The sequence below is a fragment of the Mercenaria mercenaria genome, chromosome 4 (genome assembly GCF_021730395.1).
Source record: "Mercenaria mercenaria strain notata chromosome 4, MADL_Memer_1, whole genome shotgun sequence".
In the NCBI taxonomy this organism is placed as follows: Eukaryota; Metazoa; Mollusca; class Bivalvia; order Venerida; family Veneridae; genus Mercenaria; species Mercenaria mercenaria.
The window spans coordinates 94,892,961-94,949,345 of NC_069364.1; the positions used below are offsets into that span (position 1 = coordinate 94,892,961).

A 56,385-nucleotide genomic window follows, 5' to 3' on the forward strand; every position below is an offset into this window, starting at 1 on the left:
GCAGCGCCGGATTAACTCTCAAGGCGGTAGATCTATATTAATTATTGCCGTAATTAATCATCAGCCATGAAGATAAATACTTCATACAGCTGTTGAAAGCCATTTTTTCTGTTTAAGGTTTTCCCCTCAATTTTTATCTCAAACATTGGCTCTATTTTAACACCATTTTAGGTTTGTGCAAAATAAAAAAAAAGAAAGAAGAAGAAAGTCCCGGATCGGTAAAATTCAGTCTCTAGATTTGAAAGATCATTTAAGGTCAGTAAATGTTCCGTCGTCAATGTAAAGCCACACCGGACTAAGGATAACGCCGGGGCTATTCTCCTTTAAGACATTGCACGTGTAGCGTTAAGCGGTCATTAACTTTTATCAAGCGTTGAACACTTGAGAACATCCGATAAAATACCTCTTTATAGCCTCATAAAGTCTTATCACATACGGTCACTATATGGCGATTCCTGCCCCAAGTAGGTCAAAAAGATAAAACAACGAAATAACATGCTTCGGCTGATTTTTATTTCACATCATTATCATAGTAGTTCAAACGTGCACATGAATATATAAATGAAAGTGTATAGTGAATGCTTCATATTGCGAACTGACAGCATACTTGATAACATTTAAAGTATCGAAGCATAAAAAAGTGACTATTATAGAAAAGAAATATGAAGTTTGACGAAATTTTGACGAAGATTGGAGAATTTGGAACTTATCAGAAGAGAGTGTACACTCTGCTGTCTTTCCCATCAATCAGTGTCGGCAGTTTCTGTATGATGCTTATAGTGATACTATACACTCCGGAACACAGGTAAATCAGTTTTAAACTTTTTGTCACCATTTTTGCATTTTCCCGCTGTTTCATACTCATGCTCTACCAAATATTATAATATAATTAAACTTCTCTCAAAGGTATGCTACAAGATTTTCTTCAAAGAGCAAATAAAATCCCACGAGAGGACACAAAAAATCCAGCGGGAGGACCGACTTTGAATTCGCGCCTATCACTTACTTTTTGAGATGTATAAAATACTGCTGATTTGATGCACATAGTTTGAGTTTCAAGATTCGAAAACTAGGTCGGCACAGTGTTTTCATAAAACATGTCACAGCAGTTTTAAATTAATATAACAGTCATAAATCAGTATTATCTGAGTGGATATTTTTTTTTATGTGAAGCTTCAGTTTTAAGGAGGGTAACGTATAAAACATTAGACAGTTTTGTATACATTGCGACTGATTTATGGATACACATATACCCGCAGAACCAGCTAGTAGTCTATAAAATGAAATAGCAATTTTAACGTGACAGTGAAATATTTGAATTAACCCCCCCCCCCCCCCCCCCCCCACAAAAAAAAAAAAAAAAAGATATAGTATTACAATGATCTATTCTCAAAAGTACATACTAAATCTTATCATATCTTACAATAGTGAAGCCTTTGCCTTTGTACTTTAACGTGAATTTTACGGAATCCTTTTAGGACTACGCTGTTGGAACCATTGTTACTCAGTAAACAACAATTATTCGAGGGACATTGGTAAAGCTCTGTTTGAACTCTGTATATAGAATCTTGATAACTCTAGCAAGATATACAAATTACCATTGTCCCATTTAGCAAAATGACATAATTTATTGTTCTCACTTTAGATCACTATTTTGACCCAATCGTAATAAAATCTAGCCAAATTGTTCACCTCAGTAAGTTTAATCACGGATCATCAAGCTGAGGACTCTGCGTCAAATCAGAGACAGTTTATTGATACGCCAAATGCCAGTGTTTCTCCTTGATCTACATCAAACTTCAGTCAGAACGTTTGTCTATATAAAATCAGATTTGTACTGGGCTATGTTGGGTTCAAAATTTAGACCATACTGTTAAACCATAGAAAATCTTTGTTAATCTTTAGAAGCCATATTCTATCTGCATAGCATGAAACCAAATCAGACAGTTTTTCGTTATAATATATGTGTATTCTATAGTATATACAAACTTGGGTCATCTGACGTTGAAAACTAGGTTAATGGGTCAAATTATTGTAAAAATCTTGGCCACATGTCTACCTGATGTTTTTGGTGGCTGGTTTTCTCCTCTACCGAAGTTACAAATGTATTTCTGACAATCATAGAATCTCTATTTTATTCCTTATTACATCAAAAGGATGTCCATGTGCTACACAAAATAGTCCCATTCATGAACATTGCGGATGAATTATTAATGATCAAGCAGTTCTTTAGTTTAATCATATTTTATTGTATATATATACATATTTAATACACACACATACAACAAGCATACATAAATACATCAATGTAAATATACAAAAGGGTTGGGCCAGAAGTTATAACAACATTATCGGGGGCCCTCCCCTGATAAAGCAGACTATATGTTATTTAGAAATACTGTGATATATGTGAACAATCAAATCAGGAATTGAAAAATAAAAAAGAAAATATAGTATGGTACTGAAAAAAAAAAAAAACAGCAACAAAAAAAAAACATTTATATATTACAGAAAAGCGAGAAAAAAAAGATACAATACTATTGCCGCAGATCCAATATAGATGACACCTTCCCAGTCCAATGCATTTCATGTATGTAATATTTTAGCAGTGGTCCATTCTATCTTGATGTACATCATTAAATTACAGAAAACTAAACAGTAAAATAGTACAATAGTTATCAAAATCTCTTAGTTTCCTTTATGAAATGATGTACTTAATGAAATAAGAGCCTATTTTGAGCATCGTTCAGGATATCGTTACCAAATAGTAATTTATTCGCGCTAAGAGGGTGGAACTGACGTGTATTTATAAAAAGATTTCTCCTTTGATTGTTGTATTTTGGACATTTAAATAGAAAGTGTTCGGCATCTTTTACTAAAGCACCACAGTTACAGGCAGGATTTGCGATAAGGTGATTGTTATACAAATCTGAATTAAGGTTGCTACAATTGTTTCTAATGCGTGCTTGATGAACGGATGGTGAGCGATCGCCGCTTGTAAAATATGATGGAACAATTGGTGGTTTGTATAAATCCTTGAGTTTTCTTTTGAAACTTGCTAATGAGTCTGATTCTCTAATATCTAAAGGTAATTCATTCCAAAGTTGTATTGCTGAAGGGATGACGGACTTAGAATAATTTTCTGTTCTCCTCGCCATTGATACATAATTAACATTATTTCTCAACCAGTATTGATTTTCATATGCATTTTCGACTAAAGGGGGGAATAACTGTAATAACTACAATGGCAATAAATGATGTTTTTCTTAATATACTAATATTAATTTCTGAATCTTTCTTCTGTCCGCAAGAGATACCTATCCGATTTCTTTTAATAGTTTTTGAATAGATACTGATCTTGTTAAACCCGTTACAACTCTTGCAGCTTCGTATTGTATTTTTTCTAATATTTCTTTCTCATAATTAGCACAATTATCCCATAACAAAGAGGCATATTCCAGACGTGGACGTAAATAAGATATATATATTTGATTGAGGGTTTTTCGTTGAATTTGAAATTTCAACATTTTTATTGACCCTAAAATTTTCGAGGCAGATGAGACTATAGTGGCGATATGTTCATGCCATGACCCGTCTTGACTAAATGTAACACCGAGATGTTTATGATGTTCAACAAATGTTAGATGTACATTATCAAAATATAAGTTTGGGCTGTTTCTATTACAATAGGAAAAAAACATAACTTCTGTTTTAGAAGGGTTAAAATTCACGAACAAAACTTAATTTTGTGGAGGTCATGATTAAGAGTTTCTACCATCGTATCTATGTTACTTGTTGATACGGCTAGAGAACTATTATCTGCAAAAAGTCTAGTAATACTTAAAAGTGAATCAGCTATATCATTTAAATAGATAAGAAATAAAAGAGCAGTTCTAATTTAAACTGTATCCATTCACACTGACTATTATATTAGATTTATCAGTGATAAGGTATTCCAGCCCATACTTACATCACTGATTTCCAGCTGGCAATTTAGATAAGTTCATGTAAGGTCAGGCAGAGTTCACCTTAGATTTGAGGCACATTTGTATTTGTTTCTCATACATGTATATCTATAGTTTGGCATTTGCTGTGTTACCAGTAGACAGTAACCAACTGATCAGGTTTATCAGCGCAATTTATAAGTGAGATATTTATAAATAAAAGGTGGTGAATGCTATATCAATATTTCACAGTGAAGTTTTGTTTTTGATTTGAATGCAAACTCTTTGCTGTCTCTATTATGCTCCTCGCGAAGGAGAAGCATATACTTGCCGCTTCGTCCGTCCGTCCCGCAATTCTTGCCTGGAGTATTTCTCAGCGACCACTGCTTGGAAATTAACGAAACTTCATAGAAAGCTCCACTATCAAGAGGAGATGGGCATATTATCTTCTTGTTCCTGTCGGGTGTTTTGCCATTTAATTATTTAACAGTAGTATACTATTGTACAATTTCTGTCCGGAGTTGGAATTTTGCAAAACTCCACAGGAAGCTTCAATATTCAGAGGAGATGAGTATATTGTCTTCGTGTTCTGGTCGGATGATTTTTGCAAAGTTATTACCCTTTGATTATTCAACATTAGTTTACTAAAGTACAGTTCTTGTAGCAACCACTGGTTGGAATTTAGCCAAACTCCATAGGAAGCTTTTTTTCAGTGTGTTAATGTCCTTTGATTATCAACCATTAGTATGCTATAGTACGATTTCTTATGCGGAGTATTCCTCAGCAACCACTTTCTAGAATTCATCAACACTTCATGGGAAGCTTGAATCACAAAAGGAGATGCGCATATTGTATTTGTGTTCAGGTCGGAAGATTTTTTTTCCGGTGAGTTACTGCCCTTTTAGCATTGAACATAGTATACTATAGTACATTTTTTTGTCCAGAGTATTCCCCAGCAACCACTGGCTGGAATTCATTGAAACTTCATAGGAAACTTCACATCCAATAGGAGATGCGCATATTATCTTCATGTTTCGTTCAGATGATTTTCATCGAGTTATTGCCTTTTGATTATTCAACGTTAGTAAACTATAGCGCCATCATCGTCAGTGAATTCCACTTTTGTTCTTTTAATATGTAATAATGTATATTTCAGGGGAGCATCCATCGGTTTTACCGATATTTTCTTGTTTCATAAATTTACATTTTGTACAGGTGCCGTGACAGTTTTAAGAGACAAAATGTAAATTCAGATGCTCTCTGCTTTATCCTAGCTGTTATGAATGGCATTGCGGTACACACAGTTGCCATTAAACAGAAAATAAATCTACCAAAACCCGCCACCACCAGACGTCTCAAGGCTTTGATTCTGAAATGCTGATCAAGCTCAAAATTGCGTTATCAGGGTCAGATAGTAGGAACCTTTTCAATACTCTATTTATTTTAAACGTTGTCGCCAGTGGGATGAACAGGTGTCCATATGCACACTTTATACGTTCTAGGCCCACCATGTCCCTCTTGTTTCAGTAAGAAATTAATGTACTGGTTTGAAAAAAAAATGATTACCATAAAAAGTTGCAATAAACTAATCAATTTTCACTACGCTTAAATTTGGCCAAGTTTTGAACTGGGGTTATCAAATTTTTGCTGATTTAAAAAAGAGCTGGGTTAAAGTTTTAAGTAAAAGATAACAAGTACTATTTGGACTTAACATTGATATTGCATTGCTTATTTTAAATGAACGGTGGTAAATCATCTTACTAAGACTATCCCGAGCGCTCGACTTCTAACCGCAAACGCTTGACTTATTATCCTGAATACATGACATAATATATTGGGAGCCGTAGTACTAGGTTAGAGACCACCAATTGTTTTCCCATAGACTTCCACTGTAACAATATGGCATGTAAGGCCTTCCATAAATCAAGAACTAGCTTAGTTCCACCAAAATCAAGACCGAAAAACATATAAATGGGGGTTCTTTATTTGGGTATTTTTTTCGTGAATGATATGACCACCTGTTTTCATCAAGCAGAAAACTGTTTCATGAAACTTTTTTCAATACATATCAGATGTAGCAAATAATGTCAAAATGTATAATAAAATACTCTTGTTAAAATTCGAAAGCAAATCACTTCTCTTTTTTTTTTTTACATCACCGACCAATCAGAATGAACTTAACATAACCTTATTCCAAGGTATACGATTACCTTATTCAAAGTAAGTTCCCGCTACTTTTTTGAACTGGAGGTATCCGACCACTTTGTATACGCCATACGTAGTATACGCCGTACTTTGAGTGAGTGTGCATGACATATCTCGAGCATACGGCTTTTTATCTTGATCGCAAAAACATAAAATCTCGAGCTCTCAACATTTTATCTCGAGCATTCAACGTCTAGCATATACGAACATACATTGCAATACAGGACAAACAATAAAAAGCAGCAAATCAGAGCTACTTCTTTCAGCGTTCGATATCGTAAGTCGTGCAGTCGAGGTAATATGCCGTCTGTTCTAAATGGTAAATCGTGCAGTCGAGGTAATGTGTCGTCTGTTCTACTGATAATTGCATCAGGTAAAAATGCGTCTGTTAGTGATAAGTCGGCAGTCGAGTAATATGCGTCTGTTCTAAGTGATAAGACGTGCAGTCGAGGTAATATGTCGTCTGTTCTAAGTGAAATGTCGTGCAGTCGAGGTAATATGCCGTCTGTTCTAAGTGATAAGTCGTGCAGTCGAGGTAATATGCCGTCTGTTCTAAGTGATAAGTCGTGCAGTCGAGGTAATATGCCGTCTGTTCTAAGTGATAAGTCGTGCAGTCGAGGTAATATGCCGTCTGTTCTAATTGATAAGTCTTGCAGTCGAGGTATATATGCCGTCTGTTCTAAGTGACAAGTCGTGCAGTCGAGGTAATATGTCAAGTGATAAGTCGTGCAGTGGAGGTAATATGCCGTCTGTTCTAAGTGATAAGTCGTGCAGTCGAGGTAATATGTCGTCTGTACTAAGTGATAAGTCGTGCAGTCAAGGTAATATGCAGTTTGTTCTAAGTGATAAGTCGTGCAGTCGAGGTAATATGCCGTCTGTTCTAAGTGACAAGTCGTGCAGTCGAGGTAATATGCCGTCTGTACTAAGTGATAAGTCGTGCAGTCAAGGTAATATGCAGTCTGTACTAAGTGATAAGTCGTGCAGTCGAGGTAATATGCAGTCTGATCTGACTAATAAGTTGTGCGCTCACGATTTTTAGTCCAGCGCTCGAGTTGATTTAATCGTAAACAAGGGTATGTCCTATACAGGCTGCCGTAAAATTGCTTCTGAATTTCTTGTATTGCAGATGTAAGATCCCGTCCCTCTCAAACGACAGTTTTGCCGTCCAGGGTCTGTACCATGAGCAACTTATTAACGAGACAATACCCCCTTCCGATGATCCAACAATTCCCTACGACAGGTGTCATATATACATTACAGAGGGGAGCTCATTTAACCCGGCAAATGCAAGCCGAAAACAGTGTACAGAATGGGTTTATGATAAAAGTGTTTTCACAAATACTTTCACCTCCCAGGTAAGTTTTAATTACTGATGAAAATTCAGTATGAATACATTGATATAAAATACTTTGTTGAGAATAACTGGTTTCTTACAATTTTATTGCAGGCGCAATCTTACAAGAGCATCGTAACTGGGCCGATTTCTATTTGTTTGTTTATTGTTTTGGAGAACCTTTTGACAAACTGGTGTAGATGGAAAGAAAATTCTGCTAAAACTCGATATCTCGAACTCGCTTGCCTCAAATTCCGGATATGTCGAAGACTTTTCAAGTCTTGTCCACGTGTCTTAAAACCACGTGCACACAGTACCAGATTACGTCGAATTTCGGTTATCTAGAAGTCGAACGCTTGATTCCTTGGATTTCGAGATACAGAGTTTTAGCTGTAAATGTATCTGTGTAGAGGTTTATGCTCGTGAGAGGTTTTGTAAACAGAGATTTTACGGACCTGTGTACCATACTCATATCTCGGTAAACGATGCTTGTGACATTGTCGCCGCTTTTCCACAAGTCAGTTCAGTTCTTGTTGATAAGTGTTCAAATTCACGACACTGTCTATATAATAGATTATAACCAAAGACATAGCAGCGGAGATATCTGGCAATGCCAAATAAATGGACAAATTGTAGAAATAAAGTCAGCTATCGTGTAAATACAGTATCATTTTCATTCAGTTTTTGTACAGTCCATGAAATTGTGTTCTCTAAATATGAGCAAATAGTTCTTGAGTGGTCATCCTTGATATGAAATGTAAAATGATTTTATTTGGTAACGAGGTCAAAGTATTAAGTCCCTTTTCCTGTTTAACCATTAACAATATTTGATGATAATCAGCACTTCACTTCAACTAGTTAGAGCGTTATTGATGTATTGCGAAAACTCTTTCAGATAATTCCATAAGCAAAGCACTTTGCATGGTGACACGAGACCCAAACAGCAAAATTTGGGTACTCTTGAAAGAGTTTCGTTCACATTTTGTTATTAGGTTTTTAAGAATGTATCAACGCTTCATACTTTCATATAGAAATATGCTTTTCTTGATTTATAACGGTATTTCTGTTGGCATATCATGTAATATGATTTGTGTTGTCGTTGTATGCTTATTGAAAATAAAACAAGATAAACATTTAATTGATCTCTGTTCCTTTTTTGTTGAAATTTCCTTGCATAAAATGCCGGATAAACATATTGTTAACTCACAGCATCGTAGAAATAAAACATAAGAAAGATTTCATCGCGTGCTATTCGTGCAGAAATTACAGATTTTATATTACAGATATTATTTTCAGATTAATTTGGTATGTGAGGATTCCTTGAAAACCTCTCACGTAATGATGTTTTTCTACTTTGGTCTGTTGGTGGGGGACTTCATACTCGGCATGCTGTCTGATTCGTAAGTTATATTTATATCATGAATGCAACTCGCACTGACATACTTTTTCCTTGACATATAAGAAATACTTTTTGCAAAACAGATAATGGTTTTGCTGAATCTCTGTGATTTTAGAAGAACTATAGTTTTGATTCTATACCTCCAAAACTTTTAGTCCTGCTTGGCGCCATGTAACTTGTACTGTGTTGGTGTGCCGTTCAACGCAAATAAAATCATAAGACCCAATGGCGAATGAGTTCCTTAAAAACTTCCATTGCCTCGTATTTAATGCCGTGATATGATATAAAATGTATACGCTTATGTGTTTGTCGGAGTTAATTTAGACGCAGTCAGAATAATATCATGATATCGCAGTTTGGTATTTTGATAATGCACGTCGTTCACGAATTTCTCTTTCAGACTTGGCCGTCAGAAAAGCATGTGTATCGCCCTACTTGTTCTGCTGGCATCTTCTGTCTCGGTGTCTTTCACCCCTGAGTTTTATTCCTTTGCAGTATTACAGTTTATAATCGGAGGAAGTGGTCACGGGGCATTTGTCGCTATTGCGGTTATTAGTAAGTACCTTTTTTTCGCACAATGATATTTAGAACCAAATAACAATGTCAAGAATATCTGCTGTGACGGGCTATTCTGACTCCATTAAATAAAATGTAAGGAATGATGAGCAAAGATTTTTTAGATAACAACTTCTAACGGAAACAGAGTCCTACGTCCTTCTGTTTTCACTTAAAAAATTATAACTTTGAGGAATGAAGAAGAATGAATATAGGGATAATGCATGTTTTTTTCTTGTTATAACATTGCAGGGATTTGGTTGGTACCCAGGTCCTTTATATTAAAGCTACATGTAGCGTAAAACGGGTAAAAGTTTAATAATATCTTTCTCTGAAACTATACTTATGCGTTATAGGGCCGTAAAGCGAACGCGCAAGTATTAAAACTAGTTTTAACAGCACATGATCTTCTTGTTAAGGGCACTGTCCTCCAGATTGTACGACAACAATAAAAGAAAAAAAAAGGTATCAGGAAATTAATGCTATATTTCTTAAGAAAGCTTTGAAACTTAATTACTGACAGACTATATGTTATGGAAACACATGAGAATTAGTTGTTTTTACTAATTTTACACTGAAAATCGAAAAACGTTTATATACAATTAACGCGATGTACACATATTCCTCCCTGGCAGTATTGGTAAAGACAGCGGAAAAGTTTTTATTGCCATGGCGGCCCGTGTTCGTTTCCCGATGCGGGTATGTTTTTTTCTTGATTTGGCATTTTTAAGATAGTTTAGAAACAAAAATTCATATTCTATTGTTCATAATATGACTAAACTTCAATTCTAAAGAAAGATCATTTTTAACCAAAGTCTGGAGGTCAGTGCCATATGACATATGGCGTAATGTCATATAAAATACTACACAAATATGCTAAAGATCAATGTAATTGTTAAATATATCGATGAATGTATGTGGTTAAACTGAGTTTGAACTTATTACAGGTATGGAAATGGTAGGACCAGCAAAGAGACTATGGACTGGCATGCTTATCCAAGTATTTTTTGCTATCGGTGTTTGTTATGTGGCGCTCACTGGATTTTTGGCGCGATCTTGGATGTGGATCAATCTTGCGAGTGCAATTCCATGTGCATTTTATCTTTCATTTTGGTGGTAAGGTTCACCCTTATAGTGTCCTTCAGATATCTAACATTTGACATTTGTTTTGAACCAAGTAGCGTCAGCATTGTTATGTCTGTGAAGTGGAAGATTAAAGAGCAGATGCGTCTTATGCAGACTATAATTAGAAACAGTCCACATATCGACACAATATTTCAATAGCATCTTGATGTACATAGAAATGTTAGAGTTTTAGAGAAATTTCATTCCATTTAACTAGACACAATTTTATGTGTTTAATCATGTGGATGTGCTTATAACATATAAAAGCGATGGCATAATTAAAGTTAACTCTTTTCATTTTGCAAAATATTTCTTTTGTGAAAAAGAACCAACTATAGGTTAATACAGATAAATATGTCAGATATGGATGAAACACTTATCGAAGCACTTGAAATAAAATCTATAAGAAGATACATTTGAAGCACTAAACGCTAGCAAGCTAAATAACAACAGACTCATTTTGGTTAAATCTGCTCTTGAGAGATAATGTAGAGTGTTAACAACTCTTAAGCGGAACTCAAACTCAAAACATACAGATACATTGAGAATATGATCGAAGATCCAAAAGGACAGAAAACGTAATAACACTGAGCCGCTTCTGCTTGTTGGACAATAAGAACAAAGCATTTTCAAAATTCCTCAAACGATGAGAATAGTCCGTCAGTAAGGAAACAACATCGAGTATTTCAAAGACCTAATTTCATTAAACTTGCGACCTCTTTCCATTTAATAAAAAGAAATGAGTAAAAATTAGTTTAAGAATACAGAAGTGTAGTCATTAATTTTTCATTGACATATGGTCAAATGTCATTGTTTTCGATGTATGACACGGTAAGAAAGTTATTCTATTTTTGTCAAGCATTTCTGAAATTCATGTCCTGACTCGTTTGTAAATTCTAAATATTATTATTTACTTAAATTTTTCAGACACATTAAAATTGGGCTTAAATAGAATCATATCACAGCATTGCCCGATTGTGTTGAAATTCTAATGTCTTTAGTTACATATATATATCTCATTGAATGAACAATTATTTAATGTACTTTTAATATTGCAAAAAATTCGAGGTAGCATTTAGAAGTTTAAAGATGATACACATGATGTTTATTGACTTCATTTACTGCATTGTCTTTGTTTACGGACAGACATTGTTTACGCTGTAGTTTCAGTAGTGACACTATATTAAGATGTTTATCAGTGATTCTGGTTTTGACAGGTTTGTACCAGAATCCCCTAGATGGCTTATCAGCAAAGGAAGGGAAGATGAAGCTATTCGTGTAATACGAAAGACGGCCAAGGTTAACAAAACACATGTTCCTGAGCACATGTATGATGTGCGAGATGATGAGGCTCCACCGGAGGGGAAATTATGGCACGTGTTTTCAAGTCCTGTGTTACTCAAAAGGACTCTGATTTTGAGTTTTAACTGGTAAGGGCGGGTATTCAATATGAAGTAAATATTAAATAATTGGTTCTGATTTATCTCCCTTGAATGTTTTATATAATGCGGAATCTGCATTGTTCAATAAAACTTGCACAAGACATAAATCATGGCAACTTCTATAGTGTAGACAGTACATTGTGGCAGATTCCAGATAATTTTCAGCTACAAGATCTTGTAGCCTTTAGAAATCTTCCTATTTTCCTGCAAGGTTGTGCTGTCAAATGCTCTGATTAAGGGTTTTTGATGAGGTGCACCTGCCCAGTATGGTGTTTTGTTAATATATTTTCATTAAATGTGTATTGAAATCTAAAATAACCACCATTTTATGTTGGGCTTATTGAAAAATAAACATAGTAGTGTGGACAGCAGAACAAATAGATGTTTAAATTGATTATATGCTGAAAAGCCATATTTATACAATACAATTTCTTGTTCTTCAATTGGATATATATCACTATAACTAGAATTAATCTCAATTAACATTTTCACTAATAATTCATTATTTAAATGTCCAAATATCTGATACTCATAAACACTATGTATCAATTGGGTCATTTTCTTTATTTACCTGTCATGCTTTCCCTCTATTTAAAATTAATGTGTCTTCCAATTTCAAGAAATATTACAGTTCACTAATTATTGCTTGTACAAGAGATAAATTATTGAGTGATTGTGGGCCCCACAATATTTTCTTGCAGTATGTAGACGGGGCTTAACAGGAACATATTCATGATATTGACCCCATAAAAGCAGATTATCGTAATGAAAAATGCTTACATACCAGTCAGAAAGTAACACAACCGTATGGAGATTGCAACTGATATCATCAAAGTTGATAAATTCACTACAAAAGACATTAAAAAGAAACAAACTTAAAATAATAAAAAAGGATCATAATATGCCCACTACAATTATAGACAAAAGATATATAACCAATTTTCCCCAAGCGATCCGTACTGTTTATCATTAACATAAGTGAGGGAATAATTTTCGTGGATTTCGTGTTTCTTTCAATCCACGAAATTAAACCCCGACGAATAAGAATGTTTTCCATTTTTCTGTCTCAACGAATTCATATCATCGCGAAACACCTAATTTTACCAAAACCACGAAATTTTATGACCACGAAAATTTTATGATTTTACGCAATGATTTTCTTTTTAGGATGATAATCAGTATGACGTACTATGGAGTGACAATGAACTCAGGGAACATGGGTGGAAGCTTCTTTCTGAATTTCTTTCTCATGGGCTTGGCTGAAATACCTGGTGTGTTTATAGGAATGGCCATTATAGACAGGATGGGCAGGCGTTGGTCAAACGCTGGGACTATGGTTGTTGGTGGTATCGCCTGTATAGCGACTATACCTACTGTTTTACTAGGAGGAGATGGTAATCAAATTTCAATTTGAATTGCCTAAATTGCATATATTCACACCCATAATTGTATAGATGAGATATCTTCCGTTGAAAAGTAATACGACGCGTTCTGTATAACTGTTGTAAAGTGTAGGTTCTGACGCAGTGTCAGACACAATGTCATTGATGTTACTTTTCGTACGTCATTCCAACCACAATTGCTAGAAGAGATAAGGTTTTGTTCAATACATAACTTGAAGAGCTAACAGTAATCTAAGTGAAAACATGTTAATTCCTTAATGATCATACGTACAGTAATAGCAGAAATTTTCGCGAGGTCCTTCCTCTCGCGAAAATTAATTCTCGCGAAAATATTCAGCATTAAATAAAATAACTTTGTTAGAAAGTACCTATTTAATGTGTTATATATAGTGCTGACAATATGCTGTCATTTCTGAAAACTTACAGTGAGTTCTTATTTTGACCTTCAAAACTAAAATAAAAACGATGAAACCAAATTGATTAATTTCTGCTTTTCAGATCTCCAGCCACTAACTATATTAGCGTGATTGGAAGCGATCACACCGCTTGCAATTGTTAGTCACAGCAGAATCAGTATCATCGCCGGTTTAGCCGGACAGACTTGTATGTTTATGCTTCCAGCTGTGAGCATGTAGCCTATATGCTAGTCCGTAGACCACAATGCATGGTTTATGCTTAGTGACTTGTTGAGCAGGCACGTAATATAGTCCGTAGTCTAACAATTGCTATGTTATGCTATGCCAGTCGAGTGGAGCATGTTAGCACATATTAGTAGTGTTCACGTAAGTACCTAGGCATATTCTATAGGTTATGCTCATGGCAGCTTGTGTTGGAGCCATGTTAGCACATACATAGGTAGGTCCATAAGTACCTAGACATATTCTTGGATTCATGTGCAGCTTGTGTGTGAGCCATGTTAGCAACATACATAGTAGGTCCATAAGTACCTAGACATATTTATGGATTCATGTGCAGCTGTGTGTGAGCCATGTTTAGCAAAAATACCATATTGGTAGAGTCGCATAAGTACCTAGACATATTGCTATGGATTCATGTGCAGCTTGTGTGTGAGCCATGTTAGCAAAATACATAGGTAGGTTCATAAGTACCTAGGCATATTCTATGGGTTCATGCTCATGTGCAGCTTGTGTGTGAGCCATGTAAGCAACATACATAGGTAGGTCCATAAGTACCTAGACATACTTCTGTGGATTCATGTGCAGCTTGTGTGTGAGCCATGTTAGCAACATACATATAGGTAGGTCCATAAGTACCTAGACATATTGCTATGGATTCATGTGCGGCTTGTGTGTGAGCCATGTTAGCAACATACATAGGTAGGTTCATAAGTACCTAGGCATATTCTATGTGTTCATGCTCATGTGCAGCTTGTGTGTGAGCCATGTTAGCAACATACATAGGTAGGTCCATAAGTACCTAGACATATTGCTATGTGTTCATGCTTATGTGCAGCTTGTGTGTGAGCCATGTTAGCAACATACATTGGTAGGTTCATAAGTACCTAGAAATATTGCTATGTGTTCATGCTCATGTGCAGCTTGTGTGTGAGCCATGTTAGCAACATACATAGGTAGGTCCATAAGTACCTAGACATATTGCTATGGATTCATGTGCAGCTTGTGTGTGAGCCATGTTAGCAACATACATAGGTAGGTCCATAAGTACCTAGACATATTTCTATGGATTCATGTGCAGCTTGTGTGTGAGCCATGTTAGCAACATACATAGGTAGGTCCATAAGTACCTAGACATATTTCTATGGATTCATGTGCAGCTTGTGTGTGAGCCATGTTAGCAACATACATATAGGTAGGTCCATAAGTACCTAGACATATTTCTATGGATTCATGTGCAGCTTGTTCGTGAGCCATGTTAGCATCATATATAGCTGAGTCTGTAAGTACCTAGAAATAAGATGTAGGTTTATACTCACGAACATTTCGTGTTTAGTCATGTTAGCACCATGTGCAAATAAGTATGGTAGTACCAAGACATATGTTATGGCTTTGAGAACAGGTAGAGCTATTGAACTGAGTCCCGATTTGGTTAAGTCTTTTTATGTAAGCTGGTACCTGAGGAAATGGATCGATACTTCACCGATATATCACTGTGATAAACTGACTCACATTGCTCAGGTTCAATAACTCTGTTTTGGATTATTTTCAAAAGTATGCCCCTTTTTCGACTTAGCATTTTGTATGCAAGCTGGTATCTGAGTACCCACTAACTGGAATGGATTGAAACTTCACACGCTTGTCCACTGTAATGATCGGATACGCAATGCATGATTCAATAACTCTACTTTGTATTTTTTATAAAATTATGCCCCTTTTTCGACTTTTATATTCATTCAGTCGACAAGTTTGTTGAATAATCGAGCGTTGATGTCCTCCGACGCCTCTTGTTAGAATACTACTGAAATTAACAGAGAAAACAGAGTTAGAAAAAACCTTAAAATATCTTCTTCTTTTCACACCTAGATAGTATCATCCGACATTTATTAGACTTACAAAGTCTGTTGAGATCAAATAATTTGTAATAATATTAATTTCTTCATATTGACACTGATATTTTCTCAGAAAAAAACATTCTCTAGGCTCATCTAGAGACAGAGGCATGAGATATTGTAAATTTATTTCGGAAAGTGGTATCAGAGAGGATTGATTTTACGGCTAGGTGCTTTACATTTAATGACTCTTAACGACTGATGCCAGGTTTGACATTTATGTAATAGTCACATTATTATCTAGGAAATTATTTTGTCATACTTCCCTTGAAAATAGGACAATAACGTTTGGAAACATTTTACATTATTGAATAATATGAGATCTTTTTTTTAAGGACTACACAGTTTTATTGAAATGAGCTATACTAAGTATGTATGGTAGTACCAAGACATATGTTATGGCTTTGAGATCAGGTAGAGCTATTGAACTGAGTCCAGATTTGGTTATTACAGGGTGAAATGATAGGAGGGAAGTTTGGAATGATAGAACCATTGGTTGTTTTTGGTGCTCTCTCAATTATAGCAGGATTGTTACTACTCTTACTACCAGAAACTCTCAGGCAAAAACTTCCAGATACCATTCCAGAGGGTGAACAATTTGGAAGGTATGACGACATTATTTTGACAATTATATGTATATTAATTTAGATGTGTTGTCGAGGGAAATGTCTGGTTTTTCATGATACATCGTTAGTCTACAGAATCGCAAGGAATGGGTTTCTGCTGAAGGCCTTAGGGCGACTTAGCCACCGACGTATCCAGTGAAATTCTTTAGTTGCTATTTCAGGAAACAAATGGGCTGCTCTCTAACCAGTAAATAGAAAAATTCGGTGTATTTTCCGCCTAAATAACCTGTGTCTGAGATGATTTAACTTTGGGGAAATTTTGTTTTTCTACCAATTCATAAAATCAAGATTATAAGCTTGTTTACATTTGCTTACATATCTCTCTAGAAACATTAGGTACACGTTGTAATTTATCACTTTTTTTATCAAAAAGGTCAGTTAAGCTCGTCTGATTTTTGAAAAAAAATCTACGGGATATTGTCGTCACTTGATCGTCGGCGTCGGTTAAAATTTTTTGTTTAGGTCCGCGTTTTCTCAAAAGCTATAAGAGCTGCAGCTTTGAAACTTTGCACGCTTCTTTATCATTATGAGTTGACTGTGTAGGCCAAGAACGATAACCCTGATATGCATTCTGTCAGTATTATGGCCCATTTTGTACTTAGAAAAGTTAGTTTCTTGGTTAAAGTTTTTGTTTTGGTCCACCTTTTCTCGTACAGCTTTGAAACTTTACACAAGTGTTTATCGTCATTAGTTGACTATATGGGCCAAAAACGATAACTCTGATTTGCATTTTGTCACCCGGAAGCGGTGCTCCTGTTAACGGTCTTCGGAACGGATTTTATTAAAAACCATAACACTACTTAAATGAATGCACTGTTTAATACTGAAAATGTTAATATATTATTCAAGTTGGCAAAATTCTGTAAAATTATACTATCAAAATTTCGCTAGTGTCTTCCTTTACACATTTATCTGTAGTAAATTGTTAAGTGATAGATTTTCATTAAAAACCTTAACACTACTAAAGTGGAAATACTGGTTAACTCCGGAAATGTTGGTATATTATTTAGGTTAACAAAATTTTGTAAAACTTTGCTATCTAAATTTCATAGTGTCTTCCTTTTAATTACACACTTGTCTGTAAATGTTAAGTGATTGATTCTTATTAAAAACATAACATAACTAAGGTGAAACTATTGTTTAATTCAAGAAATGTTAGTATTTTTCTTGGGTTAGCAAAATTCTGTAAAGTTGTACTATATAAATTGCAATAGTGTCTTTCTTATTACACTTCTGTTAGTAAATGCTAACTTTGTTTTTGGTCTCTCTGAATATGATACTGTATAGATGTCTCTATATTTTAAGGTTTTTGGATTACGACTCTAGTGTTCTGTGATGATCCACAGGACTTTGGTGCAATTATCATCTAGTCATTCCATTTAATATTTCTTATTTCTCCCTTCTTTGGGCTTTGTGGATGGTGCAGACTGCTGGAGTTGTACTTCCAAATATTTTTATACCAATGTAAGTCCAGTTACATATAGCCATTAACAATCGTAGTTATATGTATTGCTCAATCTTGTGTAATATAACTGTGAAACATGTATGCACACACCCCGGTTAGGGGTCATGTTCTTATGAATAAACTTGAAACTTGAAACTTGAACTTGGAAAACGCTAAGGTGTGCAGTCGGTGTAATATTACTATATTAAGGCGAATGTACGTATAACATTAACAAATATTAAAATGATTGTTTATTTCAGGAAAATACAACCGAAAGAGAAAGAAGTAGAGATTCCATTTATCACTCAAGTCAAAGACGTGAAATAAACTCAGTTATGATAAATAATATATATATTTTGAATAGTGGAACTATTTAGCTCACCTTGTCACGTACTGACAAGGTGAGCTTTTGTGATCGCCATTCGTCCGTCGTCCGTCGTATGTCGTCCGTCCGTCGTATGTCGTCCGTCCGTCGTCTGTCAACAATTTCTTGTGAACATGATAGAGACCACATTTTGAAATCAATTTTGATCAAACTTGCATACATCTTGAACTGGCATAATATCTCGGTTCCTTTCGAAAACTGGCAAGATCACATCATGGATTCAAGAGTTATGGCCCCTTAATGGGCCAACATTTGCTATTTTGGCTTGTGAACACGATAGAGGCCACATTTTGCAATCAATTTTAATCAAACATGCACACAACTTGTATTGGCATAATATCTCGGTTCCTTTCGAAAACCGGTCCGATCCCTTCATGGGTTCCAGTGTTATGGCCCCTTTTAGGGCCAACATTGGCTATTTTGACCTTTGCAGCCATATAGAGACTTCATTTATGATTAAATTTAATACAAACTTAAAAAATGTCTTTAACAACAATAGATCTTGGATTCCATGAAGAATCCGTCAGATCCAATCATAGGTTCCGGAGTTACGGCCCCTGATTGATCCATGAAAGAGCCAAAATTTGTTAATTTTTACCTTGTGAACACGATAGAAGTGACATTTTACACTTGATTTTAACCATACCTACACACAACTTAAGTCACAATAAGATATCACTTTCTATCGAAAACAGGCTAGATTCCAATGTTGATACTAAAGTTACTGCCCCAGAAAGTGGCAAAAGTTTCTATATTGGCTCTTTTAGCCATATAGAGGTTTCATTTATGCTTTGGTTTGATACAAACTTGCACAGAATGTTTATCTTGATGATCTCTAGGCTAAGTTCGAAACTGGGTCATGTGGGTCAAAAACTAGGTCACCAGGTCAAATCAAAGGAAAAGCTTGTTAACACCCTAGAGGCCATATTTATAATCCTATCTTCATGAAACTTGGTCAGAATGTTTATCCTGATAATTCCTAGGCCAGCTTCGAAACTGGGTCATATTGGGTCAAAAACTAAGTCACCCGCTAAAATCAAAGGAAAAGCTTGTTAACACTCTAGAGGCCACATTTATGATCCTATCTTCTTGAAACTTGTTCAGAATGTTTATCTTGATGATTCCTATGCCAAATTCGAAACTGGGTCATTTTGGGTCAAAAACTAGGTCACCAGGTCAAATCAAAGGAAAAGTTTGTTAACTCTGTAGAGGTCACATTTATGACCCTATCTTCCTAAAACTTGGTCAGAATATTTATCTTGATGATTCTGAGGCCACGTTTAACAGGTGAGCGATATAGGGTCATCATGACCCTCTTGTTATGAAATATGTGCCAGTGACTTTACTAGAAAATGTTAATTATCTTGTTGCTTATAGACGTCGGTCGAAATAAAATGATATTCTTGGATATAAAGCAGCAACATGTATTAAAGTTGCAACCTTAATTCAGAGTTGCAAACAAAATTCTGCATAGTATTAAACGTAAAAATGATCTCAGTTTATATCATATAATCTCATTCAAAACAGCTGTATGGTGCTACAAAATACAATTGACGTTTTATCGTGATATTGTTTCCTTTTGAAACTTCCAGCAGAGGACAAGTAGTATTTGTTTATTCTTATGTTCACATAATTATGTTTATGATGTTTTTACCATTAAAGGTTATAAAGTCACTCGAGTTTTTTTTAAATTTTTAGTTCACTAGAGCATATGGTAGTCAAGTTAAGTAACAGAGATCAATCACCGTACGTCCAAATTTCACTTGAACGACAGTAATATTGCCGAAGTTACTATAACTCGACATTAATGTCACTGATTCCGGTCGTCTGCCAAATTTAGAATAAAAAACAATCAAAAGACATCTCAGCTGTAAATGCACTGGGAAGCAGAGAACCAGCTACTGCAATAAATAAACCCAGAGAAAGTAGTTCCTTTTTGCGTAACTGGTGGATGGTATACCAGTATATGTACTTGACAGATCTTTTTCTGTTTTTTTTCTATCTTTTTAAATTTGCATTTAAATCACAAACGTACAAGTCCGTGTACTATGCCCCAACGATAACTTGATATTTACAAACATGACTATAAATAGATTAAAATAGAACATAGGGAATTCAACATTTTTCTAACATGTTACAATCTAAATATTTCTAGATTTTGTACCAATTGCAAATTAGCTCAGTGGTAAAGCATGCAGTCCATGTTAAACAGATCTTTTGCCGTGTGGGTTCGAAACTCCGCATCGACAATAACTTTTTATTTCTCATAAACATGTAGAATCCTTCATAAACTATGTGTCAACACAACAGAGAAGTATCTTAAGCCGATATCATGGCAGATCAGAAAAGTTTAGCATTATATTAAAGATGATATTGACTAAATGCATGCATTTAAGCCATGCAAATAATAAACATACTGTTTTGTTATATAAAGGCATACGTACAAATACAAACCATCAAAGAAAAAAACAAAAAATACGGAAGTAAAAATGAAAACGAAAAGAAAAAAAAACACAAACAGACAAAAATTGAAAACAAGCCCACGAAGATTCGAACCCACAAAATGATTTGCTTATATTCAATTGCTATCTGCGTTTTACCTGACTGAGCTATGTTTCCATATAATCATAGTATATTTAAGATGAAAGAAATACTAATATTTACTTAGAAGGTAATGTGTAAGCATTATGGGTTGGTATTTCATCGGTTATCATGAAATAGAATCGTCCTTGCGTTTCGGCGGGAACCTTGTTATCGTTGGGGATTAGTATGATAACTTCGGAGTGACGTCACGTTTGTTTATGTTTTCTGGACTTATAGAACTAGCAAAATAGGTAAAGCAGCTTACATAAACAATGATATTGGGTATATTTTATTGCGATATGTCTGTCAGTCTCGGTAGCTCAGTGGTTAAGCATTAGTCTTTGAAATATCGAATATTTCGGGCCGTAGGTTCGAATCGAGGAGAGTGTTTCTATTTTTTTTTTTTTTTGGTTTCTCTTTCAGGGTAACCACCATAATCATTCATTTCTCCTGGAATATATTTTTTTTTATTTAGATAGAAATATGATTGAATTGATTTCTGTTTAAAGGGGACCAAGCATCAGCTCTGTGTAAACACATCGTATTATGAATGCTTAGTCACGAAAACACTCGGAAATTTCGTGCAGGTTAAATTCCTCTCTGGTATATTGCCAGTATTAGTGTAGTCAACATGTCTGAGGCGTCCACGTATTTTTTTGCAAAAAAAAAAGCGCTGTTCAGTGTAAGAATGATGCTTAATGTATACTACAAAATATTCTGAAGGTTATTTCAAGCATAATCATTTTTTCATATTTCAGTTCGTTATTGTATACCGTAGTGCTGTCACGGTATTACTGCATTTTCAATTGTCATTTTAATATTTTCAATTGTCTTTGAAAAAAAAAAATGTAATTAAAACATAGATAAAAAGCAAGGATTTAAAAAAGTATAAATCACGGTGGGACTCGAACCAACGCGACAATGGAAATATAAAAGAATCGCCCATGTACAAGGGTAACGCTCTACGACCGGTACTAATCTTCTACTTCAAAGAAAGCGTTTCAGTTAGTAGTATAATATAAAAGTGTTTACTTAGATTAATGATAATTATCGATTACCCTCCTGACTTGGACTCGTCCAAATAGTCACTCCGAAGTTATCAGACACGGACTGTATGAGATACTATACAAAAACAAACATAAATCAAGGTAAAGCAGAAGAATGAAATAAACCTGTATTACAGAAGACAGTCTACATGCTAGTATATATCTGATTAATGTTATTCATTTTCATGCATAACTTCTGTCGTTTTTCTAGCTGAGCGAATAATAATGCATTTTTGCTTAGCAACATTATTCTCCTTACACCAGTAATAACCTGTTCACGCTTGTTCTATTACGTTTTTGTACAAGTACTGGCTGTTCAAGTAATGAGGTCAGTACATCATTTCATCTGTCCGCATTCCACATGCCAATAATAACATAAATCTTAGCCACAAAAATATACAGGTCAGTGACCCAGAAAAATGTTAGATGCAAACATATGATAATGAGCACAAAATATTTCCAAAAATATTTATATAGTTTCTTTATTTCGGAACAGTCGCAAAACGTTTTGTAACACATTACAAATAAACATGTCGTGCAGACTAAATGATAACTCTGTTTTAACGTATACATTGTAAAAGATGTACTGTTTATTATCTTTCTAAATATACTGATGTATAAAAGGTTCAACTCCCTTATGATCAATGACCCAAGTGTTTAAGTGCTGTTTAAGTGCTGATAATAGTTTCAACAAATAAGGCTTGATAACTACAGACACTAAGTGTAAGGAAGTAAAATGATCATCAGTTCTATAGCTAGGTCAAAAATAGACCCCCGAAAAAATAAACAACAAGAAACAACACCCCCACCCCCCCAAAAAAAAAAGAAATCGGATATTTCCGTCACTCCAGACATATTCCTATACGTTAACACTTTTATTGTAAAAAGAAAGTACCTGTAACACCAAGCCAAACCATAAAACACATGTGATGGTAATTAATATGCAAGATATATCTGGCTGACCACTAACTGAGTATCCAATTTGCTGATGACTATAATTAATTATTGACATGCTGGCGTGCTAATATGTTTCCCTGGGAAATGAACATCCCCCTTTACGAAAATAAGTAAGTGCAACTTGAATTTAGCCAGAAATACTGGGAATAAGGATGTATATCACCAAATAATCTAGTTTTTTAGATTTTAAAGTGTTAAAACAAAAAGTAACAGGTTATTGAACTGTCTGTAAGCAAACATTTCAGGTTTTCAAATCTTTGATTTCTTTCCGCGTGTTTCATGAATTTAATAAACAAAGCAAGCGAGATGAATGTAATAAACGTATTTTAGAAAGGCATGAGCGGGCATTCTGCCCACAGGCATACAAGTATGACTGCTTCATGTTGTTGTTTTTGTTGCTGAACGTACAATAACCATGCATTTCTGCTCAGCTGAAAATAACCTTATCTCACTGGAAACTTGTAAACACTATGCTTATTATGTTGGTAACTCAAATAGTAAGTTCTTTGGTTTTCGCATTCCACATGTTTATTGGTCAATGTTTAGTCACTCAAAAAGATTGCAGCTACGATACTGCTTGAAAAAACATACCCTTTACTGTACATTAAACGAATATACAGTGAGCTAGTGAGCTATCTATATAAGATACTGTCACTCAAAATTATTGAATAACACAGAAAATACATAACGTTGAGATTCTACATTCAATCATGTAATATTAATGTACGCTATGTACGCTATAGGTATATTTCATTTTACATGATATCATTATAATCTAAGGGTAATCACGTGTATTGGAACGCTGCACGTGGTAAAGCTGGTTATAGTTCACTTAATGTACATCAACATAGTTTTTTTTTCAGCGACGCCGTCTAAATTCGTTTTCATTACTTATGCCACGTGACTTCATTTTGCAAATCAAACTACTTGATAACGCATTATAGATAAGTTATCAAAATGGAAGATTTATGCAACACTCTGTCTGATTGGACGAGAGTGTCAATTTCTTTCACTCTGTTGATTGTGCTACGCTGAGTGAAATGTAGACAAAGCGTTTATCCTAAACGACGCTGTTCACAGTTTTAAAGCTAACTTTGGCTCAGTATATTTAGCAAGAATATTGATATATCTCCAAATGATAAGTAAGTTTAATAAATAAGATAAAAACCTGTTCAAATACCAACATATATCAAATTAAAGAAAGAGCTGAATACGGTCTGCGTATCACATGAATAAGGTTGTGATAAGAGAAGTGCTTTTTAAAAGATTTTCCTTGTTACAATTGTCGTCTGTATATGAAAAGGTTTGTTGCTTTTTTGACTTATTCAGATTGCATATTAAAATGAGTACTTGTTTGCTTTGATATATTTGTTATAAATTATTTAACTGATTTATTATATATGAATATTTTTCTTTAGTATGGTATGCAAATATTGAACTCAGTTGAAATCAGTCATTATATATATGCTATATAATGACTGAATCTCATTACACTGAAATGAAGCTGCATACAGTTTATCTATGTGATATGACTACGGTCAAACTTTGCATATGAAACAGAAATATTGAAATAATTACAATTGTATGTTTTGCTTGACCTTCACTTTTTATAGGTGTGACGTCATTGTCCAAAGATTCATGAATAGCGAATATGCATTTGTTAAAGCGGGATCAGTTGGCCTATTTTAGAAATAAATAAAAATAATAAATAAAAAAATCCTTTAATTGATTTTTTCTCATGTATTCTAATCAAACTTGATTTGTAGCACCTTTATTAGCCAACTTTGTTCAGCTGGGACATTTGACCCCATTTAGGGGCTGCTAGAGCTAAAACTAGAAATGCCTTTATACAGCGTCTCATGAACAGCTTGGTGGATCTTTGTCATACTTGGTCTGGAGCATCACTATAAGGTCCTCTTCCAAATTTATTTATATAGGAACTTGGGCCCTATTAGGGACCACTATAGCTAAAAGCAGATATGCCTTTCTTCGCATTAACCACTAAAATGTAATGGATTTTTCATCAAACTCGATGTGTAACAATATCGTTAGGTCTCCTGCTATTTTGTTACAATTGGGGATAAGGACCAATTTAGCTAAAAATATTTACACGTTTAATGACCTCTTCTCATGAACCGCTTCATGAATCTTCATCAAACTACTGCTGTAATTATTCGTCTAAGGATAAACGAAACAAAATTGCAACCTTAGAAACCTTTGCGAAAAATTGAAAGAGAACCATTTAAATCGTTAAAGTGCGGTGTTTAGTTTTGCAATTTGAAAAATGTTAGATGAAAGATGAATGTTAGATGAAAAATCCATAAACTTCTTTCTTTATTACAATTCGCCGACCATCATTTTTAAAGATATTTCTTGTTTCTTCTAAAAACTAGTCACCAGCCCGTTCTTTTTGCAAATGTTCAGCATAATTGAGACTGAAAGTTCTGTGAAGTACATATACATACTTACGGTGCTTCAAAGGCTTATTTTCCTCCGTAATTCTTGGCGGTTATTAGTCTGGCTACCGACTAGTTTTAGAAAAAAGTAATTCTGTTATATAGTCTGGTTGTTTTGAGGAGACAAGGGACATAGTTTTACAAAATTTGAATATCCTCAGGAGATTTTCTAGAATATTGTTTTGTGCATATCACGCCATCTAAGGTAGGCGAAAATAGTATGACAGGGCATAGAGATGGTAGGATAATGATAATAATAATAATAACAATAATGATGATGATGATGATGATAATAATAATGATAATAGTAATGATGATGATGATGAAGATGATGATGATGGTGGTGGTGACCTTTATTTGAAGAGGGAAAAATTCATTTAACAAAATCAATCTTCCATAAGGCACTCTTATAGATTAAAGTTTATACATTTACTTTTATCTACATGCCTGACTGCTGAGCGAAAAGGTTTCAACAGACGACATATATAGTTGACTGTACTAAACATACAAACACTATCGTATTAAATTAAACGCATTACATAGATCTATACTATGTGATTTTTATCGACCAACTGAAGATGCATTTTTAAGGTATAGAACATTCCGTATAATGGTGCCGGATTCTGAATAAGAAGGCAAGGAAGTGAATAGGATGGTAAGATGTGTACGATATATTTATCTTGTTTAATGTGTATCATTTATCAGTGAACAACCCAGCAGTGACTGAATTTTGCAGGATCAATTGTGCCACGGAACCGGCTGTTGATTTTAATGACGTTATAAACAAATTGCGTCATTACATTTTTCTTTCAATGAATTTAAAGTTTAGATTATCGTTATAGAAGTTGTTTTGAAGTGTAGATCTCTATGTTTCGGCAAAATAATTCTAATTTCATGTAAGTGTTTAACAGTAGTCATTGTGTTATGTATATTGTTATAATAATTCATCTTGGCAGACAGATCGATAAATATTTGATGTAGAGTGTGCGTGTCAGATGAAAGAAAGTTACTATCCTTTCTTTCTTTGCATTTTTGCTGAAATCACAAACAGATCTATCCTTGACATTTATGAAGCATTTCCATAATGCAATGATGGCATGACAGAATTTATCATGGAAACGTAGTCGTACAACACTACTGGGAAATCATTTTTTTTAGCTGATTTTGCAGTTTGTGTGTTAGGCTGAAAAACATGACCCTCATTTTTCTTTTGATTTTGTTTCAGCTCTGACAATATTCTTCAAGAAAATGTAAGTTACAGACTTTTAAAATGGGTTCTGCTCTGTTCTGCAACCATTTTAATTTATCCATTTTATATAGAAAAAAGAAGGCCTGCTTTTTCTAATTTTCATGCCTTAATGTCTCTCCCCAAACATGACCTCGAAAAGTGAGTATGGACATAACAGCTGGTGTCGATAATATATTAATTATTTCAAATATCGTATATTTTAATTGAACTTTTAAAGGTGTTTACAACCATGTCATATGATCTTGATTACCCATGTGTATATTGGGCATTCCTTGGTTAAAGTTTCCTGTAGAAAAAAATCGCATAGATACGTCTCACAAGAACCGAAATGCCCAAGTGGCAAACTTTAGTAGAAATTCGAACAATGAAAGTAAAGCAGATGTACTAATGCCATGGGAAATATGAAGTTAAACCATGAAACGTTTAGAAAGTTTATTATAAGATGATCAATTAAAGTAAACTTGCAACATTTGTCTCAAAAGAACTATCCAGCTTTTAACAGTGTTTAATGTTGGGAGGAAGACCCCGGGTGCCTCCTTCTGACATAACTTTAGCCATGAACTGGTACCTGGATAAAGCCACGAATTGTTCACAAAGCCAGCTTGATGGCTTATTCTTATTAAAAAATAGACACCTCGTCCGGGGTTTCGAGCATACAGAGATACGAGCGGATACAAGCTACAGACCATATCTCAAAGGCATACTAGATCCAAATTTTACATTTGAAATTTTGAACAATTACCCACCAAATCTATTGTGCCTGCAAGTTTCTACGGCAACGACCGAGCGTTATTTTCCCACAAACATACCAACATAACACTATGTATGTCCACTGAACCTCTATGTACTCAATTTGGGCATGTCGAAAAATTTGTTTGCACAAAAACAGGACACCCGTTTCACTCTGCTGTTCAAGTTTCAAATGACATGTGTTTTATTGGTAAATCAAGAGAACAGCAGGAGAAGGATGTCTCAAGTAAGAAAAGGGTCACTCTTGGCGTGATATTGAAGATTTCTTAATGGTATATGTCAATCTATATCCAAATCTTGATACCGAAATACAATTTAGCAATTTAAGCAGTTTTAATTTGCGTTTGCCAAAATTAGATGTTGTTTACGTTAACTAGAAAAAAGTTACGTTTCGCGTGATCAAAACTTGAAATATTTGCAATGTGCAGGTAGATGCAGTCATGCATTAAATTAAACATTGACGAAGATTTCAAAAACGATAACAAGAAACTAGTATATCATTAATGTGTGAGTTTTGCCTATGCAACGAAAGGATATTAGGATATTAAATAAACAAATAAATAAATAATGATAGTAACTGCTTTACACACGGTTTGAAAATGCGATTTTCTCACATGTGTAGCAGTTGGGATTAGATAAGAATTTAGATGCAGTTACCCTAACAGACACATTGTTAGGTCCCTTTGGCGATACACAATATGCCCGCGTGGGTCTTGGCAGTTGCACAATAAAATGTATCATAGAATGAAATCCCGTCGTTCATATGACTGAAAATTGTTGAGAAAGACGTTAAACCCGAACACACACGCACACGCACGCACGCACGCACGCACGCACGCACGCACGCACACACACACACAGAGACAGAGAATGAAATCGTGATTCGAACAGTGACGCAATGGGAGAGGCAATCTAGCGGTAAAGGTGTTGCCAGCTCAATAAGAAGGTTGTTTGTTCAAACCGTACAAAAGTCAATATCATACGATACCTGAGCTCTTTTCAAGCAAGCGGAATTTAGACTATATTGGTAATTCTAAAACTTGAAATCTGAATCGAGTTTAATTAACTTGGTTTCATTAAATATGTTATAAACTAGCAAACATAAATACAATAATACATTTAGTACACATCCAATTTTCTTTTGTTATAAACAAAGCATTAGGATGGTGGTATGCTTTAGCTTGAAGTCATTAATTGCCTTGAAAAACATATGAAATTATGTTTTATATAATATGTTTACATTTATTTAAATAAGTAATCCCTTATTTAGCCTCTCCTTTGAATGTAAAAATATTTTGATTGTGAAATTGTAAAGTAAAATCGAAAAATCGAGAAATCGATCATCGAAGCGCCCGGCAAAAATATGAAAAGTTTGCATGTCCGCACGCATTTAGTGTATATATGTATAATATACTGACTAAAGGTTAGGGTTAGGATAACCATGGTTACAAAATATATACATTAATGATACTAGTCATTCATATCGCTTGAATCCGTTATACACCGGAGTCTGTTATATATCACTGGCGGCTCCAGATCTGTTTTCAATCAGTCCGCTCGGAGGGGCGACATTCGGTGGAGCGACGTTAAGCGGGGCGACGTCTGGCGAGGCGACGTTCGGCGGGCCAACGTTTGTCGACGCGCCATAACGACGTTTCTTCTATAACGGACTGACATTTTCAGTGATTTTACCCATGTCGGTAAAACCCCTCTGGCACCCCCATGCCAGATGACTGTCGTGCTGTTAATGACAACTAACGATTCGTATATTGTTTAAGAAAAAATCAATAAAAATCAAATACCTTGATAACTAAACCAGAACTTTGTTATTGTGCGTCATTTTAACGTCTCGACGTCACTTCTGTTTACGGACGTTTATTTCCCTCGCTTTATTTAAATACGCTACTGTATTTCGGTTTGCTTGATCTATTCTAAAATTTGTAAAACACGGTATGCAAGAAAAATAATTTGTCACTGGCTGTAGTTGCAGATGGAAATATCGGGCTCTCGGCTAACTGTTAGAGTGGTAACTCGATAGAGCCTCGTACCACCAAAAACAGTTAGCCTCGGCCCGGATATTCCCATCTACAGCCAATGACAGATTATTGTACTGTCATTGTGTCGCTGCGAAAGAACGAAATGGCACAAATCAGTCACCGCACTTTTATATTAGCTGCGTCGTTTATTGCCATCGCAATATCACTTATATCGATCTTTACCGTATAGCTATCATATTAGTCTTGAGATCACTCGTTTTTCAATCGGGATAAAGTTAGTAATTATAGAAACTGTGAACAAAACTTTTATTGGTCAGGTCATATTGAAGGGACTGACATCCAGATTGAACAAGAGCAAAGAAAATATCATACTTTCCATTGCTGTATTTTTAAGAAAGTTTTGTATCTTAGTTATTGACAGATTTTATGGGAACACCTGAGTTTCAGTTGTTGTTTTTTCTGCTAACCGAATTGAACGTTTGTCACGTGGTAAACTGTCTTAATTATAAAGCTGTGTGTAATTGTTTCTATTGCTGAGGCAACCCTGGTTTAATTTTCATAACCAAGCATGTTTTTTTTTCTTGATTTAGCATTTGTTGAAAATAGTTTAGAAACAAATGTTCATGTTCTTATGATCAACATGTAACCAAACTTCAATTTTAAAGAAAGATCATTTTAGCCAAAAATTTTCGTCCAGTCCCTTTAAAATATCAAGAAAGTTAAATCAACGGGCAGTCAAAGATATCTTTTTATAGCATATAGAATCTATACATATCTGTCGGGACAATAATTATGTCTTACCCGAATTTGCCTCTATTTCATTCGTATCTCTTTTATTTCTTTTCTCATTTCCAATCTCAAAATCTACAGTTAACGTCACATTTCATATGTCAAAATTTGAAAAAAAGACGGCTCCCGGTAGAGAATATTACATTTCATTTTAATCTAACAAACCAGTTAGATCTAGTTTGTATGTTTACAGAACGCATGAACGTTTGGAAACTTCCCAAAAATATCAGCTGTTCAAAATTGATGGACACTGCATCGCAGCACAATATAATCAGACAGTTGTGCTTGATTTACTTGTAAAAACTACACTTAAAATGAACCATGTTTTTATATCAGCACTTTATATGATAAACAAGTGTTCCTGTTTGCAGACGAATACCTCGACCAGCGACGCGGAATTTAGTGTGATATCAAAAAGACTTACTGTATTCGCAATATAACTGGATTCACTAATTTGCTATTAAGAAGTGCCTCTACCAAGATGAAGTTTGATGAAATTCTGGAGAAACTTGGACAGTTTGGAATATATCAGAAAAGGGTATTCAGCTTTTTGGCTTTTCCCGCAGTGAGCATTGGTAGCTTCTGTTTTATGGTGATTGTAATTCTCTACACTCCGGATCACAGGTAATTTTCTGCGTCCTTACTTTTGTTGTTTTGTTTACCTCTGCAATGACAATTTCGTTCTCAGTAAAATGTTCGCTGTATTTTCCTCGGTCCAAAAAACTTAAACATACACCGCATGTCAAACTTACTGGAAATGAATCCAACTCCCATCCCCATGAAAAAACCTCAATTAGTCCCCCAGAAAAACATGAATAAATCCCCACCCCTCAAAAACGTCAATTAGTCCCCCGATAAAACATGAATCAATTATACAATACCCCGTCAAAAGCGTCAATCAGTCCCCCAATAAAACATGAATCACCCCGGTCCCTCAAAATTAAACGTCAATCAGTCGCCCTGTAAAAAAACTCACGAAATCCCCACCCCCCCACAACCACCAAGTATACCCCCTCATAAAACCGAAGTCATTGCCGTTACAAAAATACCTGTAAACAATGTTTGATTGTTTTCCTATTTTTATGTATGCCATACTAAAAACTTTTTTAAGCTTATATATGAGTAATTTGTTTCATCAGGATACTGGTATTCTACGATTCTATGTATTCTACTCATGATTTTTTTCACTTTTTTTTTATCTAGAATAAAGTGTTATCTGCAAAATATGCAGAAATCGATGTGGTGTATTTGAATATTGAGGTCGTTGAAAAGGTTCAAGAGGTCAAGATGAAGAACTATGCTAACTGCTGTTAAATTGTATCTTTAGCGACATGCTGATTTTTGTTCTGTTAAAAGAAGAATAACGAAGACAAAAGGAAAATTGACATTAACGTACATTAGTAGTATGTTAACGCGCTTCTATAATCCAGTTTCGACTGGATGTTTTAGAAAAAAGAAGGTTTTCACGAAAAGTCTAATGCTCTAAATTTCACGATTCAGACTTTGCACGATGTGTGTTTACAGTAAACTTAACTGATCATGAGATAGTGTGCTTCTTTTTAGCTGGAGCGGATCGCTTTAAAACAAGGTTTTTTTGCTTAGCTTGCAAATATTGAAACGGTGTTATACTATATAAACAATTACGAATAATGTAACTGTATGTCTTAAATTTCTATTTCGTACTTTTAATGACCGATGTATTAAGAAAATATTTTATAAAGATAAAAATGAAATATTATTTAATGCTTAGTTTTAAAGTTGCTTAACGTTTTATTATTGTTGATCAGTAAATTATTCGTGAGAGAAAAAGTAGCAACTGAAAGGACACACACTGTACTAGCTCAAGCATCGAGTTCAGTCGCGTAATGATATATAGATGTGATACAAGATCTTTGTCAGAAAGTACAGCCGTACGTGCGTCTTCAAGAAAAAGCATCGGTTACTTTGTAATGGTACGAGTGTCAGTAACACTGGTTGCTCGAGTGATCCTTTAATGGAAGAAAGATACACGGTAAAGTAGTTTCATGCGTTTTTAGGGATTTTTTTCCAACTTACTTTTAAAGTAGACTGGCTCCTAGACTATGATATATAATATCATTTTTATTTTTAAATGTTTTAGTATAGCCAGTCTGTACCCTACGTCCAATATCATGCGATAATACATTTTGTATTATAATTACTTCTCAGAGAAAATCGCTAAAATAGAGCTGTATTTTGCACTACTACATAAAATAAATGAAAAAATACAAGACAGATTATTTATCATTCTAGTAGTTAGTCTATTGTTAATGGAATGAAGGGCAACATAGTTCTTAGTAGATCATGTTCAGGAAAGTTTTGAACTTGTAACTTTGTGGTTCTGAACGGTTATTTGAATTGGTTTGAAAGCTGAACGGTTATTGGAACATTACACGTATATGTTGATTTGCGGAAAAATAAAAATATGATTAGGTTAGAAACCAAATGCACTTAATCCTTAGAGAGTGTTAAAGGTTGTAAACCGATACGTTTATAAAACATTGTTATCGGTCAAACAAACAAACTTGACCTATAAATTTTGCGTTTGTTGTTTGTTTGATCAAAAACCTGAAAAGTGGGAATAAACTGACATGCGTTTACCACGGAGCAGGTATTATCTTTCATGCTTGTCAAGGAACAATTTCGTACTCATAATTTTCCACTGGTTATCTGCCAGTATGCAAAATCAAGCCGGTAAACAATATGACCTTTGCCAAATTTCTTCTATTGCTTCTAACTACTTCCACATGATAAGATTATTTGAGAAGTGATTCGTCACGTGAAAAGGGACCTTTTTTGCAGTGCGACTTACATGACAAGAACAAAGTTTAAATACTTAACGTAGAAAAATTTATATTTACAGTCAGTAAAATGTTTTATATAGAAAGAAAGAAGTGATTATTTTCCTTGCAATAATATCATGAAATGTGGTCCTCTCCACTAGATTATACGCGCGTTTGACGTTAGTCACAAAACACGTTAACAAAATGGCATCGTTAGAAAAAGAAATCTTTCAAAACTGGAGGCCAGAATTTAAAAAAAAAGCGTAAAATAATACTTTAAACTATTTATTTCTGACGAGAAAGATCAAAATTTAATTGACACGACCATATGAGTTTTTTTCTTTGATTTGCAGATATTTTAAGTTAAAGTCTGGAACTGTAATTTTATCGGAAGGCGAATTAAAATTGATATGCGCAAGGTTTTTTGGCTGTTCTATTTAAATATTGAAACTACTTTTTGTGTTACAAACTACTTTAAAAATGTAAATAAAAGGTTTTCTTGCTATTTTTGTGCATTTAAACTGATATAAAACGGATTAGGACTTCTTACAAATAATCCCAAGTATCGGGATTCATAAAATTGCGGTCCCGATGTGGTTTATACCTTTCAAAACGCATAAAATGGCTTATAATTATTTAAATAAAATCAATCATTTTTGTCAAGCCCGCTTGCGGAAGCGAAGACATAGTTATCAAAATGACTGTTCTGTGTATGTGCGTGCGTGCGTCCGGATTTGTTGTTTGTCCGGCCTATAACTTTGACATGCATTGAGGAATCTTGTTTATATTTGGCATGAATATTAACCTCAGTGAGACGGACTCTATCTTAAAGGTCAAGGTCACAGTTATGGGTCATAGGACGGGCTCGACATGTTGTTCGTAGGCATCTCGTATTTAAAAGCTTTCCTGGAAACGCATTAATGCATCACAACGTAAAAATTCTTAAAGGGACATTAGAAGCCACCATCAAAGGATTATGATGATTCAGTAAACATTGAACCAAGATACAAGAAAATATCTCAAGTTAATAGGGTCTGTTCCGTTCCGTTCCTCTGCCATCGATAACAAAATCACAAATGTTCTTCATACCGGGACAACATAACTGGTGCAAAGCCCAGACACCTGTCCAAAATGTTAAGATCACACATTGACGTGAATCATGACTGTTCGTTTTTTCTTGTCCAGTGTGCAACTGGATAGATATTCAATCTACTTGACATGAGCTTTAAACACACTTAGAAGTTACTTTTTTATTATTAATTGTTGTCCAGTTTCCATTTTTATGCACAGTCGAATATTCAAATGTAACAGGCTGAAAATACTTCAGGCCTGACCGGAAATCGAACCCGGGACCTCTCACACCTAAGGCGGACACTCTACAACGTCGCTATAAAAGCTAGCTCAATAGCAAGGAAGTATAAGTGCACCCTTATACTCTACCCTACTACACAAAGAAGTATATCCTGACATAAACATTCTTGCATAAAAACTACTTTTTTCACTGGATCCGCCCAAGCATTAACGGGAGAAAAATCGTGTGCAAACAAGGCAATTCACATGCTGTTAATACAAGATTTTTATTTTTGAAATGCTTTGCCAGGGACGTATGTATGTATTTCTGCGTAGACTGATATCTGGCATCTGCATCTTGTTTCTTCCATGATAACCTCTTCTTGTAGCATTATAGATACAATGTAATCCATAGTTTGTTTAGCTGTATCAGTTTCTAACCCCAAACGTACTGCCCCCATCAATGTACGCACTAGCTTCTCTTAGAGTTTACTCCCTTTACAAAGCGTCTGTTCAGTTATTGTAAATAACTGTGAATAAATAAGTATCGCGTGTAACTTGTGTTATTGCTCGTTTTTAGGTATTATATTAATGATTTTTGTTAGTATCAGTCGGTTTGTTTTTACCTGATTTTTCGCAGAATTCATATAATAAACCTCAAAAGCTAGTCACTAGCTTCGTACTCATCCGTACTCTAAGTGTGTTCGTACTCAAAATAATTCGAATGTAAAGTTGTTATTCTTAAAATTATGTTCCTGTTAATCACATTTTTAAGTTATATGCAAAATTATGTGAAATGTAACGTTTGTAATAACTAAAAATAAAAATGAGATGCTCAAAACCCTTTTAATGATAGGATTTGGGTCATTTTTGGACGATTTGGGTTAATTACAGTGTTAGCTGGATCCCAGCATTACACATTATATACAAAAGTTAAATGAAACCAAATATTTGTTAAAGCAAGTACCTGTTGTAAAATACTATTAATTTGGACCAATCAGAAACAAGTTCTATGAAATTCAATAGCACCAATCAAAGCTCACTTCTACTAAGGCGAAACACACAATCTGACTAAAGTACATCTCCAATTAAAGCTACGCACATAGGATCTGAAGACGTGCTATTGATAGCCTCGTTCTGACGACCTTTCCGGCAGCCAATCAGAGCCTTACTCACAACATTTTGTATATGATAGTAGAAGTTTAAAAAATCTATATTTAGCCTGGGTTTTTCATACATTGTATTTACATTCTTATGACGACCACATCGCGACTACGCCCTCGTGTTTTGAGAGAAATCATATGTTAGACTTGGTCACGTTTACAAGGTGTCAGACAGCCGATTAGCTCAGTCGGTAGGGCACTCGCCCCGTGAGCGAGAGGTCCCGGGTTCGAGCCCCGGACTACCAGGACTGCACATATTTTTCTCACTCTTTGACATTCGACGCTATTTTGATGGTTCAGGCAAATGCTTGTTGAAACAAGTTGTCTGATTGGTTCAAATAAAAATAGATTTGCGAAAATAAAAATTGCAATATCGGAAATCCAAAATATACAGAAGACGAATGTGAATGGGTCATTCTCAGATCTTCGTTTAGAAGATCAAGTACTTTAGTCAGATTGACGGAACACACAGATAGTTCGTTCTGTATCCATCGATCGAGGATTCAACTAATACAATGTGCCTTAAAACGGGAAGGGTTTGGTGTGAAATTCGTAGTACCGGGGTTAGCACTTTCAAATAGGTTTCGAATCATGTGCATGATATTTATACAATATATTGAATAACAAACTTACGCCCTGATTTATAATTTTTGTTTACCTTTTCACTTTCACTTTCGAGCTTGTAGCGGGAACAAAATGACGTAGCGCGATCACGTGATTGGGCACATTGTAATAATTTATCCCAGTATCTTGATGTGGAAGTTATTGCAACTACAATGTCAGGGCGGATAAATTATTATAAAGAAGACGTTTGAAGTTCATAGACAAAAGAAGAACAAGGTTTCGAGCTATAGGGCCAGCACATAGGAGTTTTACATTAACGGTAGCTGAATGCTATAAACGATATAGCAAATATAGGCTGAGCATCGGAACTTAGTGAGTTACAGTTTATTTAGAGACAAAGTACAGCCAAGTCATCGGAGTAATATCTATATGATAGTTGAATGTTATATATGATAGCATATAGGTGTTAAGCATCCAGAGTCAGGGCAAATAAATTCAGCTTTAATTAAAGCATCTATGCGATAGGACTCGTACGTTGTTGTTCAAAGACATTGTCTAACGGTAACTTCGACAGAAATACCAGTCAAGTATAGTATCTCCAGCCTATGGGAGTTTTAGCTGATTTCATTAGTTGACGGTTGATAGTTGAAACACTGAGTGATTTTTGCCTGATCCCTGAAATTATCTAGGTCATAATTGCAATTATTTACGAATCATTGATAAACGAATCATTAAGGCAAGGTAACCAGAGAAAAATTTTATATGAGATATATGGTGTCACCAGCTCTACGTTTTAACAAAGGACATTCTACAGCGTTTGTCAGCTAGTCTAAGACAAAGTCACCTTAGCTGTTGGACACATTTCATTGTTCAAGATACTAAAGGCGTAGGCACTTCCCTGGGTCTTATAACTCATATCCTGACATCCCTACATGATTGTCAGAATGTTTGTTTCTGTGAAATCTAGATCACTTTTAAAATTTGGCTACTCGAGGTCTTAAGATAGGTCACTAGGTCAAATCATTGGCGAACTTTAATAGCACTACAGGGGCCACATTGATACTAGGTCACTAGGTCATATCATAAAAACACCTTGTTAACACTTTATGTTAGAATGTTTGTCTCTATGACATTTAGGTCAAGTTCAAAAACTGGGTTAACTGAGGTCTTAAACTAGGCTAAATCACAATAGAATCTTGTTTACACTCTACCTTATATTATCAAAATGGCAAAGCCGTATATCGAATCTAGAATTTGTTGTCAGATTAAACTTGTTGGTTTGACCTTATTCATCCGCCTACCTGACGTAAATCTGGTCTGAATACGAAAGTACGAAGCTATGCGTGCCCGCTCGTGATGAAATAATGCACGGAGGGGCACCTGGGGTCTTCCTGCACCATTAAAGCTGGAAAGTCGCCATATGACCTATCATGTGTCAGTGCGACGTTAAATCCAACAAAAGAAAACAAAATAAAAAAAAAAAGAAAAAAAAAGAAGAAAAAAACAAAAACAAAAAACGAAGCTATGTTAGAGAGAAACTTCATTGACATGTACTGAACAAATGTGAACAACTTATGAGTACGTTCCTTGTAGATTTGCAAAGACAGAAGTGAGGGTTTTCTTCCTTTTATAATAATCAGGACTTTATCATCGAACACTGAGTAATTCCTCTTTGAAACGTGTATAGGAACTTTAGATAAACCTTTAGTGGGTATGTTTAAACTGTTTTCTGAAGACAGTTAATGTTTTTGCTGTATGACCGGTTATTATTTGACATTTTTATTTCAAATACCATGAAATGAAACACTTTTTGAATGGCTTGCCGCGCAATAATCAAAACTCGTGCAAATAGTTTTGGTTATTGACCTTGCAAGCCATTCAGTAAGTGAATACTGATAATGTTTTTTTCATACATGTTTTAAAGTTGTGCTCACACTTTATAGATGCAAGATACCAGGATTGGACAATGACACATACGAAGTTCAGGGTAAATTTCATGAAGAACTGCTCAATAAAAGTATTCCATTATCAGATGATCCGACCTTGACCTATGACCAGTGTAATGTTTACGATACCGGAAGTGCAGCATTAGACGGAAACAGCCGACCAATAAACGCAAGTGTTTTAAAGTGTACGGATTGGGTGTACGACAAATCAGTTTTCAGCGAAACATTTACCTCAAAGGTAATTTATTTAGCTTTATGTCATTATGTTTTCATTTTATTAGAAATATAAATATTATTTTTAAAGGAAATCTAATTTGTGTTTCCTTATGTCTATTCCCAGACAAAATAGCCGGTATGCCGACAATTTGATTAGTTGATGTAACAAATGGTCGACAAACTGTTAAATGGCTCTAGACAGCGGGTCGAAGTGACCTAGAAGCTCATGACGCCAAAAGAAAAGCCAAATTTAAATATTTCTCGAAAGAAAAAAGAAATTTTTACGACTTGAGCAAAAATTCCCCAAAACAATTTTGGAGCAAAGTCAACACATACAGAAATTTGAAAAATGCAAAATCATCACAAATTGATGCAGCCCAGTTTGCTTCATATTTTTCTGAAATTCTTAACAGGAAGGTTGAGAGTAATTTCATCCCTAATATGTCTAATGTTATAGATAATCTCGTAGAAATACAATGCCTAGGTAAACCTTTAGAGGACGGTGAAATGCATAAAGCAATTTCTTCTTTGTCAAGAAATAAGGCACCCGGTTGTGATTTAATAATATCAGACTTTTTTATTGATGCCAAAGGTTTTATAACTCCATTTTTACTTTCAATTTTTAACAAGATATTTAATGATGGTGTTTACCCACTGTGTTGGACAAAAGGTATTATTGTGCCAATCCATAAAAAAGGTGACAAGTCTGACCCCAGTAATTATAGAGGCATATCCCTTATAAGTACAATATTTTACGTGGCAGACTAAATAACTGGTGTGAGAGTCAATCTATACTCAGTGATGTCCAGTTTGGATTTCGTAATAATAGAAGTACTTCTGACTGTGTATTCATCCTCCACAGTATTATACAGAAACTTTTGTCAACCAGTGAAACACGATATTGTGCCTTTATAGATTATGAAAAGGCCTTTGATACTATCGACAGAGAAATATTGTGGTATAAACTACTTGACATTGGCGTGAGTAGTAAAATGATTAAAATGTTAACACCAGTTTATGAACATGTATCAGCCTGTATTAAGGTTTTCTCAAATACGTCTGATTTTTTCGAGGTGTCGCTCGGCTGGAAACAGGGGGGACCACTCTCGCCGATACTTTTTATTCTTTTCGTTAACGATGTAACATAAAACCTTGATTTTAATTCCTTGACTGAAACTGATTTAATTCAATTTTGTATCTATATGTTGTTATTTGCAGACGACATGGTCCTTTTTACTACGAACAAACAAAGCCTCCAGGCTCAATTAGATAGTTTTTATGTATATTCTGTTAAATGGGGATTAAAGATCAATATTAATAAAACAAAAAATATGTACTTTTAGAAAACGAAGAAAAGTAGAAAATTATCAATGGTGTATTAATAATGAACCGTTAGAGATCGTAGACTCTTTGTTACCTTGGGGTAAAGTTTAGCAGTAATGGATCAATGGTGGAGGCAATTAAATCTTTGTCCGACCAGTCCCTCAAAGCAATAAATGGTTTATATTCAATCTTTTCTAGACTTAAATTTGATTTGAAAACTAAGCTTTTATTATTTGATCGCATGGTTGAACCAATTTTATTCTACTGCTTAGAGATATGGGGTGAATATGATACCAATTCTATAGACAGGGTTCACTTGAAATTTTGCAAAAAAATACTTGGGGTTAAACCCCAAACTCCTAATATGGCTGTTCTTGGTGAATTAGGAAGATATTCTTTGTCTATACTGTGTAAGGAAAGAGTTTTGAAGTACTGGCTGAAACTGATGAATAATAAAAATTCACTTATGTACCATGTTTTTAATATGCAGTGTAATAATATTGACTCCCCAAGATGTTTAAATTGGGCTAAACATGTGAAATCATTATTGAATGACTTAGGTTTTAGCAATTTATGGAACAACATTAATGAAAATATAAATTATTTTCCTATGTTACAGAATCGTCTCCGAGACCAATTTAAGCAAAACTGGCACTTTGATATCAACAATATGGCAAAACTTGATTATTATTCAGAATTCAAAACCGAATTTAGATATGAGCCTTATCTTGATATTGTAGAAAATGACTATCTCAGAAAATTGCTTACATGTTTTCGTCTTTCAGCACACAGTCTGGCTATAGAAATAGGAAGATATGTTGGTACTGATAGAGCAAATAGAATTTGTAGAAATTGTAATCATAATGTCGTAGAATCAGAATATCACTTTTTGATGACTTGCTGCAAATATTCTAATATTCGATCAAAATACATACCACATCTATGCAGAAATTCAACAGATTAATGAGGTCAAGAAAAAGAAAAACTGTAATAAATATTTGTAAATTTATCAACGAGTCATATAAATTAAGGGCAGAAACGTTATAGTTAAGACCATTGATACGAATTTCTTTTATTATACATATAATTGTAATGTTTACTCATGTGCATGTATATCTAGTTATTTCTTATAGTTATCTCTGTTCATTAGCCAAAGACATGTTATGTCGATATTGCTAATAAAGTTTGTTGTTGTTGTTGTTGATAATAACCACGACAGTCTAATCGTCTACCCAGCAAACATCGTAATATTGGATCAATATCGGCAAACCTATACTGTATCTATTATTGATATTGGTCCGACATTCAGGCGATAAAATAATGGCTAGTCGAAGGAAACAACACTATGTATAACGTAAACATTTCAAAACTGATGTTAGGTCGATTTGATATGTAATGTTTGTTGGACATTTATCATAATATAGTTTTTAAACATTACATGTTTTAAACATTTTTGTTATCTACAATGTTACAAAACATAATGCTTTCTGTCTTATTATGATACAGGCGAATTTTGTTTGTGGAGATGCGCTTAAAACCTCTCATATACAGATGCTTTTCTATTTTGGAGTCCTTGTCGGGGACTTTGTTCTTGGAATATTCGCCGACATGTAAGTATTTGTAAGAAAGGTAGCTATTAATCCTAAATAATTTCAAGAATATACACACTAGAATCCGTAGAAAAAACTTACTTTTTTGAACTTCCTAAATATTCTTTCGTTGTCATTTCTAAACATAACTGTGACGGTTTTTCCGTCTATTCGTTTGTCAAAATTAGGTTTGAAAATTCTTATTTATGAACCTGGCTATAAACAACGTTGCAGTTATAACTGGTTATTCATTGGTAGTTAGGCATTTGATATAGCAAAGATGTGTCTGAGAAGGAAAAACGCTGAATTCATTTGAAGGGTTTTGAAAACCGAAAAAGTGACATATCATAAAGCGAAATATGCGCTAGTATAAGTAGAAAAAGGGAAGATATAACATTAAATTCACTCACATCCTCGCACCTTAAATTGCATGTCGCTGTTGTATAAAAAATATGACAGTGATTCGATTGTTATATGTTGAAGTTTATTTTTATTTGTTTTTAGAATGGGTAGAAAGAAGGCTTTATGTGCAGCACTGGCTCTTCTATTGGTGGTGTCTGCGAGCGTTACGTGGGCGCCAGAATTCTACTCGTTTGCCATCCTACAGTTTCTTATCGGAGCATCCGCCCATGGGGCCTTTATGTGTATCGCCGTTTTTAGTATGTATTAAATAACACGGTGAGAGTCATACATTTTTTAATAATTGATTGCTGAAAAAGTACATTTGGAATGAGAAAAAAATGAGGTTTATATAATTTCTCTTTACAATAAGCTGCAATATACCAGGAAATTGTGAGAAGATTGTTAAAAAAGGAGCCAACATAATGATACGGTGCAAAATTGCCGCTTAGCGCTCCTTCGTATACTGAGTCCATCAGAGGTGCAACACAGTCACATTGTACATAGGATTCTAGTTTGCGAGAGGCTTTTGCGGCAGACAGTCAAAAGTATCGATATGAAGAAAACTATCATAAATCGCTGCCGTTGGTTATGACACTGTTTTCATTTATTCAGTGTTAAAGTTTTTTTCAAGATGGAATTGATTTGTTTGAAATGTTCAAAAATTAGAAAATGGGCGGAATTTGAGCAAATGGTTTCCAAATGAAGGTAGACTAAGAATCAGTTAGACCATCTTGTATTTCATTTTATTGGTGAAATTCATATCTTTAAAATTATTTCAGGTATGGAAATTGTTGGTGTAACAAAACGGGTATGGACCGGCATGTTCCTACAGATATTCTTTGGTACTGGTGGAATATACTTGGCGACTGTGAGCTACCTCGCCCGGGACTGGATCTGGATCAACGCAGCATGTGCTATACCATGTATATTTTATCTGGCTCTCTGGTGGTATGTAACGTGTCAATTTTGGGAGATATTACCCTATTTAAACACTTCATTATTATTATAGTTTGCCGTAAGCAGGCGGTCGTCAAAGGTATTGGTTTATCCAATTAAAAATTCTTTTATCTCTGTTAATGATATTCCTCGATTTGTAAACCTTACCCAGAGGTCGCAGGTTCGCACCTTGTAGAGAATTTTTTTCCACTGTTTTCGCCCTGACGGGAGTTGATTCTCCTACAAGCGAAGTAAAATTCTAGCGATACTGACCAGTACATTCAAAGCAAGTGTCTTAGTTCTTGAAATCATTTCACTTTTAAAGGAATACATTTTTATACTTTCATTTGCATTCAATGTGATTCAAATATAGTCATAAGAACATGTTTTAGAATGGCATGAACGTAGACCAGAATCAGTGTCTGCGGTTCTGGATTCACATTGCGGTATATTAATGAGACAGAATATTTAACCATTTCCGTTAATACAGGATTATACCAGAATCGCCCAGATGGCTTATCAGTAAAGGGAGAAGACGCGAATCAGCAACCATTATCCGTAAAGTAGCAGACACAAACAAAGTCACACTTCCTGAATCAATGCTGGAAGTCAAAGAAGACGATAAAGGGACACATGGGAATCTCTGGCACGTGGTCACGAGCCCCGTACTCTTGAAGCGAACGCTTATATTGTGCTTTGATTGGTAAGTCAATATTTAAACCGACAGCGTCTTCCCTAGTGAACTCAGATTATAGTTAAACCAGTGTAAGAAGACCACGTTATTGAGAGACAAAAGCTGGTCGTTAGATGCAGGTGGTCTATATTCATTGGTCAAATGCACTGTAAGTGTTTAAAGAGGAAATGAAAGAAATGAAATTTAGAGCATTAGGCAATTCTTAGCTAAGGGTTTTTTAAATGTTGTTTACAGATTTGATATACTGACTTGTTTTAAAAAAAGGGAGAAATGTATTGAGAAAGCAGTTTGAAAAAAAAAGAAGATATAATAAGTCGCCTTCCATTCAGCAATTTAACGAAATCCTTTATATAATACTTAAATCCTTATATTAGCTGATTTTAAAGTAAAAACTAACGAACAAAAACAATTTATTCTATTTTTGTTGGGTTTAACGTCGCACCAACACAATTATAGGTCATAAGGCGACTTGAACAAAACAAACACCAAACATTTACTTAATGTTACTTTCGCATACTCCATTATTACCATATCAGACAAACAACACAATATTAGCTCCTGTACTCGGTTAAAGGGAGGGAAAGCACGTTTTAGTAACCCATTTAGTTTTAGCTAGTGACCTCCCTTGCATATATCTGTTTACAGGATGATAGTGAGCATGACCTATTATGGCGTTACCATGAACGCTGGGAACCTCGGCGGAAGTTTCTATCTTAATTTCCTGTTGATGGGTGTGGCCGAACTTCCCGGATATCTCGTTGGTATCATCCTGCTTGACAGAATAGGTCGACGCTGGTGTAACGCCGGAAGTCTACTGGTTGGTGGTGTAGCTTGTCTTGCCACAGTGCCAACAGTGTTACTGGCGAAAACAGGTAGTTTTAAGTTTTTGTTATCATACACACATGAACATTCTTTGCATTCTCAAGACAACATTTTCGCATTTTACTTGAGCAGCGGCAGTTTTTGGCTCTTTGCATTTATTGTGCGATAAGTATACAAGGCGTTTATGCTAGATGTGATGCATTTAATACTTATGCATATTATATCCTCGGCGATTTCGCAGATGCCACACCAGGAAACTAACAAGCGTAAATAATTATTTATTACTTGACCAGCGTGTCCACTCTATGGTTATATGGCTGCTTTCATGTACATTTACTTGTGACTCCCTAGACATTACTCGCTGCAATTAAAAGCCTGAAAAGCCACCATTTGAATCCAAATGTGTCGGCGTGTCTCTAAACTCAGTAATATAACGTCCATTGAGAGCCAGACGGGCTCATCAGCATACGGATGAATAACGTTGATGAGCCCTTCTGGTTCTCAACGGACGAAAATTTATTAAATGAATGATTCTACCGTTTTAACTGATGTTAATCGTGCACAATGGTGCACATAATATTTTGATAGTTATCATTTCTGTGGTTTTTGTTTTTAATATAATCAAATACTTACTAGTATTCAATAACTACATGCATGTAACAATCAGACTTAAAGACCAACCACAGCTTACTGACGTTTTCTCCAGATATATATAATTCATGAAAATCATTCTGATAATACAGGTATAATACAGATATAGTACTAGATGGCAAGATTAAAATTTATGCCTTTCCTGATTTGATATGTTTAAACAACTTCATCTGCTAACTTATCCTGTCGTTCCCTTTTCAATGTAGTTTATAAAAATGAAATAAATAACTTATCTTTTACTGTAGAAACAAAGTGTAGTTTAAACTTAACTAATACATTATGCATACTGCTACATTGATACAATAAAATGTTTAAACATTAGACACTTTGTCTTTACCTATTATATGCCTCCTTCAGTTTGCAACTAGATACCTGTTTTATTTTAATAATATTTAAATCGTGGAAACGCAAAATAATACAAAATTTTCCCGCTGTGGGTCTTTAAGAACCAGATCTTTCTAAAAGGTAACCTCGTGCAAACCTCGTGCTCTTGAATATATGGTTTTGATTAGATTGCACATGTTGTCCGCTGTACTTAGTCATATGAAAAGGTAATAATGTCCTCTTTTCATTAACTGTGTTCAATATAACATGAAGGAAGTTCAATTTATAGCTCCGTCACGAGATGCCTATTTTATGGAAAATTCCATACTGTAAATGGTTTTAATTAAAATGATTCAGAACGGAACACCACGAACTTCTAAATACAACACAGCTAATTAGCTAATTAGTTCTTGACAAATCCGTTTTTGAGATCAAGGAAAACTGTGGATACCAAACAAGGCTTAGTATGAAATTGCAAACTATTCTACACAAAATATGTGAAAAATGTTAAAGCTTGTGCACTGGTCCTATTTTTCCCCCTTAAAATATTAAGGTTTTAATAGGAGTATATCACCAAAAAAACAGAAATATTTTATAAACGAACAACATCGTTACCAATATTTTACCTGACCATTACATGTTCTGCCGTACTGTCCCGTACTGAAAATATCCTGAAAAAGTTGTCTCCCTTTGAAAATGAATGCCATTTGTAAAGAAATAAAAATAAACAATCGTTGAAAACTGTGTTTCACCTAGTTATGTGAAATTTCAACACTCGCACTCTTTTACAAATGCATCAAAACAAACATGTGTAACAGGTCCTTGAAAATGGTGAGTTTTTAAAAGCGCTTGACTGTCTGGAAGTGGGGCCTGTTTAAACAGTTCTTTTTTCGGAATTCAATGCTTATATCAGTATACTGACACTTGTTTTGTAGAGTAATGTAAGTAATATACACGCTATCATTACAGAAACAACAAACAATTGTCAGTATACTAATATAAACATTGAATTCCGAAAACAGGACTGCCTAAATGGGACCCACTTCCGGGCAGTCAAATGCCTTCAAAAACTCACCATTTTCAAAGAACTGTTACACATGTTGGTTTTGATTCATTTGCAATCGTATGCGAGTGTTGAAATTTCACATAATTTGGAAAACAGTTTTCAGCAATTGTTTATTTTTATTTCTTTACAAATGGCTTTCATTTTCAAAGGGGGACAACTTTTTCAGAATATTTTCAGTACGGGACAGTACGGCAGAACATGTAAAGGTTAAGTAAAATATTGGTAACGATGTTATTCGTTTATAAAATATTTCTGTGTTTTGGTGATATACTCCTAAACCTTGAAGAGACTCGTCATTTTGTGAGCCTCAGATCCACATGTTCACACGTGCCGAAAGCAAAAACACACATAACGTAAAAAGATCCATCTACTATATATACTATCTTTTAAGATTTGCAGTGGTTGACGATAACTCTTGCGTTGATAGGAAAGGCTGGATCCTCAATGGCGTTTGGCGTTGTGTTCATATTTACTGGTGAATTACTTCCAACTGTAGTAAGAAATGCTGCCATGGGATCTTGTTCTTGCGCTGCACGCGTTGGAGCCATGCTTGCCCCTTATATTGCCAAATCCGTACGTATACGGCCTTTTTCATCATATGTACTCAGACCTTCTTATCATGAGATCCATGGTAAATTTCCACTGTGTAGAACTCTTAAATACATGAATTATCTTCTTCTTAAGTAAGCCGTGTAATAAATAACCTATTGTCTTGGTGATATTTATGCTCATCTCGAAGGAGTGAGAGGGGGTACTTTTTGCTTATGGAGGTCGATCCGTCCGTCTGTCCATCTGTCAACCCGTCCGTCTCTCAGTTCGATCAATAATTAAAGTGCCGTTTAACATAGATTAGTCAACAGCATAGAATGATTGCCTGTGGTCAATAGATGATTCCCTTTTTTTGGGGGGTTGGTGGGGGTGCGGGTTAAAGTCAAGGTCCAGGTGACCTTGAGCCGACCTTGACCTTGAGCCTGGAGACTGTTTCCAGTCAGTAACTGAAGAAAGCTAGAGGCCAACTGTAAGTTGACTTCATATGGTGATTGTGATTAGTCACTGTACGAATTCTTCTGCTTTTGTGTCTGTGGTCAAAGGTCAAGGTCAGAGAGACGGCATAACTGTAAAATAGTTTCTTATCAAGATTTAGAAAATTCTTTGGCCTACCTTAGTCAGACATAGGTTAATGTCCTATGTTCACTAAAGGACTACAATTAATAAGTCAAAGATGAAGATCACAGCGACCTTCAGCATTAGACTGTTTTCCGGTCAACAACTTGAGAATGCTTATGAATACAGTGGTCACACTTAAATAAGTGACTTAATGTGTTCACTACAGGACCCTCCTTGCTTTAGGGTCTGACAGTTTAAGTCATAGTGACCTTTAGACTGGAAATGTTTTCCAAATAAGACTCGAGAACGCAGTTCCCTACTGTTAAGAAATCAGTACTAGGTCAAGGGACTAGAATGCTTTGACCTACAATAGCCAAATGTCCTATGTTCAGTCAAGGACTACAAATGTTTCAGTTACCTCATAAAGACCACCATTGGGCGCGTTTCTTGGTCATGCTCACTATCATCCTGTAAATCAATTTGTAGGACATTGGAGTTATGACTGTTGTTTCTACATCGGGTTGTTCTTGTAGTTGTTATTATGATTATTATTATTATTATGTCTCCCACCACACAGCGGTGTGGGAGACATATTGATTTACTTCTGTATGTGTGTGTGTGTCCGTGTGTCTGTCACAATCTTGTCCGCGCTCTAAGTCGAACATTTCTCATCCGATCTTCACAAATTGAACAAAATGTGTTTGCCAATAAGTCCTCGGCCAAGTTCGATAACTAGCCAAAACGGCCCAGACACTTTGGAATTATGGCCCTTGAAGATGTCAGTGATACAGGTCATGGTGCATGGTTGACTCGGATACATAATGGAGAAGAAATGCCAATCTAGATGATTAGGCAGTTGTGGGAGACATGCGCTTTTCTCAAAAGCAGCTGTAGTTATTACTATTATTATTTGATACCACATTCTCATAGCATGATTTTCATGTATCTATACACGTTCAAAGCTGTTTTGCAGTTACCAACGATTACAAATGTAAATAAAAACGTTATAAGAATTAAATAATACCGGTATTATATCTATATTGTCTTGACACAGGGTGAATTGATAGGTGGCGAGTTTGGTCAAGTAGAACCTTTAGTAGTGTTTGGAGGTTTATCAATACTCGCTGGTCTACTATTACTTTTGCTGCCAGAGACACTGAATCAGAAACTGCCAGATACCATACAAGAAGGAGAGGAATTTGGAAGGTATTGTCACAATGACTGATATATGTTAGATAAGATAAAATGATTGGGAAGCGAATAAGCAAACCACATTGCAAATAGGCTAATATTTACGCAGGCAAATATTTCGCCATTTGGCTCTTTAACCATTCTATGAAGTTTTTCTGGAAAGTTTAGCCAAGTTAACTTATTTATATTAAAGAAAATTTGGCGGACTCAGAGTGTCATGAAAATCGTGTGCCTAAGGAGATTAGTTAAATGGCAATTTATTTTTCATTTCAAAAGCGTTTATCTTTAAAATAATATTTTATTAAATTGAATTAAAATGATCTTTATTGTTGTAGGAAATCGAATCCACCGTTTGATATGGAGCTAGAAGTGGAAGCGCCATTTATTGCAAAGGATACAGACAGCAACATGTAATGGAGAGTAACACAAATGCTATATGCGATAAGAGTATTATGTTAGAATGGCAGTCAACTGGAAAATAAAATAAAACACAAAATCATTCCGTCCTACAACAGCATTTAAAATCAACTGCTCAGTTTTTCAATTGCTCAATGGATTCCTGTTCCAGAGGCTTAATTCTTTTTTTGACAGATTCAATATTTTCAGGGACAACAATTGTTACATTTATCGCATTTGACACATATTGGTTAAATGCGACATATGGTCATGTGATTTCCGTTGCCGAAGATGTACGAAAGTATTTCATACATGCTATGTTTTAGTTAGTTTGTTACAAATCGTTGTATGATATAAGAATTTCTTTTTTAAATGGCTAGAAGATGGATATTACGGACAGATGGTGTTAAGATGGATGGATGGGTAGATGGTAAAAGTGAACAGTCGCCTCAACGCAAACTGTTGTATAAGCGTTGTTTCCTCTGTGTTTTGAATGGACCTAGGTGTAAATATGCTGTAATATGTATTTTAAGGTAGTATTGTTTCCTTTGTTGTATAAGGTATGGCCTATGTAATTATCTGTAATTTTAAGACAATTAGGATGTATTTATTTGCAAGATAATTCCATCTATCTGTAAACATTAACAATGTGCTTTGTTGATGAAAAAATAACTGTCCCCATGTTCATTACAGAAAATTATCTTATTGTATTATTGCTAACAAAAACCCACACTTTATTTACTTTATTCAGTCATACTGTTACACTATGTGACCTGACTTAAATAAAAGTAATTGTTGTTGTTGTTGTTTAAGACACCTTAAAGAAAGGTAGATAGTTTTCCTTTTATATTAGACCTTAACATTTTCACAGCAACAATCTCTATACAAAAAAACAACAACAGTTTCCCCTGTGATTTATGCCAAACAGAGGTTGTACTGTATGTTTAAATTACATCCTTGCTTTAAATTCAAATGCACGTTTAAATTGTTGAGATAGTTCTTTATGTTTTCATTTGGCATTTTATTGACAAGGTTTATACTACTATGGGCTATATTCATAGACCTTTCTCCAACTTCACTCATTGAGTGCACTCAAATAAATTGTCTAACGGTCACGCCTTTACTCAGGAAAGATTCAATTTGTATTCATAAAGATGAGTGACAGTCGAGTCAACTCTCGAGAGTGAGTGATTGCTGAGGGAGGTCCTGGGGACACTTGAGTGTTTCTCAAATATCAAAATGCAAGTTTAGATGATGAATTTACAATATTTAAGTCATTTGATGGTATGATAATAGTGTCGTGTATGTATTTAAGGCGAAGGTACATATTTGTGAATTTTTTTTTAAATGTTCTTTTTAATACATTTTGCATGTAGAGGACGATGAAAATGCAAAAAAAAGGAAAAAATAATAGACATTAATTGATGCAAACTATTTAAAAATAGATACAGGCAAATTAAATATAGATCTACGAAGCATAGGCTAATGGGGCTCATCAGTCAATCCCAGAAACACACGTCCTAGTAACAAATATTAACATTTAACAAGCCTAGATATCGGAAAATTCATACTGAAAAATATAAACATTTCCCTCCAATTTAATGTCATTAAAAAAAAAACAATATTCACCAAATCTCATTCGAAAACATTTATTTCACAAATGATATATTTGTAATGATTGGAATTTACGTGGACTGGCTTTCGGAAACACCAACAATTAAAGGCACGAGTGTTATTCAGTTGTAAAAAAATTTCAGTTTCAGCGGAAAAAAACTCATGTATTTTTAAGTATAAATTTTATTCTACTAACATGACTAATAATACTAATACTAATACGTTATATAAAACAAATAGACGGACGGACAAACATTCAGACAGGCAATAAAACGACAACTTCCGACTTGGCAAATAGATCTGCAAAATTAACGATCAGCACTTTTGCATACCTTTGATGTTATTGTCATATATACTGTTATAATCCTATAAATATATATGTACAATGAAACCAATACTTGAGTTGCCCTTCCGAAAGTTAAGATTGAGTGGGATTTATGAATATGACATTCGACCTCCACTCACACTCCCGCAAGGTCTACTCGAGGCCCACTTGAGTGATACTTACCCAAGTTTGAGTCAAGTGTGAGTTTGAGTGGCGACTATGAATATGGCCCAATGTCTTTAACTGCATAGGTTGATGTACGACTGTGTTGTACATTTTGGCCATAATGGCACATCTACTGCAATAATGGCCCGAGAGTCTTAACCGGAGGCTCTTTGTGAAATTAGATGTGTTATTATGGCCAGAAGGCAAGGCAACCCGCTAACTGACCTTTTTATCATATACATTTTTACCGTAGACGTCGGAATGCACTGACGTTCCGCAAATGACCGAAAGTATGCCAGTAACACTTTATTGGCACATGTGCCTGTAATTTTATCCTAAATATGTTACTATATATTGTAAGGTATATAATGATGCTCTTTATCATATATCTGATACAAAAAGTACTGTCGTTATGACATTTCTTCAGAGACTCATAATAGCACAGTGTGCCTCACGCGCCAAAATCATATTGACAATAATATTTTTCTAAATAGATTTTTAGACTTGGATGGCATGACTGTTAAATAGCAACATAATTGTTTGGCCGCATGACTGTTAAATAGCAACGTAATTGTTTGGCCGTGTGAAAAATATAGAGACTTAGAATACAAATATGAATTTTATGCGAGGGCATACATTTTAAAAGGTCAAAAACGGCTTTTGTTTGTCTTCTAGTTTCATATTGGCCCTCCGGTGTTGCCATGATCGCACTAGGAGGTTTGCCATTATAATTAGAAACAATTTGGAGTTATATATTTACCTTCTATTAGATTATTAAAATGAAATACTAATATTTGATTTCCACCGATTGTGTGGTACCCTTTGTGCTTTTATAATGACTCAGTTGATAATGTTATGCATTTTTAGCCTCGTGTGTGTAATGTTTGGTTATGAATTCCGATAATGATGAGTCACATAATTATGTAGAATGTCTTTTTGTAATGATATACATGTACATGTTTATTCATTTACATCCATAAGCAATAAAATGTATACACTAATTGATATAGTTGTCTGCTGACAGAGATATTTGTGAAAAGTCATGAAGTAACACCTAACACAGCCAGAAGGTTGGCATTTATAAAGTGCAAATGCCTAACTGAAGTCTTTGGCATCAGTTACAAAACAGCTTAAAGAAGATTTAATAATTGTCCTGTATAAACCTTATTATGTCAGAAAGCTTGTGAATTTGTATGCGTCAAATTGCAACAATCCCTATGTATACATAAAAATGTTAAAACTGAAGGGAAAAGACAAGGTCGATTTCAGGCAATAAGATTTTATCCTTCATAGATGAAAGGGGTGGATTATTTTTGAGATACTGTTTACTTTACCTGTGATGGACATATTAGAAAATTATATTTATATTACAATAGGAAAAATAACAAAAAGAAAAAGATTTTGTATAGTTATGTTAAAATATCAACAGGAAAAGTGAGAGTCGACCAACGCAGTCCCCTGTAGCTGTGGTACACGATTAATATATACACTTAAAATACATAGCTAAAGTAAGACATATAGAAAAAGAGGTGAAAAAAGAAGTAGGAATCTTGAAACAATCAGTGACAAAGACATCAATAGGGAGTTTAAACAGATAAATGGTGCGCAGAAAATATCACGACTGCTCCAAAGTTACAGGAAAGTGTAGACCGCCAAAATACACGACGAATAAACGCAAATATGCTCGAATAAAATACATACAATGCACACCAGATTAATTGTATACTCTGTATATATATTCAATGTCCCTAAATTTGAAACACCGGACGCAATAGATAAAAAAAATTCAAAAGATCTCAGTCCAAGAAGTGCCTATCCCGGAATCTTCCAGCAGTTCCGTCTGACACAAAAAGGAAAGCGTACCAAACAACGGTAAAATACTTAACGCCAAGCATTGTAGTGTTTCTGAAAATATTTGTTTTTAACCACTCTTCACACGGCGTATATTTCGAATTCAAACTGAAATATATCAAAACATGTTAATGCATAGCTTTCACATTTTGTTTATAAACCGACCAATATATTATGGTAAAAACTTAAACAGCTGACAGAAAGGAAATATGAAAACAACAATGTTTATATTCAGAAAATGGTCAAATACATATTAGATATCACTTAATATTCATGAGTTACCCCTGATTTTGCCCAAGTCCTACAGTAACTTATTAATATCTATATACATGGTACACATTGTCTTTAGCAGAAAAAAACTACTGTAGAACTGATTTACTTGTTACTTTGTATCACTTCATCTCTTCGTAATCATTGCTTCCCAAATTAAGGTGAAACCAGACAGAAATGGAAAGCTGAAATCTCGCGAAGTAAAATATCAATTAGTGGTGGTCTGCGAGTGTCATACGGGACCCATAATGGGCTTTATCTGTACATTATACCTATAGCTTTAAAGAAAACAGGTGATACTGACTTTGGAGTGGAAGTTTGAAACATACTTTTACAATATTGCAACACGGCTCAATTTTTTACTCTTCTACAAAAAGTAATATTATCGTGTTTATCCCTCTAAATGGACGTGTCTAAATAATATGCCACTGAATAAATAATTGAACTTCCAGTACAATATGCCAATATTCTGTATGACCTAAAAATTGATCTCAGTCTCAAAAGTACGCCCAGACAAACTTTCTATCAAATAGCTCCGCTAATCCAGTTGGCTAAATTGCATTGTGTGATTGATATGAGGTTTGTATGCCATTCCTTTGACGCCTTTTCGCTTTTTGGAATATCAGTTCAATGGATTACCTGAAAATATGTTAGTACCAAAATAGAATCCATATTTACTCTTCGCCACCTACTCTGATGCCATCGAACCGTTATATAAAATCAAGCAAATAAACAAACAAAAACACACATTGCAATATAAGGCAAATATACTGATTTAAGATATTGTCGTTATAATAATAATTAGACAGAGATCTGACATTTGGGTCGTACATGGCATGTAAGAAAATCCGGGTTTATGTAATAACAGAGCAGACTAAAGATTGGTTCGTTCGTAAATACGAGGTATGTCTGTCTAATTTGAGGAATTAATAAAGTGGATTGACTTCTTATAAACCAAGTTATATCTATGCGTTCTGAGACGAATAATGAATTCTGTTCTGTGGTAAAGAATATTTGTTAGTTAAACGTCTTAATATTGTAAACATCTTTATTTTTTTCTTATTCGATATTGAATAGTTGACCATGTGTACAACCATGGCAGGTATGGTGAATGATTTTTTCAACAATTAAACGTTGTTTACAGACAAGTTGTTTGACAGTAACATTGCTTGCCTGAAAACGAACGATATTATAGGTATACAGACACTAAATAGAAAAATGAGGCGAAAATTAAGTAGTAGCACAATGGCGGATTCAAATAGTTATCAGTGTTTTTGCTCTGTAGAGCTATTTTCCTTATTATCTTTGCAATATTTGCTGGAATCACATAACAGATCTACGCTTGCCATGTAGCTAAGAAACTAACAGTTCTGATCCTGAAAAATGTTTTTTTTTTATTCAAGTTTGATCTTAACAAAACAAAAATCGTAACAACTTGTCTAACGAACGTTGTCATGAGCTGAACATTAATTTGTTAAGTATAATAATGTAAACTCAGTTGGCAGATTAACCCCAGCTTTAATTTGAACATAAAAACTTATTGAAATAAGACCAACTGATAGGGTGTATGAACAGAGATTACAAAAGTGCATTAACGAAGTAATATAACAAAATGACAGACGAATGAAATAAACGAAACTGGCGTTCATGTTATTTGCTTCATGCGTAACGTTTGTCGTGTTTTGTTGCGGGACAAATAAGTTGTTTACTAGCAGCAATTATTCTCACAAAAAATAACTGTAAACTCTAGTTGTTGTTAAGCTAACCTTTGTGGACACCGTCCGTCGTTCATCCGTCCATACGTTTCTTCTCAACCACTCGGCCAGTAGCAACCAATTAACTTCTACCAAGGCTGCTCAAATTGACCAGATTGATTCGTTAAGTCTAAGCCGTCAGTATTCTCTATACGGGTATGTATGTTATTAAAATGACTTTGTGTGACACTATAACTATTCCAATTTCTCAAAAACATGGCCGCCAGAGCTAATTACTGATACATCTACATAGAGAAAATCCATCATTGTCACTAGATGGTTCTTAAAATTAATGAAGTTTCAACTGGGGAACTTTAGAATCATATTTAAGTTATATGTAGATATTTTATAATAGAGCATAAATTCAAGAAAAAAAAAACCTGCCATGGTTTATGTGGAGGAGACAACTTCAATATTTCTGCTACTCACGACATTTGTCCATAAATCAATCTTAATCATAAAACCATGGTCAACAATTTTAAATATAACCCGTTTCTTTTGTATGGTTAACATTAAAGCATGGTCGTAAGTAACAGAAATATTTACTAATCCACATAAATCGTGACAGGGCTTATCTTGAATGCCTGCTCTATTATGAAAGATCTGCATATAAGTTACACATAATTCGGAAGTTATCCATTGGGAACTTCTTGAATTTAAAGGAAACCTCGAATGAAAACCAATTTCTTAACCAGCTATGTATTTTCTCTGTGTAGATTTTTCTATTATAAATTTCTGGTAAAATGGAAGTACGTTACCTATATTCACCTGCAAGAAAAAGAAATGTTGGTTTCTTTGTTTTCAAATTTGCATATAAATTACAATAATAAAACACAAAATAAAACTGTCAATATCATTTTTTTTTCTAGGGTGCCTCAAGTAAACGGATTTAATGAGACAGAATTCTAACCCCGACATTGAAAAATTATGGTCGAGTCCTGTGGGACTGTTTTAAATTTGGCTCATTTCATTCAAAAATACATTTCTTCCACAATGTGTAATCTAAAGAGTGAAGGCAAAATAGAGAACTTTTACCATATGTTACTCAGTATTTTTAAAGATTGTCTAATATAACCCTGTCCCTTCTGTTTCAGAGGTAACTTCACTTTGAACAGCAAGAATTCACTTATCAAATGAAAATTTTTCGCTTTGTACAATAAATCAATAATAAGTCTTGAAAAAATTAAAAACTTATTAGGAAAAAAGGAATATAAGGGAAAAGATGGGGCTTGAACCTATGCCCCTAGAAAAATTTAAGTCAAAGTAGGTTTATTGTAGGAATTTAATACTTTTCAAAAGGAGGTACACTATTACTTGGGTCATACCTTAATATATAAATTGTAACAGATGTACTGAATTTATTATCTTTCTAAATATACTGATGTATGTGTTCAACTTCCTAATGATAAATGACCCGTATATTCATCAAGTGTTTATGTGCTGACTAATAGTGTCAACACATAAGGCTTGATAAATACGGACACTAAGAGTAAAGAAGTAAAATGATCTGCAGTCCTAGCTAGGTCAAAAATTCACTCCTACCTCCTATACATGAGAGCTACCAGATATCTTCTCTGTATATTTTATTTGTCCCTTCTGGTTAAAACCCAGTTTCGGGAACTATAGAATTGTGTTTACCCTTATGTCCATATTTGCATACTTAGGTGGCTATAGGAGCAATAGGTAACTCTACTTTTTCTTTGATGTCAT

General features: G+C 34.7%; 2 protein-coding genes and 1 long non-coding RNA gene across 4 annotated transcripts; all 3 read left to right on the forward strand.

Moving 5' to 3' along the window:
- Positions 1-519: 519 nt before the first annotated feature.
- On the forward strand, positions 520-13,933 carry LOC128556709 (organic cation transporter protein-like). The gene is made up of 8 exons (XM_053542351.1): positions 520-805; positions 7,276-7,504; positions 8,779-8,882; positions 9,282-9,436; positions 10,384-10,552; positions 11,779-11,991; positions 13,171-13,397; positions 13,905-13,933. Exons 1-8 carry the CDS (start codon positions 663-665, stop codon positions 13,931-13,933), a joined length of 1,269 nt encoding a protein of 422 aa, XP_053398326.1. The 5' UTR covers positions 520-662.
- Positions 13,934-14,451: 518 nt separating this feature from the next.
- On the forward strand, positions 14,452-20,062 carry LOC128556539 (uncharacterized). 2 transcript variants are annotated; one of them, XR_008370754.1, is made up of 3 exons: positions 14,476-16,141; positions 16,387-16,538; positions 18,264-20,062. It is a non-coding gene; the product is annotated as an uncharacterized LOC128556539 (long non-coding RNA). The 2 variants fall into 2 exon arrangements; XR_008370753.1 differs by having other exon boundaries at positions 14,452-16,538.
- A 10,358-nt stretch (positions 20,063-30,420) lies between these two features.
- Positions 30,421-49,294, forward strand: LOC123553095 (organic cation transporter protein-like). The gene is made up of 10 exons (XM_053541991.1): positions 30,421-30,839; positions 37,977-38,217; positions 41,025-41,128; positions 41,612-41,766; positions 42,289-42,457; positions 42,936-43,148; positions 43,785-44,011; positions 46,394-46,575; positions 48,164-48,315; positions 48,636-49,294. The coding sequence occupies exons 1-10, from the start codon at positions 30,697-30,699 to the stop codon at positions 48,712-48,714; spliced, it is 1,665 nt and encodes a 554-aa protein (XP_053397966.1). The 5' UTR covers positions 30,421-30,696; the 3' UTR covers positions 48,715-49,294.
- Positions 49,295-56,385: the final 7,091 nt, after the last annotated feature.

Coding starts and splice junctions, on each gene's coding strand:
- LOC128556709 (XM_053542351.1), top strand. CDS start 663: ATGAAGTTTGACGAAATTTTGACGAAGATTGGAGAATTTGGAACTTAT. Junction 806..7,275: donor CTATACACTCCGGAACACAG/GTAAATCAGTTT, acceptor CTTGTATTGCAG/ATGTAAGATCCCGTCCCTCT. Junction 13,398..13,904: donor TGTTTTACTAGGAGGAGATG/GTAATCAAATTT, acceptor TCTGCTTTTCAG/ATCTCCAGCCACTAACTATA.
- LOC123553095 (XM_053541991.1), top strand. CDS start 30,697: ATGAAGTTTGATGAAATTCTGGAGAAACTTGGACAGTTTGGAATATAT. Junction 38,218..41,024: donor GCGAAACATTTACCTCAAAG/GTAATTTATTTA, acceptor ATTATGATACAG/GCGAATTTTGTTTGTGGAGA. Junction 48,316..48,635: donor GAAGGAGAGGAATTTGGAAG/GTATTGTCACAA, acceptor TTATTGTTGTAG/GAAATCGAATCCACCGTTTG.